The following is a 60,948-nucleotide window of genomic DNA, read 5'->3' as shown; positions in this document are numbered from 1 at the left end:
ATATTACACTTGAAATAGCATTTTTAATATTTTATACACATTCATACATTGGTAAAAGGAATTAATTACAGTTCAAAGTAGAAAGAGATGATTAACGTTCCTAGGGAGTGCATTTTTTAAAGCACACATTTGCGAAAATCCACACTTCTTCCATCATATGGATCGGAACAGAAATTCTCAGAGTAAATATAAGTTATACGAGGAGCAACTTTACGGGTATCTGAAAATTGTAACAGGCATCTTTAATGGATAATAGTCTATTTCAGTGTACTTCACTGACCATTCCATTTCGGATTGGAGAATGGGTTGGCATTATTTATTTATTTATTTTTACTACTTTGGAACTTCTGAGGTTAACCACGGTTTTGTATTTCTTTGTGCGACTCGTTTGCTGAGAAGCTGCGGTTCACTTATTTTAAGTGCTTTTAAGTATATACGGTCGACTACTGGGAGATGCCATTTATCTATGTTTGAAAAAATATTACTTATATTCTTGAAAAAAAAAAAACTAAAAACACAAGGAGGGACACCAAACGAAACACACCATTCTAAAGAATACACAGTGACCATAATTAGGGAAGTTGCATTATTGATCCAGTGATACGTGCAGTACATTTATTTAATTTTGTATATAGAGACACTTGGTGATTATTTTTTTGCAAGCAATCAAAATACAAGAAACTCTTCCCGTTTTACAAGGTCGTGGGATTTATTAATCAGTTACATAACTCAAACACTACCCATCCACCACGTACAGCAGGTTATAATAGCAACGCTCAAAGTAATAACTGTATAATTTTGCGTTATTATTGGCTAATCATCTATCACACTGAAGTGAATAAATAAGAAACGCGTCTCAAATCAGACAGATCAACTAGTTCCATCTCAATTCAGACCATCCACGTGCTAAGCCCTCCAAGCTAGCACACAAAGGGGAAAAACACGGTTAGCGTGACAACATCAAAAGAACGACCAATGAAAAGAAGAGAATCGTAAATTGTATTCTGGCTATTTTCAAGGCAGCAATTGTTAACTATAGTGAAGTGGTTGTGAACCGAAGGAAGTTACTCGATCTTCCAAAAGGAATTTTCTTGTAGTAAGTATAAATGTTTACTCATTTCGTAAAAACAAATATTTAAACACACGATGTAAAATTTGTTTTTATTTCTTTTTTTTTATACACGAATACTAGTAAATCCACACGCAGACAAGCGACGAACTGAAATTATATTATGCAAATTCACCTCTAGAGTCTACTGCATAAATTCCAGTGGCGGCCCTTGAGGGAAGTCATATCCATAAAAAATAGAAAATTTTATCGCTACAAACTAAGGGCGGAAATAACGCTCTAGAACTACCGGAATACCACTTATCGAAAGATCAGCAAACTCAAGTAGAGCCGCGTTTGGTCTGTTCGTACTGACGTCTGTACTCACCAGATAGTATTAGCATTGTGGCATCTATCCAGTGTCGTGAGGCCAACTGGGGAGCTATTTGAAAGAAAGAAGCAAACCCTGGTCTAGAAAGCCAGCATTAACGGTGAGGAGGCTGATGTGCTGAACACACATCACTCCAAAGTCATGAATGTCTCAAGTCGTTTGGTAGGCCCTGGTCTGAAATGGCTGTTGCGCCAGGAATCTAGTTTTGTTTTTTTATAGGATATTAAAGAATATTAAAGAATAGGATTGGATGTACAAAGGGTATGTGGAAACTTCACTAATATTGATTTTATAAAAGATAAGGGAAGCCCAGTATTGTATAACCTTACCGAAATTACGCGTTCTTAGTCGTATCTATCTCAAGTGCGTTATTTGGGAATGGCACGATGAATTTCAGATACATATGGCTTTTTTATTAAATTGTGTATTAATATACTAATAAAAAAAAACGTTAAACTCTTATGCCAGTAGACAAATGCCCAGGGCCAAGCTCCTTAATCTAGAAACAATGGCGGATCAAGAAGGTGAAAACAGGGGATGCAGCCAGAACCCAGACTATGATAGGTACAGTATATCATGAGTTTACTATAAACTTTCAAAAATATTTAAATAATAGCTAAAATCACTTTTGTAACTCAAAAAACTGGGGGCGCCTAGTCCCCCCGGAACCGGGGTAGATCCAGCACTGGCTAGAAACTTGAAATTTGGATAGAGTATAAGAGTTTGTGATATAAGGTTTCACTAATGAAAGATTTTTGGAAATTCGACGGGGAAGTGGCAGAAACAAATGCGACAATTATTATCGTAAAATGTTCTTATTTCAGAATCTCTAAATGTCAGAGACATGAAATTTGGTATATGGATTTCTCATTTAAAATAAATAGATCTTTCAGTGTGTGTGTGTGTTTTTTTAAATAGTTGACCTAAAAGGAAAGAAAAGGGATGGAAATTACAATTATTATAATAAAATGTCCATATCTTGGAATCTCTTAAGATTAGAGGCATGAAATTCGATATTTGAACTTCTCATTTAAATTATTTTGACACGTGTTTTACCGTTTTTTTTGTTTTTTTTTTTTTAATATAAGTATTTGCCCTAGAAGGGAAGAAAAGTGTGGGAAGAAAGGGTTGGGGTTACAACTGTTATGACTGGATGGCAATATTTCGTCAAGATAAGAGACATGAAATTTCGTATTAAGATTATTCATTTTAAAAAATATAAAGACGTGTTTCGGCATAATTTGATATTTCCTTTAGAAGGGATGAAAAAAAGCGGTATAAACAACGGGCTGAAACTGTTAAAATACGATGGGCATATCTTGAAATCCGTTAAGTTAGGGACATGACATTTCGTACGTACATATATTTTTCATTTAAAATAATCAAAGACGTGTTTCAGTGCTTTTATATTTCTTTCCACAAGGCAGAAAGAAAAGGGTAGCGGTTGTAATTCTTAAAATGACATGGCCATATTTCGAAATCCCTTGAGAGTAGAGATACATTAATTAGAGATGTGTTTCAGCGTCTTTTGCTGGTTTCCTTACAAGAGATGGAAAATGCTGCAATTAAAAAGGGTGAGCGATGCAATTGTCATAAAAGAATGACCATATGGGAATGCAATTGTCACAGTAGGATGACCATATGGGAATGCAATTGTCACAATAGGATGACCATATGGGAATGCAATTGTCATACTAGGATGATTATATGGGATACAATTTAGTGATGAGCAAATGCAAGGCCAAGACCAAGACCGGAATGGTCTTGGTCTTGCACTGAAACTCTTGGTCTTTGTCTTGCACACCCAGTCTTGATTTTTGGTCTTGGTCTTGGTCTTGCTTGCAAGAGTCTTGCAAGTCTTGCTTTTAAGAAATCTTATGCTTTTCATAGGTAAATTTTACACTGGATATATGGTAATTGTGGGTGATTAGGAACATTTTTTAAAATTTATACCTGTTGTCTCTTCATTGTTTATTATATTTTCCGAATTTCTAGTATATATACTTCCTACATCCATTAGCCATTGATTCCATCCAGAAATGTTTACACATCTTCTAAGGTTGGAGAGGAAACTAAAAGAAGACAAAGTATTACGAGCGGCCCTATTCACCATTGTTGATTGGGCGAATAAGGCAACCCAAGGGTGAATAGGGCCATTAAGTTTATTTATCGCAAAATGAATATATTTTGAAAATACGTTTATTTATCAAAACAGCAAACATATATGTTATCAATAATGTGCACGTCACATTACTGAATACATAAATTATGGACGAAATTACATTTTCGAATTAATAACTTACATGTATTTTTGAGACATTTTTTATTATCTTATTGATTTTTCAACAAACAAGGCTACGGACTGGGCAGGGCTCACTTTCTCTAGTGTCCCCCTTCGCTAGCAATGCGGACTCGTTAGCTACGCTTCTGGTTACTATGAACGAGAGCGGAGTTTTGAAAGGGATAATAAATTCTACAATGCGCCAATAGTAACGGAAATACAATGTGAAAGTATGATGATAGAGTTCAACATAGGCGATGACTTTTATTTTGTTTTCAATGGGTGCACATGCTTCACTACTTATAAGATAAATCACAACGTTTCGTAATATTTTTATATTTTTTTAACAGATTCAATACTCCATTGGTTCCCAAACTGATGAGTCTACCCCCGAGAATCATGGAAGAAAATCAGGATGGCACAGATTACTGAAATACAATGAACTGTAAAATTATTTTTACACTCTAAAGGTGTCAGATTTTTTTCTTTTCAATCACGATTAGTTAATCTTTGTATTGAACAAACTTCCAATTAAATATTGATATTTTGTTTTACTAATTCCAATATTTACTCTGTAGGGCAGAAACATGGGCATTACGCAAAAGCGAAAAAAAAAAAAAAAAAAATAGAGGCTTTCCAAACGTGGGCATGGAGAGAAAAGGACAGAATTAGCTGGGTTCAGTGGAAAATGAATGACGTGTTAGGGATAGTAGCAGTAGGGGAGAAAAGAAGAATTTTAGATGTATTTAAGAGAAGCAAGAGGAACTGGTTTTTTGACATTGGCTGAGGAGGAACTGTATTATGAGGGATGTGCTAGAAGATATGGTGAAAGGAAAGAGAGGGAGGGGAGGATATTAAGACTTGAAGGAAGATATTAAAACAGAAAATTGCTTCGTCAAGACGAAGAGACTAGCTGAGAAACACATGGAAGCTTCTCAGTTGCAGCAAATGACCTGCCAATAATGGCAGAGTATTTATGATGATGATGATGATATGTTTAGCAATATTGGTTAGAAAAGAGAGAGAAAAATAAAATTATTATAATCAAACCTCTTAATAGTTTAGAATAATTTGAGTAAGAACTAAAAACGACTCAACTGTCTATGTCTTGTGTAAACTCAATTTAATAAGTATTTTTGACCTATATTAGAAATACAAAATAACGGCATCAAACTCCAAGTTATTTGAAGTAACTGTGCAAAATCACTCTCACTTGTGAATATGGATTACTTATTGTTGTATAAAGTTATATTGCTCAATTCTCTATGTACTGTATACCTAAGAAGGCTAAAAGTTACATTGGTAAACAATTATTCAACTATAAGCATTCGCCCGTGAAATCAAACTTGCGTCACATGCACTGTTTTTGTCAATGTCATGAAAATATTATTTCGATATTAATTGTATGAGGAAAATTATTATTATTAATGAAGTTAAGTGAAAAGGAATTAAAGGTAATAATCACACAAGGTGACGTGTCTTATTTGATGCATTTTGATCATGTTGATATAGCTAAAAATTACGCGAACTGTGGGCTGGAATGTAACATAAGTATAACGTTACATTTTAGATGGTGTTTCCGTCCGGGAGTACCTTGAGATTAATTTGAAGTTCAGTAAAGCAATTTCATCATAGCTTTATACATCATAGCTATATACTTTATAGAATTTATAGGAACATCAAAATAAATGTTTCTGGAAGTGAAAATATAAACAAAGAAGGTGATGATATAGATTTATCTGGTATGAGCTCATCAACGAACGTGGCTGATCTTATAAGACAGCTTGGTCAGCAAATGTTGCAGCAACAGCAAAAAATGGATACCAAGTTGGAACAACTAACCCAACAGATAAATGCTACGTTTGAGCAAATAACTAATCAAATGGACACTAAAATGGATACCAAGCTGGAGCAACTGACACAATCCATAAATTTTAAGTTTGGACAAATAACTAATCAAATGGACACTAAAATGGATAGTAAATTGGAACAAGTAAATCAACAAATACAATCCAAATCAGAACAAGCAAATTACAAGATGGAACAAATTTTACATCGATTTACTGACGTACCAAGTTCGGTAGAAGTTGTGGAAACCTTGGTTAATGAGCATACTAGTCAGATCCGGGAATTGCAAGAAGAGGTAAATGTGATCAAAGAGAAATTTAGTACCACAAATGACAGTGGGATGATCGAGTTCCCACTGTCAACACTGAACCCATATCATATGAACCCATATCATATGGACCCTTAGTAGTGGAGGATAGCAATTCATGCAAAGGATATTCAGACAAGGACGATAGTGAAGTTAGTATGGAGAGAGATAGGAGAAGAAATCATCCATCTCACCGCCGGAAAGCATTCCCGTAAATTCCAAATCTTGTAAGCATAATAGTAAAAATAACCATTTTCGGCTCAGCGAAATTAGATCCCTAACAAAATTTACTGGAAGATCAGATGACATCCCGGCTAGCACATTCTTAGAAAACTTCGAGGAAGAGTGTGATTTAATGGAAATAGATAAATCCGAATTGTTGAAAATTCTGCCGCATATTTTATTACCACCGTGTTCCGTACGGTTCAAAGCAATCCGAAGTAATTTACGTAATTATCTAGATTTTAAAAATGCTTTACTTTCTAATTTTGAAAACGATTTAATGTTGGCCAATAGAGACGCCTTAGTTCGAAACAGACATTATAACCTAAAATTGGATAAGATTCTTACTGATTTTGTAATATCTGTATACAATGAATTGAAGTTAATTAATCCATATCAACAAGAATCAAGAGTAATAGCATCAATCCGAATCTTGTTACCTTTTAAGTTGCAACACATGTTGATTTCTGAACAATGCGTTAATTTCAATCACCTTATTATGATAGATTGACTTTCAAAATTTTGCACTATGCTGCAAGCGAATAGTAATCGTAATCAAGCCAATACTAATTGTAATCAAGTTAGTTATGTACCTGTTCGCAACATTAATATCAGGGAAGAAGGTGATCTTAATGCTAGAAATAATAATAGATTCAATTGTAACAAGAATAGAACTGAACCTAATTTTACCGGTAATAGAACTGAATCTAATTTTAGGAGGAACAGGAAAAATAATCGTAATACATTTAGGAATCAAACGAACAATAAGTTTAACTTTCCACGAAATGGATTTCATAATAGATTCATAGGTGGCAGAAGTTATCAAAATAGAAATCGGAATACCGTTGAAGTACATAATAGGCAGGACCGTACACAAGATTATAGTGTACAATGCAACTTAACCGAACCCTTTGGCAATGTAACTTAAGCTAATGTTGTGGTGTCCGACAAAACAAATTCAATTGATTTTTGTTTTATTTCACTTTGGATACAGTTATGATTTCATTTGTTATTCGTACCTTGTTTGAATTCTATACAGATAATAAAAATAATGGATACTAAGTTGGAGCAAGTTGTGGTATTAATACGAATATTGCTTACTAAAAGTTATGACGCCCGAATAAATAAAACATATCATATTCTAACCCACATAAACTTTACTGATTCTTAATATGATAATTTCTTTACTTGTATTAATCCTTATTATGATATTGATTATGCTGTTCCCATTAGTGTATTTTTATAATTTCTTTGTAATTCGTACTTCTTCTGAATTCTACAGTACGTCCCACTAGCTTTCGAACCCGATAAAAAACGTTATAATTTCCGAACAAATGTACATAAGAAAATGAAATTCACAATACACGTATCTTGTTTCATGCTAAACACGAGAAAGGGTTGAACAGAAGCGCACACGTCAAAACAAAGACAATAGGTGGCGCCAGGGGAAGTGCTGCTTTGCGTGGTGCGCGTGCGTTAGTGTGACTCCAGTCACTACATCGCGAGGATGGTTGTGTACACCGTACAGGAACGCGTGTTCATTGTTAAAAATATTGGATATCGGGATCGTATCAGACCGTTCAACGTGAATTTGGATGCCGTAAAGGACCATCGAAATCATCAATACATCATTTGGTGAACAAGTTCGAAACAACAGGAACGTTGCTTACGGGACATGGAGGCGCGCGTCCACGGATGTCCGAGAAGACAGTACAGAATGTGCGACAACGTCTTTTGCAGTCCCCTAAGAAGAGCCTGCGTCGATTATCACAAGAGGTAGGGATGTCAAAGTCAACTGTGCAAAGAGCCGCCAAAAGAGCCAAGCTGTTTTCATATCGCGTTACAGTCGTCCAGGAGTTGAAAACTACAAATTGGGAAAAGTGTGTGATGTATTGTCGTTGGTTGCAAGCTTTGTTGCATGACAATATAGGAATCCTAGACTATACTTGGTTCACAGATGAAGCTTGGTTCCATCTCTCCGGTTATGTGAACTCGCAGAATACTCGGGTGTGGGCCGCCGAAAATCCGCATGTGTACCATGAGATTCCACTTCATCCCTTGAAGGTGGGAGTTTGGTGTGCAATTTTCCGACAGCGTATCATTGGACCCATCTTCTTTGAAGATACAGTAACACACAAGTTTACTTACATATCTTCAGTGAATTTGTGAATCAGCTGGACGATCAAGAACTGCGTCGCGGTTATTTCCAACAAGACGGAGTAACATGTCATACTTCCAACGTGGCCATGGCAGAAATTGAGTCCTTTTTTGGTGACAGGATAATCTCCAAAGGATTGTGGCCGCCAAGATCCCCGGATTTGACACCACCTGATTTCTTCTTATGGGGTTTTCTTAAAGGTTGTGTCTACAGAAACAACTCACGATTACTGCAAGAGTTGCGAAACGACATTGAGAATGCGATTCATGAGATGACACCGGAGACTCTACATCGGACTTTTCACAATATGGAACGCCGTGTACAAACATGTCTTGACGTCCAGGGAGGACACTTTCAGCACCTGCTGTGACGGTCATGTATTCAGCATGAAACAAGGTACGTGTATTGTGAATTTCATTTTCCTATGTATATTTGTTCGGAAATTATAACTTTTTTTCGGGTTCGAAAGCTAGTGGGACGCACTGTATGTAATTTACATTTATGCATCGATACAAATATTGTTTATCAGTATTGTACTTTTGCTCAAATGGAAGAAATAAGTTATATAGTATGTCAACATATACTGAATTGATTCGTCAATGAGCTCCCATAATATTAAATTACAGAATTTGTCTTAGGACCTAAATAATTAAATAAGTTAATCGCGTTTTGAATAAGTCCTCTTTGTTGATAAGTTTATAAAAAATAAAATGGGATTGATTGTTAAATGAATATAAGAATGAAATAAAATGAAATTTATATATATATATATATACTGCCAGCCAAAAGTTTCCGGACAGATCAATAAACAGGGAATGTTAAGTTAGGCTTGTAATACGATACAATTTTGGACAGCATACTTGGTAGTTTAAAAACACAGTGATAGTTATAACATCAGAATAATATAATAACGTTATCTAACAATGAAAATTGGCAAATTCTTTAAGTATTCTTCTTGTCAAAGAAACTGCTCTTCACCTTTATCACTCGCTTCACCAATCGGGGCATGCGGCTTCAAAGTTTTTGAAGATATTCATCCGAGTTATTATTCCAGGTGTTCTGAAGAATATCAAAAATATCATCAGCAGATGTTAGACAGTCTTTACGTACACTTCTGCCAAGCTCTTCCCAGAGAAGTTCGATGGGGTTAAGATCTCGAGACTGGGGAGTCCATTCCATGATACAAATATCTCCCTTGCCTTGTTTCTTCTTAAAATAATTAGAACAAAGTTTTGGCGTGTCCTTCGGATCAGTATCGTGCAGAAAACTGATTCTGCGACCAATCAAATCAAATCCTGAGGGTTTTTGTCCAGATATCCTTGTATTCTGTGAATACAACCAACTCCAGAATTTGCGAAATACCTCAAAAGTATCACAGAACCTCCTCCATATTTAATAATTGGGGTTACATAATTAGGACGCATCTTTTCTGTAACAGATCTTCGAACATAAACTCCGTGTCGTTGTCCAAAAACCTGAAATTTTGACTCATCAGTCCATAATACGCATTTCTACTGTTTTTTGTCCAATTTTTGTTCTTCAGGGTCGATTAGAGCCTCTGTTACTTGTTTCCACTGAGCTATTAACTGTTTCTGCACAGAAACTATTACCCAGAGTGCAGCTACTCTCAAATGTCGATTCACACTAATAACTGACATGTTTGTAGGGTGATTATGATTAAATTCTGACTGAAGTTCCGCTGCAGTAAGTTTCAAATTTCTTTTGCTAAACAATACAATATGATCTTTAGTACGTGACGTAATACGAGACCTTCCAGTTTGATATTTGTCCGCGTTCTTTCGTCTTCGCTGAAAACGCTTGATGGAGTCACCAAAAGTAGATGGAGTCTATTTCAGTTTGAAAGGTATTTGACGAATAGAAAACCCCACATTATGACGCGCAATTATTCCAACCTGTACCTCTTCACTTAAAATATTACCTCTGTCCGTAATTTCAAACAATAATGGCAACAAACCCTCAGAAGAGGCAAAAAATCCACACAAACATTGTTCAAAACGTCACTGTACTCTATCTTATAATATAGTTCACTAATAATGTAAACTTCTGCCATTATTTGTGTCTAATAAGGCCTGTATACTAAGGAATTATATTCCAGAGGTAACTATAAACAGGAATTAACTGCTAACGTTTAACCGTACTTCGATCAGGTAAAGTTATTGCATGATCCTGATCACATTACTTTTAATTAAAATAATCGCTGACTTTACAATAATTCAATAATCTTTCTTTTTTACTACATGTAAACATGTTTCAAAAACGAAAAACGTCTATAATCCTCCTGAGACATTATAAAGACTTAAATAAACAAAATATTTCAAATTGGTGGCTTTCCCTATCGAATATAAATTGATTAGCTCATAAAAATGTAAGTTGAAGCGCCTGTCCGGAAGCTTTTGACCAGCAGTGTATATATATGAGGGCTATTCGGAAAGTAATGTAACCGTATATGTAAACAAGTAACGGTCCAGGATTCTTTCTTACATTGTAACCAATTCAAGTTGTTATCGTCGGGAGCCATATATACAACGATATTATATATATATATATATATATATATATATATATATATATATATATAGAGAGAGAGAGAGAGAGAGAGAGAGATAGATAGATAGATAGATAGATAGATTGTGAATTTCTTCTACTTTTATATCTTGGTTTTGAGCAACGGTGCATAAAAGTACACAATCTGTTGTGTAGAAGAAGAAGAAAAGAATATAATGTTGTTGATTCAAAATATATAAAGAAATAAGATTTAATCTTAGTAGTTGAAGATATATGTTGATTTTATGTGTATAATCGATGATCTTAGTTACCGCACAGCAGATAGTCGTTTATTTAAAAGTTGCTATGACAATTAACAAGGAAACTTATTATTTTCAATGAAGTTAAGTGAAAAGGAATTAAAGGTAACAATTACACAAGGTGACGTGTCTTATTGATCGTGTTGATATAGCTAAAAATTACGCGAACTGTGGGCTGGAATGTAACATAATTATAACGTTACACGTGTATGCTCTGATACTTGCCTGGACGGACGGACAGAGCCATTCTATAAGACTTCCGATACTTATGCATACCGTGCAGCAGTTTGGAAGTCTAAAAAATATCACTTAGTTTTTTTTTTTTAAATTATTTATAGATAACTGATTCTCTTCTTTAGTCTTCTTTCACGTCGCAATGTGTCTCCAGTTACACAAAGCAGATATTAAGTAAAATGCCGATCATTTTATTAACTTTTTTCTTTTTTGAACTAGATTGAATAGTATGGAGGAAAAAATGAAATGAAATTTTTGAGTTTTACGTCCCACAGTTATGCCGGTTAGGCTAAAGGAGAGGTGATGGGGAGAGATGAATGAAACGGTGGAATGAAGAATGTGGGAGAAAACGGGAAAATCCGAGAAAACCAGCGCACACGGTGTTTGTCCACCACAAAGGGATAGTACGGAGGCTGGAAATCGCAAGTCTAGTGTATACATCTTATGGATAGAGCTACGAAGATAGGAAGTATTACGACGAAGAGAAATGAGAAGAGAATATCCGAAGGAATATGCAGTCTGATCAAAAGATGTGGAATGAAGAGTAATAGTGACAATGTCACATTCACAATAGAATACGTAGAGCTTGGCAAGATAACACAGAAATATATTATTGAATATTTAATGAAGTTTAATAACAGCCTCTAAGACAAACAACTGAAGACAGCATGGGTCTTAAGAAGGCAAAGAAAACCCTTAGCAATAGGCGGCAGGAGATCGCAGCGTTAAAGAAAGAAGATGGCACAACAGATTTATGCTAAATGTCTTGGGTTCTCAAGAAGTGGACACATAGAAGATATTCGCAATTATAAATCTCTTAATCTGCTCCCTGCAACCTACAAAATGTTAATGAAAGTATTGACGCTCAGATTAGGAAAAATCAAGACCTTGCTCAACCAAAGGAATAGGCTGGATTTAGAAATGGTTACACCAAAGAAGATAAAATGTAAGTAGTGAAGGAACTAATAGGTCAAACGAGTGCTGCATTCATTGACTATAAAAAAGCTTCTGATTTGGTGAAGACATCGGTGATTATTAACGCTCTTAAATCATCAAGTGGAATAGAAGACACCTATATGAAAGTAATACACCCTCCATTCCAAAAGAAACCGAACTTTTGAAAACAAATAGTACCACTAGTGCCATCTGTTGTAATATTTTACCGGTAGATGGCGTAGTCCCTCATTGACAACTGGTATAAATGTCATGACATTTGGATGCACGGCAACAAAGTTATTGCGTTTCAACTGTCAGTGTGTTGTGTACATCGCTCGGAAAATGAGTTTTAAACAACGAGCTGCAATTGAGTTTTGTGTTAAACTGGGTAAAACTTTTAGTGAAACGCACCAAATGCTACAAAATGCATGTGGTGATGAGTGTCTATCCCGTACGCAAGTTTACGAGTGGTTCAGGCGATTCAAATCGGGTAGAGAGACGCTGGATGATGACGAAAGATCAGGCCGTCCCAGAACCAGATTATCGGAAGAAAACATCGAAAAAGTGCGTGAATTCATCAAACATAACAAAAAATCGTCGGTGAAAGTTATTGAAGCGTTTGCTGGCAAGAATTCGTCGTATTCGGCCCGAATATCGCGAAATCGGCAGTTGGACTCTTTTGGACGATAATGCACCATCACATCGTTCGCGACTTGTAACTGAATTTTTGGTCAAAAATCACATTATTCGGTTGCATCATCCGCCCTATTCACCAGATCTCGCTCCGTGCGATTTCTATCTGTTCCAGAAACTGCATTTGGCGATGAAAGGAAAGTGGCACGCATCGATTGATGCCATTGAGAAGGCGACGACCGCCGTCCTAAAGACCATTCCAATAAAGGACATGGAGAAGTCGTTTGACAACTTGTTGGAGCGTGCAAATATGTGTATCGATGCAGAAGGGGAATACATTGATCAATAAAAATGATTTGTTCCAAAATGTACATTGCTTTTTTGCTTTTTTAAAACGTTCGGTTTCTTTTGGAATGGAGGGTGTATATAACTCTGTAAACAAGCCAGTGTGAAAATTCTGTTGTTTGACTATACAAAGACAGTAAAAATATACAAAGACCAAATTTTTCACGATCTCCCAGGTGAAATAATAAAGGAATGGTTGTAAATGGGAAACATCTGACTCATCTTCGTTTCGCTGATGACATCATTCTCCTCACAAACAACTCAGAACTGCAATAAGAGCTTATTTTGAAGAGCAAGGAAGTCGGGTTGAAAATGAATATGCAAAAGACTAAGGAGATATTCAACAACATTGCAAGGAAGTCAAATTGATGATATGGAATTAGACGAAGTTAATATCTACGTCTATCTGGAATAGAATATATTCATGGGTAGCAAACAACATTAAAGAAGATATTAATAGACGTATTAAGTTAGACTGGAGTGCATTCGGGAGGAACAGCTTGATGCTGAAACGTCAAGTGCCAATATACCTAAGGTGTAAAATTTTCAACGAGTGTATTCTGTTGTGGGGGCCGCGGTGGCTCAGTGGTAGAGCGTTCACCTCTGGTGCTTGGGGTCCCGGGTTCAATCCCAGCCCCCGCCAAGTGAACCTTGTGGTGGACAAACACCGTGTGCGTGGGTTTTCTCGGGGTTCTCCCACTTTCTTCATTCCACCATTTCATTCATCACTCATCATCACCGTCTCCTTTAGCTTAACCGGCATAACCGTGGGACGTAAAACTCAAAGATTTCATTTCATTTCTTTCTTTTTCTTTTTCTTTTTTTTTTTTTTTTTTGTATTCTGTTGTTTTGACAAATGGATCAGAGACGTGGACATTAACAAAATCAGACGTATCTTAAGAATCACCCACAAAGGTACGAAAAGAACCATATGAATAATAAAAAAAATAATAACAAAAGTGAAGGATTTTAGCAAAAGAGACACTGCCCAAAGCTTAAAACCCACTTTATTTTAAATTATAATTTGTAACGGTTTCGGATATCTAACATATTCTTCTTCAGACACTATCGAAAATAAATAAATCCAAAGCCATGAATAGTCTTACTATCGGAGTGAAGGATGTTGATAAAAAATGGCTCAGATAAGAGGAGCTGGAGATACCTTTCTCTTCATTATTTTTCTGTTTTTTTTTTCCTTCACTGAATCAACATACCCAACAAATTATCAGTGCACTTTTTTTTTTTTTTAAGTTACGAACACTTTCGACTTTGTCTGTCAATAATAATCATAATATTAAAATCTCCAGCAGTAGCAATATCCAGCAGTAGATTGACGAGGTTGACTATGATGATACAGTGTCCTCGGAGGCTATGATATTCACATCTATATTTTGAGGTAGAATCCGATCGATCGCGATGCGTTGAAATTTCAATGATCTCCCACCAGGAATCGAAAATGGGACCACAACCTACAAAGGCGAGCGTGCTAGCCATTAAACCAGGGAAAGGACTTTATACGAAAAGGTGTGACTATCTGCTTGACGTATAGAAGTCAAAAAAACGTTTAAACAAATCCATAAGGTAAGCACATTGCAAATCAGGGTGGTTATTAAAATTCCAAAATGAAATTTCGTGACTTTTGCTTTACCAAACCATAAAATTTCGTAACATTCTCAAGAGTGAATTTGGGTTTAAATTAGGCCGAATTATCATCCATGTGATAGAAACGTACTTTGCTTGCGATTTGGTAGCATCTAATTTTTGGTAGTGAATTTTGACATTTTATAGAACAAAATTTTCCAGTCGATACTTATAATGTGCAGATAAAAAATCGTGACCCAAAAGCTAAGTTTCGTGACTTTTTCTTGACTTTCATGACCCTTGTCTGATTTCGTGACTTCGTGACCGATAGACATCTTGTGTATGATCTAATATCTGGGTTACCATAGTTCAACCTGTCAAAATTTGGGATAAACTTAACAAATAATATAACACAAATTTCATTAAATAATCGAACATTTTTTCTGAGAAGCTTAACACGTGTAACATGGTAACTCACGTGTTAACATTTTCTACATTTTGGTTATTTCTTAGAATACATAAAACGACTAGAATATTTTAGTTACTCATTTTAACCAGCAGAACTCATCCTGAAACAATAAAATAGCACAACAACAAACTCAAGTTATAGGGAATTCTTAAAAATCTATCTTATCAATGGAAAGATATGCGAATTACTTTCCTTAGTTTTTCTCTTCACTGAATAAACATACCCAACAAATTTTCCGTGCAAGTGATTTATTTTTTATTTTTTTTTTTAAGTTACGAACACTTCTGACTTCATATCTCAATAATAATCATAATATCAAAATCTCCTAAAGGACTAGTGCATATGCCTATGAATGATATTTTATCAGCTTCGATTCATAGTCGTTCGCAATTTCCACTCTGGGCTAGTATCGAAATAAAAGTGCGGAGCCACTTAAAAAGGTTGATTGCAGGTCAAGAAATTCAGAATACAATAGAGTTGGAGGTCTGCACTGACAACATAATACCCAGTTGAATGTGAACCATTGAGTCCACGTCCACCAGAACTCTTCATGTGTTGCAAAAGGATATTTATTAGACTTCAAAAGTATGCTATGCATAAGTATTGAAAGTCTACTAGAACGGCTAGTTCGACCGTCTGCCAGCAGGTATGATAAACTCGGTAAGAGCGAGAAACGGCTTTCCGATTTTCCGATAAAAGTTTAACGTTCCACGAATAAGTTTCATTTCTGTCATTATCTCTCAATCGACAGTGGCAGTGAAAAACATTTCGTATTTCAGTGATGATCCCCGTAGAACAGAAACGACAAGAAATATCGAGAAACAGTAGTTTGATATGGATTCTCAACGTTTAAGAAATAGAGCCTTTCTCAGTTGTTAACACTCTATTGACACCGGATGTGGTTCAAACCTTTGCAACCTTCAGTTTTAATCCTGGCTCTTTTAGAGTAAAAACAATAATAAATATCGAGAAATGTTTTTTTAATTTAATTTAGTCTCCCAAGCATATGTTCAAACTCGGCTCTAAGCTTTCTATTGTAACCACAAGTAGCAAAAATAAACAAACTCGGCTCTAAGCTTTCTATTGTAACCACAAGTAGCAAAAATAAACAATCATTTTCGATTTCAATGTTTATGCTATAAATAAAAAACGGTAATGTACAGCAAGAAACGTTTTCGAAATATATTTAATCCCACGAATACTTAAATCTCGGCTTTGAATTTCTCTACTGAATCCGAAAGTTGTAGAAGTCTGCCGCTTCTAATTCCAGTACTGAACTTTCATTGATTCATCATCACGAGAGCAAGCTCCATTTCCTCCTTTGTCGGTCTATTGATACTGGAACTGATAAGGGAGACTAAAGTCTATCACTAGCAGTTTGAATATTGAATCCCTATAGAGTATGATATATTTTTTACAATCTGAAAAGAAACTATTATTATTACTAAACGTAATCTTTAGTCTAAATAGCATAACCACATAACACTAATTATAATGTTGCATTTAATTTACAATATAATACACAATAATGTCTTGAGAAAGAAAATTTCAATGCCTCGATAGACCAAATTTATAAGATTAATAACAGCATGTTTTCTTTTTTCTCTTTTTAAAGGTTATTTTCTTGAATAATGGAGTCTTGTCCTGCGGGAGCCTTGCCATGTCCTGGTCACGTAACTGGATTCAGTGCTATGTTGTTCACTAATCTCATCGCTACATTGACCAACAGTCAGTGCAATATTGCAAATCCAGAGGAATATCCTGCAGATGTTCTCAATCTTAACGAAGAGTATGACTTCATCGTGATAGGTGCCGGGTCAGCTGGATCAGTGGTAGCTAACAGACTATCTGAAGTCGATAATTGGACAGTTCTTCTCTTAGAAGCCGGAGGGGATCCACCAATTTCGTCAGATATTCCACTTGCCGTCTTTACACTTCAAAAGACTAACGTAGACTGGCAAGACCAAACTGAGCCAGATGGAAAATCTTGTTTAGGAATGATAGATCAACGTTGCAATTGGCCAAGTGGCAAAGTTTTGGGTGGGTCAAGTACTATAAATGCAATGCTTTATGTTCGTGGAAATGAACGTGATTACGACTACTGGGAGGCACTCGGTAACCCCGGATGGAGTTACAAAGAAGTACTCAAATATTTTATGAAATCTGAAGATATGAAAACATTATCCAGAGTTAATGACACACTACACCACTCAACGGGGGGATATTTAACAGTAGGAGATTTCGGTTACCGGTCAGCATTGGCAGACGCAATTTTAGCGGGTGCTCAGGAATTAGGTTACGATATTAGAGACATCAATAGTAATGAACAGAAAGGTTTCTCATTGTCGGATGGAACAGTGAGAGACGGAACGCGATGTAATACTGCAAAAGCTTTCCTTAGTCCTATCAAGTCCAGAAACAATCTTCATGTATCTAAATTTTCCCACGTTACTAAAATACTAATAAATCCAGAAACTAAGCAAGTGACTGGAGTTGAATTTGAGAAAAACAGCCATCGTAATAAAGTTGGGGTAAAAAAAGAAGTTATTTTATCTGCCGGAGCTGTTAACTCGCCGCAAATTTTAATGTTAAGTGGGATAGGTCCAAAAACGCATCTTCAAGACATGAATATTCCTGTAGTGCAAGATCTTAAAGTGGGAGAAAATCTACAGGATCATATACTATCATTAACACCAACTTTCACATTTACAAAAGACGCTACTCCACCACCCACGGCATTCCTCGATGCCGCTTATGCATTTCTTCTCCATAGAGCAGGCCCATTAACTACTATCCAAGAAACTCAACTTACAGGATTTATTACAACTAAATATGCTCCGAAAGATTATCCTGACATTCAATTCATTGGTCTAAAATTATCTGCTAATGAATCAGTAATGTCCGCAGTGCTGATTAATGATATTGGATTTCGCCCGGAAACTGCATACTCTGTATTTGGAGATGTGTCAAGAGGAGGGTTGCTTTTCTTGATTCCCATTCTTCTTAGACCAAAGAGTAGAGGTAAAATAATGTTACGAAGTAACAATCCTTTGGATAAACCATTGATACACGCTAATTATTTCGACGATGAGAACGATATTCTTGCCCTAATTGAAGGTATTAAATTTGCCATTAATATCAGTGAAACTAAATCTCTGAGAGACTATGGCGTTGAAATAAGCTCAAAAGTTTACCCTGGTTGTGAAACTCTGGAATACCGATCTGATGCCTACTGGGCTTGTGCTATTAAACATGTCGCATCAACAATATATCATCCGGCAGGAACGTGTAAAATGGGACCTGATTCTGATCCAAATGCTGTCGTAGATCCTCAACTCAGAGTACGTGGTATAAAGGGACTGAGGGTGATCGATGCGTCCATTATGCCTAACATAGTTAGTGGAAACACAAATGCTCCTACGATTATGATTGGAGAGAAGGGTGCAGATATGATCAAATATCATTGGGGAATTCAAACGTAAGTTAATTCCACGCCATATAGGAATATTCTGATCTCTTGAACTATTATATCGTTGTGAATTCTGTGTAATTTGGTAGTGTCTATTTATTAAAGTTTTACAACGTATGATATTGTTTTAAAAATCGAATATCATTGAATAACGGAGTGTGAAATGATATTTTGTACAAATAAATCGACAAAATGCTATTGATGTTAGATTACAATTCTGTTAGGAATTACCAGTTCACTCTCCGAGCCAAATTTTTCATCGAAATTAATGTGATTTTTCTTGGTTTAGCAGTCGAATGGAATAACTATTACCAAGTGGATTCAAAGAAAGTTGGTAATATATTGGCGAGAAATAACAAATTATTTAGGAGTTATAATGCTCTTAAAACAATCTGCAAAGAGTATTGAAGCAATCCACTTGTGAAGGAAAATACAGAATTGAAGCATTGTACCGCTTATTCAAGTATCAAGACATTGATATGATGTAAATTCAAGCATACCTTCTTTCTTTTTCAGAAAGGAACAACTAAACTTGAGTAGTTCTTTTATGAACTAGCTCATTTAAAAAAAAAAAAAAAAAAAAAAAAAGCTTGACATAAGAGTAATTTTTTAATAGCCCATTAACTCGAAAATTTGGATTTTGAGTGAAACTGAAGTTTAATGGCCAAACTTACTTCAATTTTGTTCTCACGTAATATTAATTCAAAGTATATATGGAAATGAGTAGTTCAAGTACTGTACAGTATGAACATATTATTGACCAGTGTGAATGATAAAATGTGATGTATATTTTATGTTTTGTTAGAGTGATGTTTATATATAATGTCTCATTAATATCATCGAGTTACATTATTCTTTGAGATTAATAAGCTACGTATTGCTTCTACAAACTGTAGATTTTATAATATCGCCAATAAATCTAAATAATTGTTTACGTATAGTTATTTATAATTTGATATGCATAATATTTAAAATACATAATACATAATACTAAAATACATAATGTGCATAATACTACATTATAAAATACATAATACTTTGACATCCAGTTTTCAATGGTTACTGAAGTAGGTTTGAATAATAGTCTAAGGCACTAGGAAGTGATCGTAAGCAGGGCCGCCCACAGGGGGGATGTATGGCGCAAGCTGCGCCATTGAGAAAAATTTTGGGGGGGATTTTACTCTACTTTCGAACTAGCAATTTTACTGTCGGAATAGCATTAAAACACGATTTTGAGAAGTTAATTTTCAAAAATTTTCCGGGGTGAACCCCCGTACCCTCTGTTTCGATACTCGATTAATGTAGTACCGCGCAAGTAGCCGTGTGAAAGGAAAGGTTGGTTCATTTTAAGAGAGAAGGGCCGCCCACAGGAGGGATGAATGGCGCAAGTTGTGCCATCGAGAAAAAAATGGGGGAAATAAAAAAATTGGGGAAGAATTTTACTGTAATGTCGAATAAGTAATTTTGCTGTCATCAGAATAACATTGGAACACGATGCGATTTTTTTTTTTTAATCTCGAGAATGAATCCCCCTACCCCCTGCTTAGAAACTCTATGAATGAAGTACCGCGCAAGTTGCTATATGAAAGGATGGCGCCAAGTTCTGGTGAACAACAGTTACACACTCAAGGAATCACTTTCAAATTTAGATTTGAAACTTGCCTATGTTGTCTGTTGAAAATTATAATAATTTGACATAATTGTGTGCTAGTGGTAACCATACAGACAACAGTCAATGGGGGCCGCGGTGGTTCAGTGGTAGAGCGTTCACCTCTGGTGCTTGGGGTCCCGGGTTCGATCCCAGCTCCCGCCAAGTGAACTTTGTGGTGGACAAACACCGTGTGCGTGGGTTTTCTCGGGGTTCTCCCGTTTCCTCAACTTTATTCATTCCACCATTTCATTCATCACTCATCATCACCGTCTCCTTTAGCCTAACCGGCATAACCGTGGAACGTAAAACTCAAAGACAACAGTCAAGTTTCAAATCTAAATTTGAAGTGAGCCAGTGAGTGTTTGTAACTGTTGTCCACCAGAACTTGGCGCCTATTTTTGTGATTTCAATTCTTTTTAAGGCCACTCGTACTTGGCTCTTTTACAGGAATGTTTTTTTGTTGGATATCACTTCTTTTTGTAGGCTAATTTCGAGGATAACATTTTCTTTTGGTATCAAACTCAATAACTTGCGTCTTACTTTTCATGTACAAGGGAATTATATCAATATTTTGTAAAGAAAAAATAATACTACTAATTGTAAAAAAAGAATACCTGTGCCATACACAGTGTGTAGAAGTTTTTATACCCTTCAATATCCTTATAGAACATATTTATATTGTACACTACCAAGACTACTAATAAAAGTAATGCCATTTTTATAATTACTACTACCCCTACTACTACTACAAGCATTCTATAATACTACTACAGGAAATAAAAACAACAAAAATAACAATTACTAGTACTATAAAAACTACTGCTACACTAGGCAATCGTTTTTAGAGGACTTGAGTTTTGAGGAGGGAAGAGATTATTAGTTTTGGGGGGGAGTGCGCCATCAGCTTTGGGGGGGATGGGCATCCCTGATCGTAAGAACTTCCTGACACGTGTTCGAAACCTGCTCAGGATACGGATGTTATATATTGCCCTTTCACCATTTATTTTATTATGATCACTCATTTCTTACTATCTTCTTTAACCTTACGGGCTCAATCGTAGGATATAAAATAAATAAAACAAACACTGCTAAAGTAATATACTCTAAAACAGATAAGCGTGTCAAGAGCTATTTTTTTAAAAGATACATTTTTTAAAATATAAAATAGTTGGGTGTGTAATTTAAAGCATAAACTACAGTGGTGTTTAATCGTACAAATAAGTGGGAAGCAATCATAGAGTAAAAGAGCCAAGCATTATTATTGTAATTACAATACTTGGATTGGTTGAAATTAGGAGCACTTCATATGATGTCTCATTTTTAAACAATATGCAAGAGTTGAATTCAGTTACAAAATGGTTTGAAGTAAACTTAACTTCAAAGTAAAATTGAAAATGAAATGAAGAATGTTTGTACTTTATACCAGAGAGACCTAAAAAAGATTTTACCATTTTAAGCAGTGTAAACTTGTGAGTTTTTCAGAGTGGAAGGGGATTATCCCCATATCCTTCTCCTGGATATGGTTTTGTGTCCATACTTGCTTCACACTTGGACTGCTCCTATGTGCTAAATATGAACCTGCGATTTCTTTTCTACTTGTACAATACATATCCAGTTACCTGTGATTATACGAACTTCCCAAACGGAAGAGGATAACTAATAAATGAAACTGCTAAATGGGAAGTAAATATATATATGTATTTGTCTTCTGAGTCTTTAATTAATAATAATAATATGTCATCTTAAATCTCTCGATTGGTTTCACGCAGCTTTCCACCTTTTTCTATTCTGGACCACATTTTTCATTGCTTTGTAGATTTTCTTCCCTATATTTTGTATTATTTAGTCCGTATATTACAATCGCGGCCTTCCTGTAGGTATGTTTCCTTCTGCAATTCCCTCCATAGCTATTAACAAGATTTCTCCATGTCTCATAATGTGTCCAATCATCCTACCTCGTCTTTGCAATATACTTGGCATGCTCCTAATATCCATACAGGATTCATATAGGGAAATATTCTTCAATATATGCCTTTCTTCCTCTATCATTTCCAATACTCTCTCATTTTATACCTTGTCCGTCAATCTAATTTTCATCATTCTCCTATAACACCATATTTCAAGGCTTCCATTCTCGATTTTTTCCTCTTCTCCTAGTGTCCATGTCTCACATCTATAAAATGTTAACATACAAATGCTCTTATCAGTTTTTTCTTCAGTTTTATGCCGATGATTTCAGTTAGAAGCTCCTATTTTTTCTTCAAATCCGCCATATTGGATTCAGGTCAAAATTTTTAAATAGAAAGAGGGTCACGTGACATATCGTTTTGAGGTATCGAATGACCAGAAGCACAAATCTGACACTATTTTAAAGATAGCTTTAGTCATGTAAGAATTATTACCTGTGAAAAGATTTCTCCTTTTCAGATTAATACTTCTTACACGACTAAAAGTGAAGACATGAGTTTGGCGTGAAAAGAACGAAAGGGATATGCACGGCTTCAAACGAAAGAGGAACGGGAAAGAAAATGCACTTCTGGAAATGATTTGTTTGAACTTTATACGCCAGAAGACATGGAGTAGTTCAAGTAATGAATAGGAAAACCTAGTTGAGAATGTTAGAGAAAATGTAAATACGAATGCGTGTGTGCCCGGTCCGTCCAAGAGATGTAAAAGGGGAAAAACTAATTTTATTACTCAAAGTCTGGTGTTGCTCTTAATCGATAAAAGATCACTCATAGAGCAGCAATACATATTCTGACAGCGACGGCAGAGGCATTAGCCATAATGTAGAGGAATTAGCAATAAATGGGTCTTCCATTCACCGATGCTGAGAGAAAACCTGTAGTGAAGTTGCACAGAACTACAAGAAACAATTTCAGAGTGCATCAAGTGCGTTAGTTGTGCATTGGAGCGGAAAACTACTGCTGAATTTGACTGGCAGAGAGACTGCCGGCAGGTTATCAATAATTATTACAGAAGATGGTCATGAGAGGCTAATTGGTGTTCCCATTTTGTCATCATCAAGAGAAGAACATGTTGATTCTACTATAGTACATTCGCTTGAAGAATGGAACTTGGTTAAGTTCGTGCAGGCAGTTTATTATGACACTACTCCTTGCAATATGGATCTTGTCAACGGTGCTTGCATTCTGCTAGAGCAGTAGCTCCAAAATAACCTTCTATACCTTCCTTGTAGACACCACATTTATGAATTAGTTTTAAAATGTGTATTTGATAACTGTTGTGTTTCGTTTGCATTTGGACCGGACGTTCTCCTATTGAAGTGTTTTCAGAACGAGTGGTCTAGAATAGATTGCACTAACTTTCCTATTTTTCGCACGTGGGACGGTGTCCTAGCAGTAGTGGGATATGATGACATTTGTTTATTAGCTACATATCGATATCAACACACACATTGGCCACATTTCAATATCGATCATGCGATCCCACTAGTGACGCTCATTTAGTTTATACAGTTTCTTAGTGAGTCCCCTTGCACAACTTCAACTTGGCCTCAGTTGTTGCATCCTTATTAGTATGCAACCTTGCGCATCATATTGCCTCCGTTTGAGGGAATATTATTGGTGAATTGGCAATGGCTCTCATGTTCTTGACGCTAATCCTTACATTTCCGACGCTTTGAACTCACGTTTACTGAGTACGAGTGCATATCCGGACATTTTTCGTTAAGTGTTTCCTCACATGTTAATCACCCTGCTTCATCTGTTGTGCTCTACCGACACTCCAGATGTCTTTCTAGAGCATTTGAGTACAAATTCGTTACACTTAATACTCAGAACGTCACTGTTGGCCACCATCTGGCGATTATGCAACCACACACAACGGGCATAAAGGTGTCCGCCATTTTGTATTTGTTCCAGATATCGACTTAATACAAACGAATTATAGTTACCTGGTAGAAACTCTATCAATTCATATCCATTTAAACCAATTTTCATTTAACAGATTATCCGGTACTCTCTACGTTCCTTTGGGGAATCCCTTGCGCGTGCATGGTAGGATTGTGAAACATGCAAAATTCAATACAGCAGGTATGATTTCTTCAGTGAATTTTTTACCCGCCCTCTTCACGTTGGATAGTTTCCGAACTATTGGCGTCCGAAAGTCGTTTTCCCACGCTTTCTTCGGCACCTTGTAGATCCGAAACTATGTCCGATAACCGAAAGTTCAAGAGAACTTTTTTTCTTATCTCAGTGGCTGAAGTCACCTCCCAAGAGTTGTAACACTTATTTTGCAACACCCGATATATATATATTCCAATGTATGCCTAACATTTTGTAGGAATTAAAAAAATATCAATATTATTTTTATTTATTGGACTCTTGAATACAATGAGTTTATGAAAATATGCTGTAAATTTTTAAGGAATAGTCTAACCGATGGTTTACTAATCGTTATAGAAAAATAAGTTACTGATCCTCACTGAGGAATCACATAACAATTAATATTGCTTTGGTTCTTGACAAAGGGGATCTGAGTTCGATCACGTAGCGAGTTATCCTAACTAAGAATTTTACAGTCTTTCCAGTCTCAGCAGGAGAATGCTGAAATGGTACCTTTAAAATAGTGCCTTTTTCAACGACTATCCAAATTCCTCCCAATTTTTACTGTTGTTTTTACTATAAAATAAGCTGCAGAACCGTACCCGAAATACTATTTATAAATACAGTGAAACCTGTCTATGTTGGCCACCATCGGTTCCATCGAAAAGTGGCCAACTTAGACAGGTGGCCAACTTACAGAAAATAAGTGTGATTTGTGTATTTTTAGAATAGGATTTCTAGTATTACTTGATTGTAAAATTTTAATAATCAGTGGCACGAAAGCTACTTATAAATAATGTATATAGAGTAATCATAAAAATATACAGTACTAGAAAATATTACTATAGTATGTTTAATATATGTGCATACATTTCTCTTCCTGAAAACTAGTCTGGTACATTGGATAATTCGGATTGAAAACACAATAACACAAACAACCATGAAATAGAAGCGTATGTACGCAGTTTATTGAAATTGATGTTATAGCACACCGAGTTATTCAGATTGGAAACAAGAAAAGCTGTTATAAATTGAGAAATTTATATGCAATTTATATGACTTCTTATCAGTTGTTACTGAATGGTGGTTCATTCTAGACGTATTTGTTTTATTCTTTTTGGCAGATTTACACATTCTAATATTGTAGTTAACTACCTCTTGTTAATGAGCTAGAAGTGTTTCCCTCGGAGCAAAAGATGTTTTGAGAAAATCTTGAGCGAATTGATATCTCAAAAACTCCGCTATCTTTTGACAAGCCGACAGGTGCCAATAGTTGACAATAACTGAAATGGTTAGTTTTAATCTTGAGAATTTTCCGGAATTACTAAAGCTCCCCACTGATGAGGGGAGTTGATATAGCTAATGGTTTTACCAAAACAAACAAGGTAAACAAATACGTACAACCATTTCCTGAATTCCTGTACGTGCTTTTTCTTATTCACACCTTTTTTCACTACCCCTTTATGAGGGTAGTGTTCTGGCCATTGACCTCCAAGAACAAAAATCGTGCGGATCTATGCTTCTTTGTGTCCAGTCACAAATACAGAACATCTGCCTCTCATATGGGAATTCGAAAGAGTTAAGAAAAATAACTAAACTGTATTTTGCGTGGCCAAGATACACAGGTAAATTTATCATTATTATCATAGGGTAAACATTGCTTCAGTGTGGCCAACTTCCAAGATAGACAGGTGGCCAACTTATAGAGCAGTCCAGTAAGTGACGAATGTCTTATGGGAACATGCAGGTTCAAGACGAACTAGGCCAAGATAAGCAGGTGGCCAACTTAGAGAGGTGGCCAAGTTGACAGGTTTCACTGTACATGTTATATTGCGTATTATGGTACAGTATTTATGATTGAGTAACCCATCAGAAATTAAAAGAGGATTTTCCTCTTCTACAACAAGGAAACAACTGACAAGAAATTACGCAACCAAAACATTTAGTCTTCGTATACTGCAGTTATAGTAACAATGGTGAAGGTCGTGAATCTTCAATCTAGAATTACTGGCTAGTCGTCTAGAAACAAGTAAACCCTCTCATGTGTGAAAACGTGTTGCACATCACTTTGTTCCAACCATATGTTTTGCTCCAATAACTGAGCAAGTACATAATGTGCGAAGAGTGACCAATGAAAACAAGAGTGCTGCATTTTCTCTTCTGACTATTCACACTTGAACAAGCAGTATAGTGTAGTGAAGATTGTCCGCCGATGGAACCTGCTTTTTTAAAGTTCTCTGCAGTAAGTACTAATAAGTGGTTTTACAAATGTATACATCTATAATTTGACGTCCAACGGTTATATCCTTTAGGCAGTATTTCTCAAACTTTGGTCAGCGGACCACAGTAGTCCTTAAGATTTTTTTGAAGGTTTAATGAAAATGAAATGAAATCTTTGAGTTTTACGTCCCACGGTTATGCCGGTTAGACTAAAGGAGACGGTGACAATCAGTAATGAATGAAATGGTGGAATGAAGAAAGTGGGAAGAAATGGGAGAACCCCGAGAAAACCCACGCACACGGTGTTTGTCCACCACAAAGGTCACTTGGCGGGGGCTGGGATCGAACCCGGGACCCCTAGCACCAGAGGTGAACTGAAGGTTTAATGTTCCATGGTCATGACATTTAGGCTAAAGAAGAAAGATGATTAAGGAAAGTCCATGACTATGAAATTAAATTTTCTGTGCTCTCTCACCGGGAATCGATTCCGGAACCACATGTCAAAGGCACACGTGCTAGTCACTAGAACCGCGGGGAAGGCTAGGCATGCACTTGTAGTTCTCTTAGATTGAGCATTAACACAGATTCCACAAAAACACAGAAATAAGAATTTTAGGAATGGTAAAAAAAAAAATGGATCAAAAGACTGCGATCTTGGCCAATAATTAGTTTTTAGATCAGGGGCCGCAAAATTTTTGAAAGGCCCCTAAATCGAGTTTTCGTATTTTCTATGGAATAAGCACATCATACTGAGTTAATTGATAGTTTGGGCTTGGCTATACTATATGTAGTTCTCCATATATAAGGCCTAAAAGAAAATTTTTGATTGAAATATATTGGATCTTTTAATCCAAAAATAAAATTCACGTGGATTTCGTATCACACAAACTATAGTCCAGAATATCAGAAAGTTATAGATTATGCAATTTAAGAAGTGCATTATTATTCAACTTCTAATAGCTCACATAGATGTATTATTATAAAGTATTTTTGACACCCTTCAACTAAAAAAAAAAAAAAGAAAAGAAAAAAAAGAAAAGAAAAGAAAAGAAAGAACTAATACGGATTTTATCCTATTAATCCCCTCACATCGGTATTTAAATTGTCCTAGCACAACAGTCAGTACAGGTGTACATTGCGCCGCCATTAGGATTGCTTTATCCAAAACTACCCGCGTACGGCGGTCCGGCCGGTCTGAGTTATAAATATAAAACAGTCGCGTCATTTCGGGAAGGCAGGGAGGCAACTGCACCTTGGGTTGGAGAAATACAGTTTTTTTTTTTTTTAATGAATTATATACTAATAAAAACGTAAAATTCTTATGTCAGTGAACAATCTTGGTTCCCTTCCAAATCGCTACTGATATAAAGTAAAGGGAATTTTAATTAACTACCTGTATCCTTTAGCCTAAAGCAGCGTTTCTCAAACTTTTTTTTTTAAAGTATGACCCATTTTATTACTCAGTACTTTCTGTGAACCCTATTCTACTCCCCTTTGAAAGGAAATTTATACTTCTTTTTATTGTTTTGACCATGTATCTTTATACTTACAGTTTTAAAGTATTGAATATTAATGTATGTAAACAATTGCAGAACGAATGATGGAATGAGAAAGCTAGACGAAATTAGAGAATTAAGGGGAAAAAACCTGATGGTCACAATGTTGTTCACCACATAGTCACAGGACTTGGATTAAACCAGGGACTCCTCCAACTAGGGATGAACGCTATAGTAATGAGCAATGCTTTCTTCACACAAATGTATTTGTTTATATCTTATAACACTATCTTACAGTACATGAACAGGTCCAATTGTGAATATAATTTATAGATAGTGTATACAGAGGGAAGAACAAAAAATATACGAATAGAAGATAATTTATATTTGTACAATTTATCAAGTCAAAGAAGTAGGAACTGACTAGAATTATTAGATCAACGGATGCAAGAGTTAAGACTATATTAATTAAAGAATTTTAATAATATTAAACAATTTAAACTTCTTTTTTGAAAAAAAAGAAAAAAATAACTTTTACGCGTATTTGAAAAAAAAAAAAAGTAGCTAAAATAGGTGATAAATGGAAATAGCACACACAAAATCACGATACACTTTAACTTCTCAAAGGTATCCTAATGGAATTCCTTCGAGATTATCATAGATAAGCATTTCGTTATAGATTGAATTTTACTTTATATAATATGTATATATATTTCAATCAGGCAACACCAACATAAATCTCTCCTCATTCGACTTTCAAACGAATATTGTTAACAATTTGATCAATGAAACCGTCTATGATAGAAATGTAGGAATCACTGACCATTGACTTAAAAGCTCATACATTGGGTCATAGTAGCTCATTAGTTTTTTTTCTTTTTTTTAAAAAAAAAGAAAGAAAGAAAGAAAAGAAAATCTTCGACGACACGAAGCAAGTGCCCCAGTGTTCTTTCCCAAACCAGGACTTGAATAAATATACATGTATTAAATACAGTACGGGTCATGTATCTTGATACGTCCTTGTAACTTTTAAATTAATACATAAAAGTCTGTGAAATTTCGTACTATGCAAATATCGACAAAGTGATACTATCTGGCATACTTTGTAATACCAGCACATTAACAGTGTTGCCAACCCAACATAAACAATTTTTATTATAAAGATTACTGTACTTTTCTTTTCAAACGGCATTGGGTAAGGTTACTACATATTTCAAATCTACGATTCAGTAAACTTTGGCCTATAAAAACACATATCAGTGCAAGTTCGAATCTGCACTAGTGAGTTAGGCAGACTCGTAAACAGTATTGCCAATTTAGTCATTTTAAGGCAAAATCTGGCTATTTTCACGTTAAGTTTAGCCAGTAAAAGTATAGTTTCGATACTAGCTACAATTTTGACCCATTCTACATTCCTAAATGCCACTTTCTAGCCATCTGTCTTTAGCGGTAATCAAATATTTTGTCAACCAAAATTTCTTTAAAAATGTGAATAAAGAGAAAATAAACTTGGCAGACAGGGAAACGGATCACGCGTTAGAAGTCTCAATTTCGTCCCGTAGATGTCAACCTCCTGAGGGTGTTTGCTGCCATCTAATAGTCTGATGTGTAACTTTTACTGCCTTTGTTTTAGTAGTAAAAACTGGGATATGAACAACCATCGTCGCACGTACTCAGGAATTTATTTCGGGAAGGATTCAAAGCTTTTAGAGGGTTTCAATTTTAATATGAGAATAAATTACATTAAAAATGGTAAAACCATCCTTAAAAGTTAAGCAAAATTTACAGAAAAGTCGGCATTTTGAGAGTTCCGGACCCACAAAACCTATCTTCTGCGTACGTTCTTGGCTACTGTTAAAGCCAATGTTATCCGTGAAAATGTTAACGAATTGATTCTATTATCGAACCTGGCCGAAATAATCGCTCAAGCTTCTATTTCAACGAAACAGATTTAAGAGATTAACTTTCGTTCAAGAGTTACCGTGCGTAGTAACGGACGGACGGACGGACGTATTAACATTACAACCTTATGTCTCACTTGCATGATCCTAATAAAATGTTACTTTTTTCTGCCTGCAGTGGTATTTACTTATATTCCTAATATAAAACGTATCTCATGTATATTACTTGTGTCATTCTCGCTTACTTGACACTGTATAATGATGATTTAAGATATTTCACTTTCCAATAGCTAATTTCAATGCGTGGTTATATTACGCGTTAGTATTTCGAGGGTAATTTTGGTTTGGGTTGTGTACTTTTTGTTGCGCTAGATCATCTATAGCCAACATTAATGCAAGAATTGTGAACGAAGGAAATATTTCAAGGGATACGTTTAATGTTTCCGGTCAACATTGTGAGCAATGTGTTGTACATTCTTTATATGTGAATTCAGGGTAAAAATGTTAGATTTGAGAATATTACAGTATAATTTAAGTATGTACAGTATAACTATGGAATGTTTTGCTTGCTTTATTGTTAAATTTTGTTAGCTATTAATTTTGTCATAATTTCAGATTTTAGACATCTTTGGCTATATTCTATAAATCATTTGGCTAATTTCTGACGTGATAACACTGTTTATAAGATCAGAAATGAAAATGAAATCTCCCAGTTTAACGTCCCATGATTATGCCCTTCAGGCTAAGGGAGACGATGATTAAAGCAAGAAAGACGATGAACGATCATGGAAGAATTGGTGGAATGAGGAAGTGAAAGGAAACGGGAGTACCCCAAGGAAACAAAACGGACACGATGTTGTCCACCACAAACTTGTAAGATCAGTATTTTGTAGTAGCAAGCGGTTAAACATTGAGTTCTCTAAGGAGAACGTTCGGTTTTACATTTACACATGTTAGGCTAAGTGAACGAGGACTAGAAAGTAGTTTATGGTGATTCACTGAACATCATTACAAGACGGATTCGTTCATTTGAGCAGGGGAGGGAGAGTTTAAAAGATAATCCTCGGTTTGACCGACCTCGGGAAGCTATGGACGAGATACCAATTTACAGGGCGAGGCAGTTGGTGAAAGACAACTGCTGTATCATCGTGGACATCTTAATTATATATGTTGGCATTAGTGTTGGTAGTACTGACACAATACTTCACCACATTTGAATATTAGGAAGATTTGTGCAAAATAGGTTCTTTATTCTCTTACTAATGATCTGAAGATGAAGAGGAAGAAATGTGCGGTAAATTGCTCACTATATTCCAACCGACTATGAACTACTATGGTCCAAACGGCCTGGGGACATACGCACTGGGGATGAAAATTGGTTTTCTATTACACCACCCGCAACAAACTTAGAACTGCATGTGATTCGATGAAAGAGATCCAAGATCTGTTGTTCTGAGACAAGATTTTAAATCTCTAAAGCGAATTTTAGAATTTTCTTCAAAACGAAGGACCAGCCAATGGTTTCATTCCAGAAGTCGGACTATGAATGGGATGTAGGCCTATTATTCAAATAATTCAAAATAAGACGTTCAAAGACAGTAACTTCAAGGATGCTGCTTTTGCATAACAATGCGTCGGCTCACAATGTTCAATTGTAGGAAATCTGAATGATGACAAAATTCAGATTCTTGAACATCCATCCTACAGTCCCAACCTTTCACCATATGACTTCTAGTTGTTTACTCGAGTGAAGTGTCATCGTTGGAAAGCCTTTTAAGAAGGTGTAAGACCTCGCCGAAGCTATACATTCAGCTCTCCTGACAATACTTCACTCGGAGTACCGTGCTGCCTTTGAACAATGGGTTTAGAGCCTCCGAAGAGGTTTGGAATATGATTGAGAGTACTTTGAAGGATTGTAAATATGTATAAATGTATTGGATAAATGTAAATATTTGAGTATATTTCACAATACTGCAAGGTCACTTGAAAAATTTTATGAATGACCCTCGTAACAGACCGAACATGAAATGAGATTAAAGGAAATATTTCAGTTTAAAATTCCACTATTATGTCCTTTAGTCTACGAGAGACGAAATGATTAAGGCAAGTGAGTGAATCGGTGGAATGAGAATGTAAGAGGAAACTGGAGTACCTCGAGAAAACCCATGGACACGATATTGTCCACCACAAACTTACTTGACCGGGAATCGAACCAGGGACCCCAGTCACGAGAGGTAAGCACTGTACCACTGAGTCACCGTGCCCTTCAACAGACCGAACAGACCTGTAAGCTACACTTTAATATAGAACTGCGTACATAAGCCTACAAGTAACAAACAAAAATTGTAGGCTATATCGTTTCTGAAAAGTACATAGTCATAATACCATTTGTTTTAGCGAATGTAGAATGATTAAACATATTTATTTATTTTTATTCGGAAGAGAAATCATAATTTAAGTGCACCGTTAGAAACATATTACCTTTTATGAACTTCTGAAAATTACTTAACATTCGTAAACCATAAATGAGTCATAAACCTTTGTCTCTTAGTATGAGAAAGTTATTTTTCCTTGATACGACACATGACTATCATTTCTCATGAAAAGTCGACCGTAACTAAAAGAATATTTGAGAAAATTAATTCATCTTCATTGTTACACTCATACATATTGATAATAACCTTTTTTCTGATGTTTTATTAATACGACTGCTCTTTACAGTAACCTTTCGCAAATCAGTAACTTCATATTTCAGATATATAGTTTATATTTTTGTCACTAAAAGTTACCTTATTTATTAGTCCTGACACAAAATTAATCAGTTAACAAAAATTAATATGATCACTGAACTCTATAAAACACACTTCATACTAACAGTGTTCCTTCCAGACATGTTTATAGGGGGTACTGCTCCCCGGAGCTCTGAGAGTGCCCTCCCCGGAGTAGACCAAAATAATACGTCTATAATATACAGTGAAACCTCTACTAACGGACACCTTTATAAAGCGGACACATTTTGTAATCCCCATACACTGCAATAGGGAAAAACATATTGGCAAACCTCTCTAAAGCGGACACTCTCTAGTACGGACACGGACAGTCTTTTCTGTCTTTTATAGGTATTATTTACCTCCGTATTACGGAAACTTTCTCTAGAAACAAAAAGTATAGTAAAAATTCATTTTTCATATATGTCACCAAGGAAGCAATGTGACATTTAGCTTCCTCAACTGTCTGCTCAGCGACCCAGATGAAGCGTCTCTGTTTAGACACAAAAGTTATTGACAGTTGCCCGACGTTTGGGATGACATGTTATGCTACTGTCCCTCTGGAATCTCTGACCAAGTAGAAGACAAGTTTGGTATTTTTTCCCCGCGGTTATACATATTGTCTCAAAAAAGGCACTTCTGGACTGCAATTAACCAACAAATTAAAGCGACATACTGAAAACGTAGTAAGTAGTGATAAGTGTGAAGTGCAGAGAACTATAGCATCTTATTTCAATGTTGTGCCTCGAGCATAGAGTATTGGATGACGGAGGGTAATGCAGATATCGTAACATTTTGGTAATATTCGTAAATACACGATTCATGCAAAAATATTTTTTCTAATTACATATTACCTTGATTATTAATTTACGTAAGAAAATATTGAAACCTCTTTAAGGCGGACACCTCTCTATAGCGGACAATTTTTCATTACTCATGGCTGTCCGCTAGTGTTGCCACGAGACGAGACATTTCTCGTGTCCCGTCTCGTCTCGTCTCGTAAACGAGACGAGACACGAGACGAGACGGGACGTCTCGTGAAATGTCTCGTCCCGTCTCGTGTCTCGAAAATGCAAACGCTGGCGGGATTGGCCAAGATTGAAATTGCCAGTGGTCATATAGATTGCAAAAGGAAAATCCCCTTTGTGAGAAAACATGTTGAAAAGCCTTCATAGAAAAGTGTCCTCTGTCTATTGAATGAATGAATCGTGATACATGAGCTTCCAGGAATATCATCCTTAATGTCTTGTCCCCAATTCCCCTTGCTGTAAACTGAGGAATTCTCTTTTTTTTTTTCATTTCTGGCTGGAATGATGACAAACAAAATCAAAGACAGGGAAGATTTTTACAAGGTCAAGAAACCGAAATACAACCCCATCTATTCAATTTGAAAACTGGATAAGGTCTACACTCATTACAGGCTGTAGTTGAAAGTTCTGGTTGAGATGGCGGATTCTCTGGTGGAGGTATTCTTTTTGCTATATGAACCGAAATTAACCGAAAACGGCAATTGAAGTATGTCATCTTGCAACTAAAATTTTGTCTTCTCTCTCTCTCTCTCTCTCTCTCTCTCTCTCACACACACACACACATACACATAAACATACACTTTTACCATTTTACCAATCGCTCGCTTATTATACAGCAGTCATGTTGTAAAATTCACCTCTTCGTTTGGAAGGCGGGCGCAGGACAAAAAAAGCAGATATTATCGACGAACCTTTCAAATTGTTTGCTTTCAGCAAATTTATGATACTAACAATAACACTTTAAATGAAGAGGTTTTACAGGGGGACCTTCGTTTTGTTACGCGGAAATGTTTGATCTGACCAGTGTGCGAAATTGCCCTCTGCTTCCAAGGTTCGCCGACTCTACTGTTCCTTTCCTCTTTTAAGGTCGCGTCATAACTACCCTTCTTTGAAAACCGAAGATGCAGTAAAATTGTGACGTCACGGCGGGAGCAGAAACAGCTTTCGCCTAAGGTCCTTGTCATTCACCCTCTTGTTTGTTTCTTTGATTTTTGCAGGAAAGTGAGTGATTCTTGCTTTCCTGTATTAAGAAAATATTAATTACTGTAGTGCTCGTGTTAGCCTATAAGCATGTCGAATTCTACACTAAGTATTTGCCGCAATTATAGTAGAAATACTACGGGTTCCAAAGTTATTTATCATGTATTTCCCTCGGTTCCTTTGCGGAAAGTTTGGCGAAAGAAATGCTGTCGGAAAGATATCTTTAAAGTTGAAAACGCCAGCGTCTATTCCGATCATTTTATTCCCGAAGCTTATGGACATAATTTAAAATGTGAGCTTCTAAATATTCTACCCAAGAAAAAGTTTAAACAAGACGTGCCTTCACTAAACTTACCTTTACTATACGGAACCGTGTTGATGTAAATAATGAAAGAATTAAATGTACGGAAGTTAGGTGTTTAAAGAAAAAACAAATCAGACATTGGGGTGCAGCCAGATGAAATAACTATTGTGACTGAAATAAAAAATAACTCTTTATGATGTTTTTCGTTTGTTTTGTGGAGAGTGAGGGGCATAAACCAAAGGAAGAGCTCTCCTTTTTGCGTAAAGAGAACGAAAAACTGAAGTCTAACAGTATGTACAAAGCCAAAATAATATGTTTACAAACGAAGTTAAAAGAATTGGAAAGCAAATATAATAAAGAATTAATTTCAAAGGCCAGTTCTAAAATATAATATTGTGATCGTTTCAATAAAGTGGTTAATAACCGGTGGTGGATATATTACGAAAAAGTTTTATACAGGGCCAAGTAAATATGCTAGTGAATGGCAAGAAGAAACTAACATGGATTGATTAAGATATCATTCGTGCATTAACACAACATGCCTCATTGATAAATTATACAATCATCTGCGGTTACAAGTTCGAATCCCCGTACCCAATGTGTCAACATTTCGACGTTGTATGATTGCGAATAGATCATGACAATATAAGAAACTTTAATCCAAAATGGCCACCCAAAAATCAACTTTTTTTAGACCACTAGCTAATCTGGGTGTACTGTCATGAGTTTGTTACACAAACGGGGCAACCACCATATAGTGGCACACACCCCGCGGTTATGGAAACAGATTTGTACCATGGAGGTGAAGACTGGCCCCAAGCATTCTTTGGTCCGATGTGTCGTTCAGCTCCCATTACTATGGCACTTTAAGTAGAGCTTACTGTGCAGTAACATATAAAATTTCAATCAAATACTTTCCATTACTCAATAAAATTATTTGGTTCCGAGCTTTTTTTAAAAAAAATAATTGCAACAAATCTAAACATGCTAAAATGAAAAGTAGTTTTTGGATTGGTATGGAAACCTAAAGGCTGGAATATATGAAATCAAAGTGTACACACATATCTATCTCTCTATCTCTCTATTTATCTATATATCTTTCTATCTCTCTGTCTCTCTGTCTGTCTGTCTGTCTCTCTCTCTCTCTCTCTCTCATATATATGTATACAGACACTATAAAGCAAGTGGGCTGATAGTATACGATAGTGTCGTGGATGGTGACACCTTTACATCGAACTTTGCTTGTCGTGTAAACATTATTTGACATTAGTGTCTTCATCTTCAACGTACCTATGAGCAATTTACTGTATATTCGTGTATTGAAACTGGTGAAACAAATTTCAATGTTTCAGAATGTAAAAAAAAAAAAAAAAAAAAAAAAAAAGCCAGGGTCGAGAAGCCTCAGACAACTAACAGCAGAGATATATTATCTTGTAAATTATTTGTCCTTGCCTTGTGAGCTTATTTGAATTTATTTTTAAGACCTTTAGACAACTTTGGCCCACCCCGAATGGATGATGATGGGAAAATTAGTGGAATGAAGAAAGTGGTAGGATACTAGACAACTTCGAGAAAACACACACCGAGTTTTAGGTCCCACGGTAATGCCGGTTAGGCTAAAGGAGACGGTGATGATGAGTAATGAATGAAATAGTGGAATGAAGAAAGTGGGATGAAACGGGAGAACCCCGAGAAAACCCACGCACACGGTGTTTGTCCACCACAAGGTTCACTTGGCAGGGGCTGGGATCGAACCCAAGACCCCACGCGCCAGAGGTGAACGCTCTACCACTGAGCTACCGCGGCCCCCACACACATTCGATGTTTGTCCACCACAAAGCTCACATGGCACTAACCGAGATCGAACCGACTACAACATACACCAGAGGTGAAGGCTTCACGGTGTAGTTACCGTGACATTTCTTGTCTTTGTGTTCTGGTTAATACTTGTAACTTAGTTGTATCTTGATTAGCATGGTGCAGCCTGCTACATTCAACTTTCGTTCCCATGGTATGCTGCTATATTTTTTACGAGACAAGACGAGACAAAACGAGACAAACGAGACGAGACGAGACGGGACAGAACCTCTCGAGACGAGACGAGACAGTCTGAAGTCTCGTCTCGTCTCGTCTCGTGGGAACACTACTGTCCGCTTTAGAGAGGTTTCACTGTATAATAAAAAATAGTACCAACTGTGCCCCCCTCGGAACATTCTTTCTCAAAGGAACACTACACACTAAACGGAAAGGAACTCGTACCGTGAGATGAAAACAAACGAAAAATTGTCAAGGGAAGCACTTTATTATCCCAACACACATTTTAGGTTACCGAACATCCACTTTCGATTATTTTAGTTGGTAAGCAAGGTTAGTCACATTGGTATGAGGCAAAGGTACGGACCGACAATACTGAGTGACGGGAAAGTCAGACATTGTGCAGAGAGTTTCGGAAAGGGTGTTCAAATATTCATGACTATTAGGGTAGCAGAAAACCTAATGTTCAGATGGACGATTGATGGAACGTATTAACGAAAAAGTGCGATCCAATCGTCGGTTCACAATACCTGAATTCGCCAGAGAGTATTTAGAAGTGTCTACAAAAACAGTGCATCGAATTGTGACTCAAGTTAGATGTCACTAACTGTGAGCAAAGAGGGTGCTAAAAATGCTGACAGACGCTCACAAAGAGCAAATAATGACAACCGTACGGGATTTTTTGGCCCGATGAGGGAAGGATAGGGAAGACCTCTTTTCCCACATAGTGAGTGAATATTGTACCACTGGGGAGTCGAAGCAGTGGTCAATGCAACAAGAAGTTGGTACTATGTTTCAAAATTTATTTCAAATTTCAACAGTTTCCCCACGATGTGGTTACAATAGGCGAGCTCCCTCGTTACTATATGGTTACGTACGCACCTTTGGTGTGAAAGACCGGGGTTAGATTCCAGGCGGGAATTCATGTGGTTCAGAATCCACGTTAAGCTGTAGGTCCATGTCTCATATAGCTTCGGGGCTGAAAGGGGCGCTTATCATCAATCCAACTAACTACGAACAAACAACAGGCAGCAGTGATTTCAGTATGACGAAAGAAATTGTAGAAAACGTCCCTTTTCTCCTTGCAACGGGAATTTTCGAAAACGTTGGGACAGCTTATATTTAGTGAGAAGGAATATACCAAGTTTCATCTTCTCAACTTGGCAGGATCGTAAGAAACTCAATTTTTTTTTTAACATAAATCCTCCCCTCCCACTTCTTCTACGGATACACATTTTAATCAAAGTAACACTACAAAAATCCAGTTCAAGGTTATATAAATATATTTACATGCCTTATGTTAGGAATGAAAACCAGTGATGACGCCAGCTTTCATTTATTTGGGGTGGTGAGAAGCAGAGGGGCAGAGAAACTTTTGGGACAACTATTTTTTAAATATCGAAAATAATATTTTTATAACATGTGTGGAAACTGTCGGGGTACAGACGTAGCCACAAGATGGGTGTTCGGAGTTTAACCCCGTTCAGCAAGACGATATGCAAAAATAAACATTTATCATATTACTATATGCAGGATGGTAAGAAACTACTTGAACAAACTTCAGGAGCTGATTCCCGACACCGAAACCAGCAAAAAAGTAATCTAGAACTTTCGTCAATGAGGGATAGTTTCAGCGAAATAAGGTGCCGAAAGCGTGGGGAAATGAATTTCAGAGGGCTGTAATTCAAAAACAACGCAACGAAGAGAGTGTGGTTTAGAACATGACACTCGAAGTCATACCTGCTCGATTGAAAAATGTATGTTTCAAACCTCCGCAAGATGTGTGAAAGATATTCCCCAAAGTAACTTAGGGATTCCCTATAACGTTGCGTTGTTTTTGAATTACAGTCCTTTGAAATTCATTTTCCCACGCTTTCGGCACCTTATATCGCCGAAACTATCCCTCACTGACAAAAGTTCCATAGGAGTTTTTGCTGGTTTCGGTGTCGGGAATCAGCTTCCGAAGTGTGTTAAAATAGTTTCTCACCATCCTGTATATAAACACCTGAAATTTTACGAACTTGGAAGCTTGAATTTCTCCTTTTAAGAACTTCTGCATACGCCATTGCTTCTGTGACTATTTTATCCATATCTGGATCACCCATCTGCATTTGTGGAAATAATTTTTACAACAAGCAAAATCCTAGAAACTTTGACTACGAGGTGTGAAACAATACATAAAGCATGTCACGTAATTATTCAGTCCAGTAGACAAATCGCTTGTGCAAACGATAGCATACGATGCAAAAAAAGTAGCTCAGCTGTCTTGTCCACTATGGGCATGAGTTCAGTATAAGCAGGCTAGTCAGTCCGTGTGGGAGATCTCATTACTTCCTTCAACCATACTGAATCGTTAAGCACTTTTTAAGCATTCTGTCAGTTCGTGTGATGGAATAATAATAATAATAATAATAATAATAATAATAATAATAATAATAATAATAATAATAATAATAATAATAATAATAATAATAATAATAATAAAAGGCATGTAAAGGTCTAGAAATATGTACGTAACTCCGTCTAAACCTGGAATTTATTTATTTATTTCTCATGATCAACGATTTCACTACAATTGCCCCTCGATAAATGTTTTCAAGAGAAATGCGTTATGATAGAAAGTCGTTAATAAAACATTCAATTATGAAATATTAACATAATCCACGCCGCGCCATCTTTGACAAAATTGTAAAACACACACGTGCTTGTTTTACAACATATACTGTACAGGTGGAAGGTAATCTCGTCGCCGGAAAAGTTCCGGAGGTGACTCTATATCAAATGAAACAAAAAAAGTTCCAATAAGCATGGCTCGAAAAACGCCTCCATTCAGTTATAAACCAGCGAAAACGCGAAAACGTACTTTCTAAAACATCCTAGTTTGAAGACTTTAGGGCTTATCGTAAGCGAATCAAGGAATTACGCAGGAACTACTATAGTATTCGTTGTATGCAAATATCACATGTTTTATAACCGTCCGGTACCGGTAAAACGAATGCTCAATTAATACTTAAAGTGCATATTAGCAGCCTATCTTTCAATATACAATTCATTATGCTAGTACCAAAGGATTCTGAAACATGGGTATTTAGATAGAGCACATAACTGCAGTAGTTTTTCTTTAATTCCTTGACCCACTTCCCATAGGCCCCACAGTTTTCAAGCTAGGACGTTTAAAAAGGTTTTTTTTTTTTTAATTTTCAGCAGTTTATAACTATGAAAGAAGGCGTTCCTCGATCTATTTCTAGTAGAATCTTTGGGGGCACAGTGACTCAGTGGTAGAGCATTCACCTCTGTTGCGTGGTGTCCCTGGTTCGATCGCAGCTCGCGCCAAGTGAGCTTTATGGTGGACAAATATTGTGTTCGTGGATTTCCCTGGGGTTCTCCCATTTCCTTCCACCTTTCTTCATTCCACCATTTTCATTCATTTCTCATCATCACCCTCCTTTAGTCTAGCTGCCATAATCGTGGGACGTAAAACTTAAAGATTTCATTTCATTTTCTATATTTGAGGACAATTTATATTTGAAAATCACACCTTGTGGATATTTGAACGAGCAATGACATCCCATATTCTAGGATTATTAATGAGATATTTATGAAATCTGAACAAAATCATACAATTCACTTGTAAGAAAAATCGTCCGAAGAAAACGAAAATATCACTCCCCTTAGAATAAACTGCTCCTTCTTGTTTCTTTCATCATAAATTATTATGCCACATTGTAGAAATCGTTAGTGTAGTGAAATACAAAATGAGCAAAATTGTCTGACTCGTTCTTTTAGATAATAGTCAGGGACAAAACTAACTCCTTGAAATAGTGTGAATTTTTCAAGCGAAACTACTAATGTTATATTGTAGAAGATTAATAAATTATTTTACGAAATATAAAGACAATCGACAGAAAAAAAAAAACTCATCCCATAAGAGTAACTTATTCCTTTCGGAGTTTTTAAAAATGACTAATACCATATGATAGGGTTGTTAATACCGTAAAAATATTGATTTATGAAATATGTTCCTTACAACCGTTTTATGAAAAACAGCTTTTTATCTTCCAGTACATTACTCTTTATTTTTAGGAGTAGGAAAAAAATCTTCGAAAACCTTCCTCTGAAGAATCTTATTTCTTTGAAAAAGTATAAAATTTGGTCCGGTAAGAATATAAAGAAAGACAGAAAGAAAAAACATCTTAATGTCACTAATACTTACACTAGTAAGACTTACAACATATTTTATGTGTATTTTCTGAGCTTTCTCGTAGCTAAGTGAATATGGATAACATTGCCGCTATTCACGCAGAATATATGGACTGTGGTTCAAATTCCAATTCTAGAACGATGTCACATATAGATTCGGTGTTAATGTGGCTATTTGTAACATATTATACCTCTATCGTTACCCTATTCATTGATTTATTTGTAGGGAAAATATAGGAAATTTTCTTTTCTACACGTCTTATTGTTTGACGATACAGAACATTTACTCCTGTATTCTCAGTCTGAAAAAAAATCTTTGTCCTTTCTTAAGCCACTTTATAAAATTCCTTTGAATTTTCTTAAATTTTATTAGGCTACATTACATTACATTAACGATATTAGTAACCATTAACACTGATGGAAAATGATACACAATAAGCGAGAATATTATAAATATATTTATTACAACGATGATAGCTTCCAGAATACCACATCTTACTTTTTTCTAGAAAGTTTACAAATTGTATAAATTTGGTAGCTTTACAGATCACCCCCCTTCCCTACGAGGAATCTTTTATAAATAAAATACTCAACCTATAGTATGTATCTAATGTGTATTATTAATTTCAACATCACCGAACTGCAAGAATGTCACGCTTATGGTATATGAGTAAGTATCAAAGGAAAACGAGAATTCCCCAAGAACACCTATACAAGTGAAAAATATTCTCTCATCTGCCACTTTGCTACATCATAGACGCGATTAATATTACGTATGACTAGAATATTCTAACTTTTATAGATAATAAAAATAGTTATTTTATTAAAAAAAAAAGGAGTAGGATACAAATTGCTTCTCTTTCTATTACGACTATTAATTCTAACAATGACCAATGTATGTATTTTTCTTTGTTTTAGGATGGAACTTTACAACTTTAAATAATGGAGTCCTGTCCTGCAGTAGCCCAATCATGCCCTGGTCACGTAACTGGTTTCAGTGCAATGCTATTCACTAATCTAATTGCAACACTTTCCAACAGTCAATGTAATACTGCAAAACCAGAGGAGTATCCTCCAGATGTCCTTAATCTTTACGAAGAGTATGACTTCATTGTGGTAGGTGCTGGATCAGCTGGATCAGTGGTAGCAAGCAGATTATCTGAAATGGAGGATTGGACAGTTCTTCTTCTGGAAGCAGGAGGGGATCCGCCTTTTTCATCAGACATTCCACTCCTTTTCAATACGCTTCAAAAGACTGACGTAGACTGGCAAGATCAAACTGAACCAGATGGAAAATCTTGTTTAGGAATGATAGGTCAACGTTGTAATTGGCCAAGTGGTAAAGTTTTGGGTGGGTCAAGCACTATAAACGCAATGCTTTATGTTCGTGGAAATAAACGCGATTACGGCAACTGGGGGGCACTGGGTAACCATGGATGGAGTTATCAAGAAGTACTCAAATACTTCAAAAAATCTGAAGACATGAAAACACCTTCGAGAATTAATGACACAAAATATCATTCAACGGGAGGGTACTTAACGGTGCAAGATTTTGGTTACCGTTCAACATTAGCAGATGCAATTTTGGCAGGAGCAGAAGAATTAGGATATGAGATTAAAGACTTCAACAGTAAAGATCAGAAAGGTTTCTCTTTGTCGGATGGAACAGTGAGAGATGGTACGCGATGTAATACAGCAAAAGCTTTCCTTAGTCCTATCAAATCCAGAAACAATCTTCATGTATCTAAATTTTCCCATGTAACTAAAGTACTAATAGATCCGCTAACTAAGCAAGCGATTGGAGTTCAATTTGAGAAAAATGGAAGTCGTAATGAAGTTAGGGTAAGGAGAGAAGTTATTTTATCTGCAGGAGCTGTTAATTCACCTCAAATTTTAATGTTAAGTGGCGTTGGTCCTGAATGGCATCTTCAGGAGATGAACATTTCTGTGATACAAGATCTTAAAGTGGGAGAAAATCTACAGGATCATATACTACCATTAATACCAACCTTCACATTTACAAAGGATGCTATTGCCCCACCCACAGCACTGTTCGATGCAGCATATGAATTTCTTTTTCATAGAAGAGGCCCACTAACAACTCTTGAGGAAAGTCAAGTTACAGGATTTATTACAACTAAGTATACCTCGAAAGATTATCCCGACATTCAAATTAATGTTTTGAAATTATCTGCTAACGAATCGTCCATGACTGACATATTAATCGATGCATTCGGGTTTCGACCCGAATATGGGAATTCCGTATTTGGAGATATTTCAAAACGAGGATTACTTTTCATGATTCCCGTTCTTCTCAGACCAAAGAGTAGGGGTAAAATATTGTTACGAAGCAATAATCCTTTGGATAAACCATTAATATATGCTAATTATTTTGATGAAGAGATTGATATTCTTACCCTAATTGAAGGTATTAAATTTGTCATTAAGCTCAGTGAAACTAAACCTCTAAAAGACCATGGAGTTGAAATGAGTTCAAATGTCTATCCTGGCTGTGAAACTCTAGAATATCGATCTGACGCCTACTGGGCTTGTGCTATTTTACATATAGCATCAACAACGTATCATCCAGTAGGGACTTGCAAAATGGGTCCTGATTCTGATCCAAATGCTGTCGTAGATCCTATGCTCAGAGTACGTGGTGTAAATGGACTGAGGGTGATCGATGCGTCCATTATGCCTACTATAGTGAGTGGTAACACAAATGCTCCCACGATTATGATTGGTGAGAAGGGTGCAGATATGATAAAATATTATTGGCAAAATGAAACCTGAAATACATTCTGGTTGTATAGTGAAAATTTTGATCTCGTGAGCTGTTATACTATAGTGAACAATATCTAATTTCTAAGCATGCACTTAGTAAAGGTCACAGCAAAAGGCATTTTTTCGAGGTTTCACATGGAATTGCGTACTGGTATTGCAGGAGTGAATATCTTTTGTATTCAGTATTTAGATAACACAATGATCTATTTTTCATTCCATAGGCCAGGGGTGGCCAACCTACTTAAATTTAAGAGCTGCTTTTCATTTGAGGAATAAACGGAAGTCATTATTATATAGTTAACTAAACGGAATCATAAACCAATGACAATGATCGGTACAGACAGAATGACACACCACCGAGGGCTACTTCCACGTGACCAGTATAGTAGACCATGATCGACGCATTGGCTACCCCTGCCATAAACCGTACTAGTTTACAGGCTGTAACCAACATCACTAAATTTTATTATTAGTTAAAATCAATAGATTGAAAATCCTTCCTAGATATTACAACAATCGAAATGAATTTGAGATTTTTTTTTTTTTTTTAAGAATGGTAATAGATCAAAATACTCTTGTAAAACATTTTCAAACGCTACTATAACAGTCTACTCTAGAACTGACCAGAGAAAAGACACTCTGTTATGTTTCCAAAATAATGATTCAATTTTTTTTGAACATTCAATAGATCTTACGTACACATGAAATGAAAAAAAGAACCATATAAAATTCAGGTGTGACATTTATTCACATTCTTTTCTTTTTCTGAAAAGGAATGACTTAGCCCAGTAATTATGAAACATATTTCCTATAGGTTATCTTGCTTCAAATACTGATAATAAATATATAAATAAACGTAAAATGAGTATAAGTCACGAATTTGAGCTTTAAGTAAAAACTAGGAGGGTATTTTCATATTCATTCTTAGTGCCGACGTATGCCATTGATTTAAAGTACATACGAAAATGAGTAGTTGAAGAATCTATATAAGTTCGCCGTTCATAATAAAAATTAGACTTTTTTTGTTGTTTCGCTTGTGTACAACTTTGTTCATACTATGATGGACATAAGAAAAGAGAAGAAAATATTTGAAAAACTAAATAATAATAATAATAATAAATTGTAGGAGGTGTCAGTATTTTGTGTGAAGAAACTACAGATATGTGAAAGGTGAAAATGTTGTGTCACTTCTAGAAAACAGTAATAAGGAAGCAGAATTTCAAAAGTAAATCACTTTCTAAGACAAAACTGAAATGTAGTAAATAGAAAATAAGAAATTAGATTAAGGTATGTTTTTCTTTAACATAAATATCAAGTAACATAACTACTAGGAGGCATTTTCTAGTTCAAATTGCAATTTCGGTCATGCATCAATAGATTCAAACCAGCATTTTCCAAGTAAAGGACTTAGAAAAGGAGAAGAACCTATCAAATGAAGATAGTGAAAACATTCTTTTCAACATCTACAATACTAGAAGTCAACTCTGTATCCATACTACTATGCAAGTTGAACAGACTGAAGTACACATGGGGGACAGACGTAACTCAAGGACCCAACTCGATCATGGATGATCTCATTCTGATAGGTTTAGCTCCTTATATTATTCATTTTCTTATAATTAAAAATAATTTATTTTTTTGGTAATTGAAATTATATTTTTCATTCTTGTCTTTTCGAAACTAGATTACTGATATTTCTGATTTAGCTAATCTAATAACCCAATGTCGAAGATACTTGAAGTAATGTTTTCATATTATATAATATTCTAATAAATCTAAGTCAGTATAACCTACGATAATCATATAACTGAATCACATTGAAATTTTATTCATCCATCAATTATGATATATAGCTCTTCTGAATAGTGCATAGAGCTGAATCTATCAGAAGGATATCATCCATGATCATGTCGAATATTCTTGAGTTGGGTCTGTTCTCTATGGGTGTTTAGGTCTGTTCAACATGGATAGTAGCATGGATGTAGATTTGACTTCTAATATTGATGTTGGGAAAATTATCTTCGCCACCTTCAATCTTCTAAGTTCCTCCCTCGGAAAGAAACTGTTTGAATCCCTTGACCGAACGCTAGAAAATGCCTCCGAATAAAAATCTTTCTCGGTATTTTTTTTAACTAAAGAAAAAAGATCTTTTTCAAATTTCTATTTACTTCATTTCCAGTTGTGTGCTAGAAAGCTGTTTCACTGCTTTCTGGAAATGACATACCATTTTCAACTTTTGCTTGCTTGTGGTTTCTCTACACAAAACACTAATATCTCTTATGGCGTTTTTGAGATTTTATTTTCCATTTTCTTTCAAAGTTTTTCTTCTTCTATTTCCTCATGTCCATCAAAACATATCAGATCCAGTAACCTAATCGAGTTGCATGGTTTACTTAGGTTTATTGACTGATAATTCTTTCTCTGGATATACCGCAGAAATGACCATTCATATAGGTAAAAAAATTCAAATAATTATTGTATAAATTAACTATATATTGAGAAAGATTGCAAATTAATGATAAAATATCAAATAATTTTACAGCTATATTCCAAGTCTGCTCCAACACTATACGCTAAAACTGATAAGTGAATTAATGGTTTTTGAAATAATATATATTCTTTTTCCTATGCGTAAAATAGTTCCTAAATGTAAAGTGAAAAATTGACACTTACTGAGTTGTGTCATTACACAGCAATCACAAGATAAAAGTGTCAAGCACTATTATGATTATTATTGGTTGAATGGGATCAGTTGGATTATTCTTCACAATGTATACCACTTCTGGAAAGTACGCATGACCTGTGTTCAATTTTATGTATGTGTAAACTTTAATTTCAAGCAGTATAAATTACAGAGTCTTGTGGAGATCTGAACCTTCACATACTTCTTCAAAGTTTGCTCTTATTACATCTTAATGTTTATAATTGCTTCCAATTTATGGCCTGCCCTCATATTAAGTGCTAAATGTGAAATACACTTTGTATTTCTGGGAATTTTTACCTTTTCCTCAATTGAAATACACATGACTGGTTATGTGAGATTGTACGAACTATCGGAAGAAAGAAATAAGAAAATAAAAATTGTTAATTGAGAAGTTTAATTTTGGGTTTTTTATTTTACTAAAATATGAAAAAGTATACAGTCGGATATGAGTTTTCACAGCTAGGTGTAGCCCACCTCACTAGTGATTAAAACCCTGTCATTAAAAAAAAAGAAAAAAAGAAAAAGAAAAAGAAAACAATGGTTCCTTAAGACTAATATATACCAGGGATAATCAAATCTGAAATATTTGAGCAGTTTCGTCTGTTTAAGCTCCTAAGCGTTGTTTCACCGGTGTTTCGAGCGAAGGCGAGTGTCACGTGCCAGGGATTTGCTAACTATCGAACGAGTTGAGTTGAATTGATTTACAGTTTAGCGCTCCTTTCAGCAGCGAAGTTATATGAGACGTGGATCTACAGCTTAACGTAGAATCCGAACCACATGAGCTCCCGCCGGAAATCGAACCCGGGTCACACGCCAAGGCTCCGTACCCTAACTGCTTAGCCACGAGCAAGCTCAAACTATCGAATGAGAAACACGCTAAATCATAAAGCGTACACTCCGCACAGCATACGAAAAGACTTGTTTCATAATAATGATTTTATTTTATAATGTTATGCTTTACAATTATATTTGCTTAATGGAATTACATTTTAAACTTTCTTTCTTGCTGAAAATGTGTTATATGAAACTTAAATGAAAGTGGAAAGTGAAATTAAATACATGATGTTCTACAAAAGGTGATAATGGAAAACAAGCTTCAAAAGAATTGAGATACACTTTATTTTCTTTTTAATTATTACATATATACATAATTTCTTGTATTTTGTCTTATAAAGAAAAGGTACACAATAAATCTTAATATTATATAGAAGGCACACTTGTGTCGCAGAAGTTTTATAAGGTAATACAAGAAAGTAATTCTATTATTATTATTATTATTATTATTATTTGTAGTAGTAGTAGTAGTAGTAGTTGTTGTTGTTGTTGTTGTATTAGTGGTAGTAAGTAGTAGTAGCGATCCACACTGACTCAGTGGCTGAACGCACGTGCTTTCGATGCAAGGAGTCCTGGGTTCGAATCCCACTGGGCGAGCCTTAAAACTTTGAACGTATTACGGTGTTCCAGGTTTCGTCTTAAACTGGAGACCCAAGTTTCGTGGACCCAAGTCTTGGTGCTCTAAATAACACTAAATTTCAAAGCAACCAACAAAACAAAGCGTATAATCTATATCCATCCATGTCACTCCAGAAGTTCATATTCTTCCCAGGAAGAAATATTCCAGGACGGAATATCTATTACAACTATTCCGGTCTATCATGAGAAATTATTTGAAAGCTCTACCAGTGTTGTAGAAATTTTTCCTTGTTTGACTACTTAATACTTTTTCACTTGACACGGATGGAGCCCATACGGAACAAGTCTAATGGACCTACAAGCTATTTGGAGGTGAAGGCTCACACACTTTTCTAATTTCGGCACATAGTGGGGGTAATGCAGTCTTCGGTCGCCTTTACTTACTCAGATAGTCCTATATACTCATTTCAAAAAAAAAAACTGGGTGAATCTTAGAGTAGCACTGTGACGAGGGTGGCATAAGAAAACTTTTCCGGGACGCCTCACCGACTACACTACAATGGCTCTACACTTGACATAAAGCTATACGTTTCTAAGGGAGATAAAAGAAATAACATCTATTTATAATTGAACTTAACACCCAACACTAAACCCTCGCCACTGATCAAGTTGCTAGTGGTGTCCCGACAAAACGTACCAGCGACAAAACGTACCACCTGAATTTTCGCGACAAAACGTACCACTTTTGACGACCTGTCATAAATGACAACCTGTCATGGTTTAATTATAGCATTTCTGATATTTATTCCACGACAAAACGTACCACTTATATAAATTACAACCTGTCTTGGACCAATTAAAACATTTCGGATATTTAATCCGCGACAAAACGTACCACTTCAAGTTTTTTTTTTTTTTTTTTTTTTTTTTCAGCGTGTTCACAGATTATTCTCCAGATCGAACAAACTTCTCTTAAATGTTCTGTACGTGACAAACGTAACATTAAACACGTTTATCAGCGAGTAAGAGAACACGAGTCTTCCAAAATACATTAGATCAATGTGGGTGCTTACATATCTAACAAAAGAGAACATAATGTTAAGAAGCTACTTCCTCATGAACAGGTAAAACAACAGCAGTATAAGATTGAGAAGAACAGACAGGTAATGTATCGAGTTGTCAAAGTGCAGAAACTCATTGGTAAAAGAGGGCTCATTTATAGAGGAAATGTAGCAGCCTATAAACTGAAAGACACAGTTATAGATCATGGAAACTTTTTGGATATTATTCCTTTCTTAGGCAAATTTGATCTTCCGCTTAAAAGTAATTTAGATAAGGTTTCCGAGAAGAGTCATATACGAGGAAGTAAGCAGGATAGTGGTCGCATAACTTTTACTAAATACAGTGAACTATGTTTTCAATGCTATCAGCACACTTATCAGAGAAGATATTTCGAAAGAAGTCTCTCAAGCTTCAATATTTTCTGTTCTATTAGATACTACTCAAGGTATAGTAGTTTCAGGCCAGTGCTCTGTTGTTTTACGGTATGTTGTTAAAATGATTGTTAAACAAAGAATTGTTGTCATTGTAAAATGCATATCTACCACAGGCCAGTGTCCTTGCGGTTTACTGCTAGAAATTCTGCAGAAGTTGAACCTTGATATTAAGAAGTGTATTGGAAATTCAACCGATGGCTCAAGTAACATGCAAGGACAATATTCGGATTTTTTCAATTCACCTATGATCAGTTACACCGTGATTCAGTTGATTTTGAGTTTAACGGCCCTTTTAGCAGCGAGGCTATATGAGACGGGACATACTGATTTACGGGAAATCCGAAGCACATGAGCTCCCGCCAGGAATCGAACCCAGGTCTCCCACGAGAAAGGCGCATACGCTAACCGCTTAACCACTAAGAAACTCAGTTACACGTGTGGTGTTACGCTTATATACTCAATCATGTCATATGTGATCTGACAAAAAATTGCGTTGATTCTGTGTCATTGTTCTGCTGAATGACTGTGCGATATTTATGCGTGAGTCTTATCAGTAGACTTCGGAATTTTAGGCACCAAAAAGTTTAATTTTAGGCGCCTAAAATAGGTACTAAAAATAGGAAAATAGGCGCTAAAAATTAAAAATAGGCTCTAAAAATAATAGTATAAATTATTACATACCCCTTTTTATTAACATCTTTTGTTTTCAGTGAATCAGGTGATTCATTCAGTACACAACTTGCTCATTCGTAATTTTGGAAACAGTAAATTACCAACAGTTTCTCAAAGTTTTCGACTGTCAATCTCTCTCTTTTGTCTGTAAGGATCATCTTTGCTGCCGAAAACGATCTTTCCACTGAGACAGATGTTACAGGAGCATACTTAAATTTCGATACATTTTTCATTTCCACTTCGTCGGGGATGGTTTCATCCTCTCCCATCAAAACTTTCCCTATACGAGCCAACACAAGAAATCCCTCATTCTTCTTCACTACACTTTCCCACTTACACTGCACTTTTTCCCCAACTTTCCCCGTAGCACTTTGGATTTTCTTTTCGGCTTCGTTAACTACTGACACCTGTTCACTAAGTGGCTTTCCCGTAGCTTCCAACTTAGTGATCGTCGTAGGTAAGAATGAAAAATTTGACTTGATATATACAAGATCTCTTTTGAGAATGGGATCTTTGAAAAGTTCCTTCAAAACTGAAACACTTGCAATGTTTTCCACACCAGGAAGTTCGCCAACAACACCAGCAATAGCGTCCAAGTTCTCTGCGTAATACAAAGCTGCTTCAAGCCATGTTCCCCAGCGCGTTAGGACAGGTTGTGGAGGAAGAGAAATGCCAGGCAGTTTTTCTTTAAAGACAGCGATTCTCGATGGGGCTTTGCAAAAAGTTTTTTTCATGTTAGAAATGAGGGCATTGACTTGAGGAAATTCGTTCCTGATTGTTTCAGAAATTCTATGAAAAGCATGTGCTACACAGGTAACATGGATGAGGTTGGGGTAGAAAGGTTTTAGGTTCTTAAACGCAGCAATCATGTAAGAAGCTGCATCTGTGCAAAGAAGAAGAATTTTAGAATCATCCACACCACTAGGATACAGAAGTTGCAAACTTTTGTTCACGGTGTAAGCAATTGTCTGGGCACTCACTTTCTTAATTTCCTTGCTACTTAACAAGTGAGGAGTTGAAGGTCCATCTTCATCAAGTTTTCCTACAACAACATTCACTATGTATCTATTGCATGCATCAGTAGTCTCATCGACGCCTACCCAAATGCTGGAATCGCCAATATCCTTTCTGATTGTATCAAGTGTATTGTTGTATTCAGAATCCAAACACATTTTCCTGAGTGTTGACTCACACGGTATCGATTGCTGGCACCACTTCTGTAAAAACTGTCGGAATGTTTCATTTTGAAGTGTGTTCCATGGGATGTTGGCAGCGACAAGGGCTCTAGCAAGATCCGCATTAAATGTGTTCGCAGTTCCAGATTCAGATCCAGATCCAGAAGGCTGAGTTAACTGTGTCTGTTTCTGTTGTTTCTTCGCTTTAGATTTGGCAAGATGTCCAGCACCATCAATGTGTTGCTTTAAGTGGCACTTCTTTTCCTGAGAAACCTTAAAAAAAAAAAAAAAAACGCTTAGAAATATATTTTCAAATGCTTCTTACAAAACTAGTGAAGATGGTGGCGTTTTAACTTTAATTTCGGTTTCAAATTCTCTAATTTTCTTCGTGTACATTGCGACTAGTATTTTCAAACGGGTCAGTTCGGGTCAGCTTATTGTTGGACACCCTCAGTAACGGGTCGGGTCAGGTCAGCCTAACTCGGGTCACGAGTCTGGTATCGTTAGACCAACTCAGTTCACCAGTCGGGTCGGGTCAAACTATCTCGGGTGACCCGACTCGACCGGTGAACTGAGTTGGTCTAACGCTACCCGACCCGTGACCCGAGTTAGGCTGACCTGACCCGACCCGTTACTCGAGGGTGTCCAACCAAAAGTCGACCCGAACTGACCCGATTGAGAGCACTAATTGCGACAACTACCATCACTGTTTGCTTGCCTTTCTGGTCGTAATGTGCTTTTTTTTTTTTTTTTTAATCGGTGAACGTTACATTATTGATTTAAAGTTGACAAAAAGGCAAACTTGTTGGTCTACCTCGTTAAAGACCAATATACCCCAGTCCCATTTCGAATCAGAACAGATCAAATAAAAGACTAATCGATGAGCATTTTACTTCAGAATAATCCCCAATTTACAGACAGAAGCAATAAAATTGTATATCAATATCTGAGAAATAATATTTAATTTTAAGCACTGTAACTAATTTAATTTTAAGCACTATATTTTATTTAATTTCGAATGCTGACACACTCCAACTTGGCAAAAATTAAAACATAATTTGGCAATATTTTGTTTGAGATTTGGATGCCAAAATAATTGCATGAAAAATTTCAAAATATCGTCCCTTTAAAATTTTCTTTAAAACTGTAATTTACAAAATTTTTAACTGATTTGAACCAAATTTTCCCCAAAATATGATTAAAATGTTTCAGTGTGAAAATCAGTGACCTGTCAAAAATTTAAAATAAGGGCCGTTTTAAAATTTCAAAAATTCAAAATTTTTGCAACTATCAACTGACAGAAACCAAAGTTAGAACGAAAATAAAGTATTAGCAATGCCTTAGTTGAGCGTGAACATCAGCATGATACAATAAATAAAATTGGCGTTTTTTAATTTTTTTTTTTTTGGAAATTAGTTGTCTCTTGCGGCCCTGCGACAAAAGGTGTATGGATATTCTTCATCAGGAGAGAGAGAGAGAGAGAGCAATCGATTAGAATTCCTTTTTTTTTTTTTTTTTTTTTTTGGCTTTGGGGAGAGAACATCAGAGACAAATTCTTCCTTTCTTAAGATCTGTCCTAAAATAAAATTATCCGCAATTGTAATTCTTGTTAGACGAGTGTCAGACTGTTCTTTTCTTGCCCCTGTGTGGAATTTATTTGTCTGTAACTATGGATGGAAATCAATAGCATCTTAAGACAATAGACAGTAGCACCTCGAGCAAAATTGATAAATAAAAAAACAAAGAGACAAACAAGTTTCTGCTTCGTAAAACAAGTTCTGAGACAATCTATGAACCTCAAACGCCGTTATTTAACTATTAACAGATCTTTTCTTTCTTTTTCGAGAAAAATAACAAAAAAAAAAAAAAAAAAATGGCCTTTAAACATTTTTCCTATCTTTTATGCTTTTCAAGATATTGACATTTCTAGTTTTTCTTTCAAACTGAAATCCTCGTTTTTAGATATTTTCGGGATGAAAGGATATATCCAGTTTCCTTAACTTTTTAAAGATAATCAATATTGGCATTGCACATTTCTTCTTTCAAACTTTTGGAACTGTTGGCATTTAAAAAAAATTGAATCCCGCCTTTCTTAACTTCTTTCGTATTTTTTTTTTCTTTTGAAAAACGAGATAGCAAAAATATGTTTTCTTAAGCTCCTGAAACTGTCGAGTAATTGCTGGCATTAAACATTTTTCTCCGAAAAGAGGACCCCTTTTGGAGTTACTGACACAATATGTCAACTTTAACTTACATTGTTTTTAACCTTTACCGCTTTTTTTCGGGGGGGGGGGAGTCCTTCGGAAAGAACCGAGAATGCCATGTCCGCTTTTCTCAAGATCCCCGAGAATCCCTAAAACTGTTGAATGTGTAAGTCTAGACACTTTCTTCCATTAGCACTTTCAAAACCATCGTTTATATATTTCATTTAAGCAGGCTGCTAGAAGTCTTTACATTTTAAAGATTTTCCTGTGTTACAGGATTATTTTTATGTTTTTTCTTAACTGATCTAAATTCCATGTAAATTAGATTTTCACGAGTTCAGCAGCTCAGTAACGTTGTCTCTTAAAATAGTTAACCTCCCATTGATAAAGGTTTTACTTTAGCTAGCTATACAGAAACAAGGAGGGGGGGTGTACAATTGATTTAATTAAATTTATAAATTCTGTAAATAAAAATAGCTTTTCTTACCTGCTTGCTGCACAATGGACAAAAGATTATTCTTCCATCGTATGTTAGATCTGGAAATTCTTGCAACCACTGGCGAATCAAGGTACTTTTTGAAGACTTCTCCTTTGGCATTGTTGCGTATGATACAAAACTTCTTTTTAAGAATCCTCAAGATCTGTGACTGGGCTGTAAGCCGTTGAGTCCAATTGTTCATGCGTTGTAGAGACGATGTATCGTTCTTGAACTACGTGTTTAAGATAAATCACTGCACTGACCCGAAAATGATACATGGATGGATACTCCAGTCAACTGAACCGCGTCACTTCATGAATCGTTTCTGTTCGTGGACTTTGGTTTTTCCCAAATATTGAAAGCGAAGACCCGAAGAGATTCTTGCTTCAATAGAGCTGTGTGTTGATTTGTGAATGTGTGTGTGTAAACTATTGTCCAAATTCCAGAGAGCTGAACGGATCACAGAAGAGCTGAAGTGAGCCGCTACAGAAGAGAAAAGGTGGAATAGTTCCAAGAATGCAGAACGGCAGGGAGGGGAATATTGGTTACTGCGATATGCACTTAGCAATAGCTTTGGTTTTGCCCCTGGGGAAAGAGAGACAGACAGAAAGAGATAGAGATCTTTCAGTACAGTGTCTGCAGGATGCAAAGGGATGGTTTGTCTTTGTCTTTCACAAATGGGCTTGACCTTGAGCAGAAATAGCTCAACTTTTAGAAACAATTTTTTACATACAACCACCCTCTGCGTTTCACTTCTTCATACGAGTTAGACTAAAATTAGCCTCGACAAACACACTCACTCTGCCTTCAGATTTGTCAATTAAATTTCACTCAACACTAAAAAAAAAGTTTATTTAAAAAATACAGGAATTTTGTATTTTTTGCAGTTTTAGGCATTTTTAGGCCAAAACGGCCAAAATAGGCGCTAAACTCCATTTTAGGCATTTTTAGGGCACTTATAAAGTGTTTTAATAGGCTTAATTCCTCATGATTCGTAAAGATCCGAAGTATTTTTTACTTCCTATAAAGGGAACAAAATAGGCATTTGCCTTAAAATCCGAAGTCTACTTATCAGCGAATGGACATTTGGAAGATCAAATGTTAACAAAGGCTTCTATCCAATGACCAGGTCTGCATCGAAGCATCCAACACAATATTGGACATGGTAGTTTCGAGTATTTCTTCAAGATTCAAGAAGCAATGTACTTTATGGATTATTTGGACCCTAGACACTTCAACCAAGTAACAGAACTTCCAGACGTGCCTTTCGATAAACTTAAATATTTTCTGAAAAACTTCAGTAAAGAAGTTTCCAAGGATACTATAAATGTATTCTCTTGGACTTTTGAAGGACGTGGATATCTTTGAGAGTCAGTCTTGATGACGAGCACAACCGAGAAAAAATGACTGTCCTGATGGTGCAAGTGATTCAGAATTAGGAGAAAATACATTTGTTTACAAAGAAAGCGAATGCAAAACGTGTTGCAAAATTGTCCAATGTGCTGCTTTTTAATTTTGCATAATTGTAAATTTTGCAGTAATACTTATCCAGGTTTCCAGCATACAAATTTTTATTGACTTTGCCCGCAACTTAGGTAACATGTAAAAGAAATTTTTCAAAACTTAAATAAACTGAAATACATTAACCTTTATTTTACGACTTGTCAGTACACTGCCAGAATAGTAAATCCGTTCTTTCCCGCGTGTCACTGCACTGACACAGGCGAAAGGTCTACTTTGACCCGCGAGCACACCGGTTGAGAACCAACGTTTTTGGTTAATTTCACTATGGACTATCTCTTCATACAATAAGGCACATCATTAAAAAAAAAATATGTGTGCTCGCGGGTCAAAGTAGACCTTTCGCCTGTGTCAGTACAGTGACACGCGGGAAAGAACGGATTTACTATTCTGGCAGTGTACTGACAAGTCGTAAAATAAAGGTTAAAAATAGGCTAACGAGTACCATGTCTCAGGAACATTTGAAAACATTTATGTTGATGTCTATTGAAAAAGATTTATTAAAAAATATTTCGAATGCAAAAGTGATAGATACAGTAGCATCAAAAACTAGTACACTAGAACATCTGCTATTTTTGTAATATAGTATACGTTCTCTTTGAACTTCATATAATATTTTGAACAATTCAGAATAATATACTAATGAAAGAATATCAGGTTTTAATTGTCAATAGTTAATACTATTGACTTACTGTAGAAAGAAAACTGTGCAACTTGATTTGTGACATTGGCCCTTGTGGGAGAAAGCGCCCGCGCCCCTCTAATAATACCTATCCGTCCCTGGTCCAAAGCCTGGATAAAGTGTGATGAAAATCAGCAAACATTCAAATATTGCATATGCAAGATTCTTGCTGGTCTGAAAAGAAACTTGCAGGTTTGGTCTTGGTGTTGCGAGAATCTTGCAGGCATGGTCTTAGTCTTAGCCTTAGTAGTAGTCTTGGTCTTGCATCGGTACTTTTCTCACCACCAATCTGTTCAACTTTTAACCTTATTTTGGCCGATATATACTTATATGCTGTCCTATCAAGTGGTACGTTTTGTCGCCTGTCATTATTTGATGGCTGATTGGAAGAGTCTTCGCAAGTAGCCCTCCAGTCAAGTGGTACGTTTTGTCGCTTGTCATTATTTAAAGTGTTTTCAGAAAACCCTTCACAAGCATCCCTCAGGGTAAGTGGTACGTTTTGTCGGTGGTACGTTTTGTCGCTAGTACGTTTTGTCGCGTATTCGTTGCTAGTGCGTGTCTTTGGTGCACGTGGCCTCGGGCAGTGGCGGTTTTAGCGGGTAGCCTGGGTAGGCACGGGATTACCCAAAAATTTTGGAAAATATTTAAAAGATAAAAGATACAATAAAGAGTAATATATTTTCCATTATTTATATTAATGGTAGACAATTAATTAGCAAATAGCATCAATCACTACTGTAAAAGTAATTTCCTACTGTCATTAATCAATCAAATATGTATATCTATTTATAAGTGTCGAAGCGGGCCTACCCAAAGTTAAAATTCTAAAGCCGCCCCTAACAGAAACGATATTATATATATATATATATATATATATATATATATATATATATATATATATATATATATATATATATATATATATATATAATAACCAGCCTATCTGTACTGGTATGTGAGTAGTAGCATTTTATACACTCTGTCCAACTACTCGGACGAAGCGAATAATAGTTTCTGGTAAAATACAACTCGTACAATATAATGTTCACAAGAAATACACTAATAACTGCAAGAAATGTTGTTTGAATGTAACACAATTTTACACTTTTAATTAATTTTACTATATTTCCCGGTGGCTATCCTCTGTTCTTATGTAAGCCCGCACAAACTTAATGTAATGAGGGTTGCATACACAGAAGTCGCTCCTACAAAACCACAGAAACGTGCACATGTTCTCGCATACATTTTCACTACCACTCAAGCCGAAAATCAAGAAAATGACTTCGTACAGAATTAGATCTGGCGAAGGTCTACTTATGTACCATATTTTGTGGATCTAGGTCTTTCCTCTCTGTGCGAAAATCTGATAACACACACACATAATTTGGCATATAATAAGTACATATATTGTTTTTATTTGTTGATATTTTTACTTTACAATTTAGTGCATTTACTGTTAAAATTGTTCGAGTTCGTGGGACCCTGGAAGGGATTGATACACTTTTATTATTTTAAAGGGAAGAACCTTGTCTTGGAACTTGAACAGAACGTATTAAGTTCATATTCCAAGGTATCACAGTATATCTAATTTTTGACACTTTACAATCAAATTTAATTTATTGACGTAATATTAAATTTACACATAATGCAACTTCAATTTGAACACGCAAGGAGTAGTTATCTACAGTTAAGAAAAAAAGCATTAAAATCACATCATTAAAATGCGTGATTTCAGAGAAAACAGAAATAAATTAATTTCTCTTATAAATCAATGAACTAAAAAAAAATGCGTACGTACTCAACACTTCTAATTTAAAAACTAACAGAGAAAGGATTTGTCTCTTCCACGAGAATAACACCACTCATAAAAAAACTTACATCATAACGAAGATGCTTTGTCAGTATGAACTGCAGTTTACAACGACAATGAAGGTCATGCGTCTTCAATCTTGCATTATTGATTCGTCATCCACAAGATTAACAAAACTCATCTTGTTTTGAACATCAGTTCATTCTATGCACGTGTTTTGCCCTTCCAAATGATTGAAAAGACACAAGTAAGTAGACGTTCAACGCCTGAAGAGAGTCAAATGAAAGGACGTGTACCGTATGAGTTCTGTTCCGGTTATTCACTCAATAACAAGGTATTTTACTCTAGTGAAATGGAAACCGTCCGCTAAGGGAAAAGTGTTTCTTACAAGGAGTTACTTATAGTAAGTATTAAATGCCATTAAAACACTACTTTAATCAACATATGAACAGATCCAATCACAAATACAGACATTTTCTACAACGATGCACTGAAAAGTTACCAACAGAAAATTAATTTGGTCTTTTAGCACCTTACAAAGTCAAAGATGTTAGAATTGAATGTGAGTTAACTTTAGTCATTACATAAACCATTCTTGTTGAAAACTTTAAGATTATTTTAACTGTGAAGAAACACCTAATACACTAGTAATGGTTACAGTATCACATCAGTATATTTATTTTTAAAAAAATACGTGCATTCGAAAAATAGGATAAATCATAACAATTAGTGGCGGCTCTTGAGGGAAATGACATCCATAAAATTTAAATTTCATCCTTCAAGAGACGAAAACTTCCCTAATGACCTAATGTTGTAATACAGCTTTCTGATGCTGTGTGAGATTCTCTCCCTTAGCTTACAGTGACAAAATTTACATATTTACTGATGTAACTTCCCTGATGAGCCGCCGCTATTTCTAGGTAAGTACTGTGTTTCATTCTCACGCAGCATATGAGACAATCAGTTATGAAACTAGAGAGACACCGTCATTTAAAAAAAATCAAATATTTAAGTTTGTAGCAGGATCTCACGCAGTGGCAGATCTAGCCTAGGGCCGAGGGGGCCTAGCCTCCTTATTTTTCTGACTGACTAAAATAATTTTAGCTATTATTTATATATTTTTGAAGTTTATAGTAAACTCATGGTATACCTATCATAATCTGAGTTCTGGTTGCCCCTCCCTCCCAGTTTTTACCTTCTAGATTAGCCTCTGGTCCCACGTGGTTGAATGGATTACAAGCCACAAAACGCCACTGAAATGTTAGAGGGTCTTTCAGAAGCAACTTCGCTTTAATCGTACATGATGTAGTGTGATTAAAGCGAAGCGTACCGTAATTTTAGTTTAGCGTACCTTCCAACAGCGAGACTACATGATAAATGGACCTATAGTTTAACATGGGATCCGAACATGAGTGCCAACGGCGCAAACGCTATCCACATAGCCACGAGGGAGCTCTGAAACATCCTGGATTTGAGGCTTATTTTGAGGTACGAACCACTGAATCAGTTAAAGCAATAGCTGACTTTGTTCTTTCAGTTTCTGTGTTTTACGTTGTGGTTACAAAGGGCAACACCTATTATAAAGTAGGCTTCGGATCACCACCAGGGCTTATATTCGGTGCAGTTGGCAGTGTATAAACCATTATGCAAAATCAACTACCACAGTATAGGCCGTTCCCCACCACGCCATCTCATCTCCTAGAGTAAAATTGGAGGAGCATGCCACGTCTCCAGAAGTAATAGTTGCTTTTTGAGAGGAAGGCATGTGAGGTAAATTGAGATGAGTGCAACCATATCAAAGCGGGTGGGTACCTCTAATTTGTTGCATACCACAGTAGGGTAGAATCAAATTTTAGTGGAAAAACAAACGAGATTTTTGTAAAAGTTAGGAAAGACATTTCACCAATCTCAACTAACAGAAGTAATTATTAAGCTTTTAAGAAAACACATGCTTGTTTTAAGCTTCTTTACCTTTCTAACAATGAAATAAGTTATTTTATTATATAACTAATGTACAGCTGAAGAATATATAATAATAGCTTTAGTATTACTTTAGTGTATTAGCTATTATTTAATACGACTGTTAATGCAGCTTTAGTATTTAGTAGGGAATCTTCCTATTTATAAGTTTTGCAAGAATGAGAAGTATTGTTCCCTTCCTCGGACTCCACAATAATGAAACTATCTTTTGAGTTTTAGTGCATTCACCTAAGTGAGGAGAGCAATACCGCTCTTTCGCGTATAAATATACAGGGTGTTTCAAAACAACACCGACAACGTTTGGGAGGTGATTCCTGACACCAAGATAAGACAAAAAGTATAGACCAACCTAGGTGAATAAATGCTTCTTTTCGGAGTTATAGGCTGCCGAAAACATGAAAAAATGAACTTTAAAGATCCATAGCTCCAAAACTATGGGACCTACCGTAGTAGGTCAAGACTTGAACTAATATGTGCGCTATCCTAAAAAAAAATACATGTTTCAGAATCCTAAGGTACTCACGCAACAATTTTTATAGAATGAGTTTGGCTACGGGCATATAATTTGAAGTAGCCAACAACTACCTCTATAAAAATTGTTGCGGAAGTACTACAGGATTCTGAAACATGGA

At 35.9% G+C, this 60,948-nt stretch overlaps 2 pseudogenes across 2 annotated transcripts; both read left to right on the top strand.

The window, feature by feature from the left end:
- Positions 1–1,023: 1,023 nt before the first annotated feature.
- LOC145691783 (glucose dehydrogenase [FAD, quinone] pseudogene) lies at positions 1,024–19,653 on the top strand (annotated as a pseudogene). Its single transcript, XR_014132545.1, has 2 exons — positions 1,024–1,096; positions 16,894–19,653. The product of XR_014132545.1 is annotated as a glucose dehydrogenase [FAD, quinone] pseudogene (transcript).
- A 6,812-nt stretch (positions 19,654–26,465) lies between these two features.
- LOC145693042 (glucose dehydrogenase [FAD, quinone] pseudogene) lies at positions 26,466–47,336 on the top strand (annotated as a pseudogene). The gene is made up of 2 exons (XR_014132696.1): positions 26,466–26,707; positions 42,316–47,336. The product of XR_014132696.1 is annotated as a glucose dehydrogenase [FAD, quinone] pseudogene (transcript).
- The last annotated feature ends 13,612 nt before the right edge of the window (positions 47,337–60,948 follow it).

This window comes from Thermobia domestica, chromosome 8 (assembly GCF_964235325.1).
Source record: "Thermobia domestica chromosome 8, izTheDome1.hap1.1, whole genome shotgun sequence".
Taxonomy (NCBI): Eukaryota; Metazoa; Arthropoda; class Insecta; order Zygentoma; family Lepismatidae; genus Thermobia; species Thermobia domestica.
This window is presented reverse-complemented; position numbering and strand designations above follow the sequence as displayed.